This window comes from Patella vulgata, chromosome 7 (assembly GCF_932274485.2).
Source record: "Patella vulgata chromosome 7, xgPatVulg1.2, whole genome shotgun sequence".
In the NCBI taxonomy this organism is placed as follows: Eukaryota; Metazoa; Mollusca; class Gastropoda; family Patellidae; genus Patella; species Patella vulgata.
The window spans coordinates 65,081,492-65,151,621 of NC_065885.2; the positions used below are offsets into that span (position 1 = coordinate 65,081,492).

Below are 70,130 nucleotides of genomic sequence, written 5' to 3' on the forward strand. Positions count from 1 at the left end.
TAGGCAAAATTTCCCCCATAGCACACGTAACCATAGTGACAAACATTACCATATTTGTCTCAGATTAACCGAAATAAATTCATTCCATGACTGTTTGAAATGAATTGAAATGGGGTTTTACGTCTTACTGTTCTGCACCGACCGGGATAATAAAAACCGGCATGTGTCATACAGAGTGCTATAAGGGAAATTATGCCCGAATTCCAACTGCCAAGGGATCTGTTACGTGCACGCCAATGTATACACGGGACCTCGGTTTTTTGTCCCACTTATGTTTTATTATGAGTATATAATTTAGATATATTATGAGTTAATATAATGTCTTATGTATTATATATTCATAGTCTACTGTGTTTATGTTATTATCATAAGGTCACGGCATTCATGTGTATTAGTTATTCTATATTATAACCAGTGATGAAAGGAAATTCACTTTTTGTGACTTTTTTACGCACTTTATTTTATTTTTAATATATAAATCATTTTCTTCTCGCTAGCATACTAAACGTGAAATAAAATGAAATGAAATGGAGTGAAATGAACGTGAAATGACGTGAAATGAAATGAAATGAAATGGAGTTTAACGTCCTACTGTTCTGCTCCTATTCTGGTCTCATGAAGACGGGCATCCACCATACAGTGTGATATTATGAGGGAAATTTTTCCCGAGTAGCGGCGCTATGGCTTACTCTTATATCGAATTCCATCTGCCAAGGGATCTTTTACGTGCACGCCAATGTGTACACCGGACCTCTATTTTTCATCCCATTCGAACGACTGCACCTTGTCCATTGCAAGAATGGAATAGGAGTTTAAGTCACATTCGAAAGACTAGACAATGTGCCTTGTTTTTTTCCCATCCGAACGACTACGCAACACCTGTCTTGTGCGCCCAAACACACATCCCTAGTGAGATCTACCGTAGAGATGGAGATAGGGAAGCGGGTGAGAAATTGTGCCCAATTGTACTGTCGAGGACCCATCCTAATTTGGAGAGAGAGAGAGAGAGATGGGGTTTAACGTCCACTCAAAACAAACTAGGTCATTTCGGGACTAACATATGGTTTAATTTTATTTCAATAATTCGCTTGCGCGTAGGGGTCTTTAGCAGTGGGAGGAAACCGGAGGGAATGGGGGAGAAATTGTGACCAATTGTACTGTCCAGCACCCATCCTATAAATATCCCAAAGGCGTTGTTCCCTGGTACGATTAATGTTAAAGGAGCTAAATCGCTAATATTTTGGACCTAGCAATTGGCACAAATGAGTCGCAACACATATAATAATGTAATATGAATTAATATAAATGTTTTACATTCAATCGTGTCCGTTTTACTGTGAATTGTCATCAGTTATGTTCGGCGAAATACGCCAGAAGTCTCAACCGCAAGTCGATCAGTTTCTAGCGTCTGGTTATTTCAGTCAACACCGATATTATTTATTGCGCATGCTCTCCAAATAAGAATATGATATCACCGTTTGACATGACTTGTTGAATATGTCTAGCCTCATTCTTTGAGCACCTTGTTACAAATGGCGCTGAAACGCATTATGGTACACGATTCGTGTACCAATGGTAAAATGTTTATTTTGTCTTAAATATTGGATATCAGAAGCTTATCTTTTCGAGGTAAGATCACAACACCAATGCTGATTTAAATTGCAAAACATTCGTGTTTTCAATGTCGAAGATTTTGGATGATATTGATTTACGGACTTAGCTACTTTAATCTGGACTGCTGAGATGATGGCGACCGAGTTGCCCCCACAACTCTGGTGAAAAGAGGGCTGTTTCTATCGTGTATTGATAACTGATATTCGTGACGATGTTTTATTACATGTCAAATATAATTATCAACACCATGTGATATTATAAGATAGACTCAACTATGTTACATAACATTGCTTCATTAACCCCTATTATACAGAAATATTGGCACAATAAATGCTTATTTACTAACTATTGATAATTCCAGGTTCAGGGGGTTAATCACCTAGACTCTAATTAGACATTGTGTTCGTGTACTAATGAACTGAAGCTGAATAATCATCAGAGATTAACATTATCCTTTCAGATTAACCTAATAATACAATAATCCCCCCCCCCTCCACACGCCGTTCCCAGAGTGTCTAATACTTTAAACTGTGCGTACAATTGGGCACTGGACGTTAAAGATCCGTTGGTAAGTTGAAGAAGAGTAGCCTGGATAGATTGCTTTGAAGTCATATTAGCAGTGCCGGATTATCCTATAGGCTTAACGGGATGAAGTCTATAGCCTCAACGTCTAGGGGGCATCCGGCCAACGTGCAATCTGATTAAAATACAGACCAAATTTCGTTTCGTTTTGTATACTTTCGATGTCCTACACTGCATGAAGCTCTGATCGGCTGTAGTGGGAGGTCGTGTCAGATGTCATATCTGCGGCTTTTGACCTATGACGTCAGACATTTGATTAACAAATTAGCGGTTGATGTTTCTATAGGGATACCCACAGTTCCGTGCATCGTACGCCAAGAATTCGCCGTAACAGACTGTTTCATTGGCTAATCCCTCAAATTAACAAGAACGAGGGTTATATAACAACTCTTCCAGACACTAGCGTAGTAAAGACAAGTAAAACAAAATTTTGAACTATAAAAAACGACACGAAACAGGTCAAGATGTATAATATTTTTGACACTGTCATAGGCTTTTCTTACATACACTGAACATTCGTCATCATCCCCGGCTTTCCTCTATTGTGTTTAAACCAGAGTTTCATCTATCACTAGCCGTGAAGGCGGCGGGGCGGGGGGTGGGGGGAGGGGGTGACTTATCAATGGAATAAACTATGACACTGAATATTATATCATTTTCTTCCTTGTCCCTTCATTATTAATATATCACCAATTCACAGAGCTGGGTATGATCTATATATATATATTTAACCACACACAAAAATTGACATAATACTAACAAGGAATCCATGTCATAAAATATTTCACGCACGATTTTAACATTTCATTAATCAGCCCTATGGGGTTTCTATTCTAGTATTTTGAATTTTTAACAAAAAAAAAAAAAATTAATTTATTTTAAATTGAAATTGATAAACGAAATGTGGTTTTCAGTGCATGTTTTTATTATTGTATTTATATTTAAGGCACGTTCACCTCACTGCTCTAATGAAACTAATATGTATTGAAATATTTACTCTCTACATGTATTCAGGTATACAATCTGATTAAAACACAGATCATATTTCGTTTCGTTTTTTATAGTTTAAAATTTCGTTTTACTTGACTTTATTACACTAGGATCTGGAAGAGTTGTTATATAACCGGCGTTTTAGTTGATGTGAGGAATTAGTCAATGAATCAATGTCTGACGTCAAAGGATCAAAAGTCGCTCGTATGACCACAGACGCGACCATCCAGCGGAGAGAGGGGGGGGGGGGGTATTTTGCCCAGACAGCGGCCTACTCTAACATCAAAATCCAACTGTCAAGGGTTCTTTTACGTGTACGCCCATGTGTACACTGGACCTCGGTTTTTCGTCCGTCCATACGACTAACGTTGGTCCTTAGTCCGACGAACGAAACAGAAGCAATCACTACCGCTATTTGATAGGGAAATTTATTTTTTGTCTTTCCAAGGTAACAGCTTTATAGCGAAACGAAATGTCCACAATAGAAAGTGCAGAAAGGTAGGACGTTGAGACCCTTTTCCAGTAGGAGAAAGCCAAACGGGTACCTGTATTAATGTGTAGACATCAATCATGTGATATAAGATAGATAAGTAGTTTATCGGTGTGTATATAATATGTATACACAGGTATAAGTGAAACACTACACTAGATGATAATATTTACCTACTATAATACGAGAGTAAGTAGGCGACTACCTGAATATCATCTACCTGAATAACATCCTACCTGTCTAGTCTACAGGTAGAGAGGACAACAGAAAGTTTTAGCTATTTGGTATCAGATGGATTTGACAAAGTAATAGTAAATAAATTGAATAGACCTTACGGTCAGGGGTACAGGTGAAATGAAATGGGGTTTAACGTCCTACTGTTCTGCTCCTACTGGGCTAATCAAGACGGGCATACGCCATACAGTGTACTATGAGGGAAATTTTGCCCGGACAGCGGCACTACGGCCTACTCTTATATCGAATTCCAACTGTCAAGGGATCTTTTACGTGCACGCCAAGGAATCTTTTACGTACAGCTGTCCTTGTCAGGCCCTCCGTTCTGCATCACTGACAAGGGGGAACCACGCCGGAAAATCTGGATGAACTTTCTCGGTCAATGCAGAGATCGAACACCCGACATCCAGGCTAGCGAGCCGGCGTCTTACCCACTTAGCCACCGTGACCCCCTGCAGGAGAAATGAAATGAAATGGGGTTTAATGTCCTACTGTACTGCCCCGAATGGGATAATGAATTGTTTTAATGGCATTTAGTAATTGAACTAGAGTATACAGGTCACAATTCTATGGAATGCAATTACTGCTTATTACTGAGCGACGTTTCGACTATGTTGCTCTATGGTATTGTCACTTGGCTCCTCCAGCCTAGTCGAAACGTCGCTCAGTAATAAGCAGTAATTGCATTCCATAGAATTGTGACCTGTTTATAGGTTAGTTTAGTTTATTTCATTGTAGACCCTCACCCAGCCACATCAAATGAAAATAAAAGCCCGAAAGTTTCCAGGAGTATTTGAGAAAGTTGCGATTGTGAAGAAAGAAAGAAACAACTTTACATATAAATTGTTATGCATCTCAAGTAATGTCTTGTTAAATGTTGAGTAAACATCTTTCACGTCTAACATCTAACGGTCATTGTTTGATGTGTGTAAATATGTCTGTTTCTTCTGTCAACATCAAGTTGGTTATATATAACCTACTCTATAATTACACACATCTTTACATCATGGCGGATTGGGTGGCCGAATAGTTAGCGCCTGCGCGTTGTATTATAAGGTCTGTCATTGAGTCAACTGGCGCGGTTTCGATTCTCCGCTTGTACGCGATAAGGAGTAGGGTTGCCTGTCCAACCTCGTGAGTTTTCCTCCCTCTGCTAAAGACCCCTACGCGTAAGCGAATTATTGATATAAAATTAAACCATATGTTAGTCCCGAAATGTCCCAGTTTGTTAGACCCTCGATTGTCATTACTACCGTTGTTAAGTCTCGATTATCTATTTTTACGGCTATTTCATCAACCACAAAACGTATCGAAATCCACTAAATATCGGAGTCAATATTATGGTCTGGATAAGTTAATTAATGTCTAATTAATAATTTAGATAACATTTCGGGCCTAAAAAAAGGACCTGCAATAATGTGTGTTTAAGTTCATCAATATCGGATGATAAATGTTATCCGGGCGGCGACGTTTTCTTCAACCCTCCATTGAATTCACACTGTCAAGAGTGTGTTTTTTCTCCGGGTTCTCCGGTTCCCTCCCAATGCTAAAGATCCCTACGCGCAAGCGAAATATTGAAATAAAAACAAACCATATGAGGGGAATTTTGCGCGGACGGGGCCCTTTTACGTGAACACTGTTCCTTGTTAGGCTCTACGTTCTGAAACACTGACACGAGTAAACCATGCTGGAAAATACCGTGAGCGAACACGAGACCTCCAGGTTAGCAAGCCAGCGTCTTACTCACTGAAACACCGCGGCCCCCGAACTCAGCGAGCCGCCGCTGGATGCTTTAGTTGCCGTGAAAAGATAAAAAGCATACCCTGTAACACCATGATTAGCATCTTTCTACTTTACATCTAGGTTATGAATATTAAACTGTGGTGATTGATAACACACCAAAGACAGCCATATCCGAATAAACAGAGTTCATTATCATATTTAACGTCTTGTCACCATGGTCAAAGGGAGATAATACGAAAGGAACGTTATCTTTAGGAGATTGTTTTTGAAGGCAATCAGTGTTTATAATAAAAATATTTGAAGAATTAAGATTCCACCATGATCCGTTATTAAAAGAGGTAACAGTAACTGAACAATCGTCAGTGTTCACTAATAAAATAATGCTTAACGATTTGATCGCTTCATCACTCTAAAATTGTAAATAGTGACTTGTAGAGACATGGGGTTTAACGTCCACTCGACACAAACTAGGTCATTTCGGGACTAAAATATGGTTTTTAATTTTATTTACATAATTCGCTTGCGCGTAGGGGTCTTTAGCAGTGGGAGGAAACCATGTGTTAGTCCCGAATTGGCCTAGTTTGTGTCGAGTGGACGTTAAACCCCATTTCTCTCTTTCTCTCATCACACCAGTGTAGAGGCGTGGTGACCTCTGATTCTTATGGGACGAACAACCAAGGTCCATGTGTATGTTTACACGTTGAGGTGCTAGTAAAATAACAGCCGCTGCATTGGTAAACATTTTCCTCATAACACACTACAGAAAGGTCAGACGTTAACCTCCAAATATCTACAGTAGACAATATAAACAAAGACGGTATTATAATATTTTATTAAGATAAAAAGGCTATAAAAGTTTATAATATAACATTTCTTACATTTCGTTATGTGTATGTACAAAAAATCTATTTGGATACTGTATTTCAATGAAATCGTCCAATATTTCAACTAGGTGTAGATATATAAATAATGCAACATCAAAGGGTGACGTCACATCTGTATTTTCAGTTTATATTAAACATCAACTATTATATATTATGGTCGGGAATATTCGTATTATAAAATGATTATATACACGTGTTCAAAAATAATCTCGTTATTTTTTTACAAATGGCGTCTCCATCTAGAGGAAATTATACATTTTTTGAGATTCAGTAATTTGTAGTGTTTTGTTCAGATTATGCTGTCGTGGCTTGTTCCTTCTAGTGACAATTGGATTAAAATACAGATCTATATTTCGTTTCGTTTTTTTATATTTCCAATGGCCTCCACTATATCAAGACCTGACCGTCTGTAGTGGGAGGCCGTTTCAGGGATCATACGAGCTTCTTTTGACCCTATGACGTTAATTATTCAATTAACCATTCAGCGTCTGGTTTTTTTTAGTGACTATTCGGAGATATTACTTTTGCTTTGATCTGTTTTCTATAGCGGCGAATATCTACCCAGAGTTCTTTCCTCGTGCAAGAACTTGACTCAACACCCCATTTGATTAGTTAATCGTCACATCAACAAGAACAGAGGTTATTTAACAACTGTTCCAGATCCTACATTAGTGAACGCAAGTAGATTAAAATTTTGAACTATAAAAAAACGAAACGTAAGGGGATGTGTATTTTAATCCGATTGTTCTAGTTCAATTAAAGTCTACCATAAATCATTATGTTAAAGAGTTAAAGGTGAAAGTTTGGACACGAATTAACAGCACCATAGTTTAGTCATCATGGTTCAATGATGTTTAAAGCTGCGATAACATCAGTGTCGGTATGGTGGATATTTGCCTGTAAATACAAAATAAGGGGAGATAAATCCAATGAAGAACACAAGTGAAATCGTCTCAGACTAATGATCTTTTAGAGGTATTTTGTAACTGGATAGAGCAATAAACTATAACACATACGTTTCCTTGATAACGTTGAGAGAATACTCTTCGAAACGTCGCCTGAATAAATGATGAATTGTTCTTCCATATAAGTATGTGTTATAGTTTATTGGTCTTAAACTACTAATTCTCTCTCAGTTGATTTCAACCATGTGTTGACCAACGGTATATATAGAGAGAAATGGGGTTTAACGTCTACTCGACACAAACTAGGTCATTTCGGGACTAACATATGGTCTAAATGTATTTCAACAATTCGCTTGCGCGTAGGGGTCTTTAGCAGTGGGAGGAAACCGGAGGACCCGGAGAAAACCCACGAGGTTGGACAGGCGACCCTACTGCTTGTCACGTACAACCGGGGATTCGAAACCACGCCAGTTGACTCAATGACAGGCCGTATGATACAGCACGCACGTGCTAAACATTCGCCCCCCCCCCCCCAAGGGTATAGAAAAAGACACAGGGTGAGGAAAAAAATCATTGTGCACACAGAGATATATCAGCTTCAAACTTCGAGAATAGACCTCTGCCCTGAATGGCCGCCATATCCAAAAATTGGAATACTATTTTGTAATGCGGTTTTAATCCGTTTTACATCTGTCAAACACAAAAAGACCAAATAAACCTATTAAATTTCATCTAATGGAAGCAGAATCAATACTTCCCCAAATTCTTGAAGTATGCTTTGTGTTTCCGACTAAATTCAACGATGTCGGTCATATAGCTTAGTGTCTGTTTTCATGCCTAGTTAACTGTAGACAGACAGCTTAAGTTCAGTATGGAAGAAAAGGTACATGACATAAAAAAACAAATTCTTCATCGTTCGATTAGGACAACGGATATTATTTTCGTCACTTGGATTGGAGGGGGCGAGGGGTGTGAGGAAGGATATTGTCATCTTTTTTCATGAAAAAATACCCATCAATGAATGAGGAAGGATGTTTTGTTCTACTTTAGTGCGAGGAAGCATATTTGTGGGATGAGGAAGGATGGATATTTTTAGACTTAGTTATTAGGCGAAGAAGGGTATTTTTAGACTTTGTTATGAGGTGAGGAAGATTTCGATTTTTGGCTAGCCTTGGTAAATGGAATCTATCAGTGGTATTATTTAAAAGGCGATTTTCCTAATTTATGACTGTTAACGTTTTGATACAATTGTAAATTCAAACACACTGTCTAACACAGAAATATTGACAAGCAAGTAATAAGGAAAAGGGTGAAAGCAAGAATTTCTATAAATAGAGAGGAACACCATTCGTCTACCATAAAATCAGGTGAAACACCCTCGTTCCATTCTTAATCCCAATAATCGAAATGGGTATTGAAAGCATGGCATGATGGCTACTGGTGGTCTGACTTTGATTATTGGTATGGGCGTACCCCCCCCCCACGCACCCACCCCTCCTTCCCCGCATTCCTTCTATCAAAGTGAGAATGTTATTAATTAATTAATAAGGCATACCAAGAGTATTATTAGTAAAAACGTAAACTGAAATATTTAAAGCATGTGTCTTTTTTATTGGTCGAGGGGTCATTTCTAAGTACAGATTTCAGGTATTAGCCAATAGAAAGGATGCTTTCTTAAAATCTGTTAGTTTAATCAGGGTCCAGGGTTTTAACAGGGGATACGGGGATTTGCAAAAGGAAGTATGGAAAAATAAAAACAATAATGGGATCTTACCTGATCCAGATGAATAATGTACGACATGCGTAGATCCACTTCTCTTCCATAAACAATATAATAATACAGCTGTACCACCTAATAACGCTAACCCTCCTAACACCAACAATACTATTATATAGGCTCTGAAACAGTTTAATACAATATAACAACACACCAACTATACTATAATATAGGCCCTGAAATAGTTTAATACAATATTATAATGACACACCAGCAATACTATTATATAGGCCCTGAAATAGTTTAATACAATATAATAACACACCAACTATAATACTATTATAATATAGGCCCTGAAATAGTTTAATACAATATAATAACACATCAACAATACTATAATATACGCTCTGCAATACTTTAATACAATATAATAATAAAACGCCAGCAAGACTATTATATATGCTATGAAATAGTTTAATAATAACGTTAACCATTTTAACACCAACAATATACTATTATAAAGGTATACTATTATAAAGGCTCTGACTCGAAATAGCTCAATAACGTTTTATATGTAAAGTTACATCTATTTTTTATTAATTTCAAAACGTCTCTGATATTTGTTTTTATATGCATATAAATTTATTATTTTTTGTGATAAGGTTTAGCCTGTCTCACTTTTCACCAAATGATTGGCGCAATATATCCCGGTTGGCGCTGACTTGTCATTACTCCATTTTATTCAAGATTTCTTTTATAAACAATATTTTATTTCATTTGAAATTGGGTTGAGGAACAGGCTAGGTCTATGTGGACCTCTTTCCAGTATAACTTTCTCGGCCAACACCGAGATTGAACTCGAGGCCGCCGTGTTAGCGAGTCGACACCACCTTAATCACTGACACACCGCAGGTCCGCAATGCATGGAATAGTCACTAATATTTTCGATGCGCAAGTTATAGTTTAATATATTAAAATAGTTTATAAAATAATATACAATAACTATGTTGGTAATATACATACGGTATACAGCAATGTCTGTTACTTCCAATGCCACAACATTCAAAGGCACATGAAATATATGTCGGTTGTCTGGCGAATATATTATCATATTTAGCACACTGAATAGATAGCACACCTGAAATAAATCATCATTGTTTAGCACACTGATTAGATAACACCAGAAATAAATCATCATATTTAACACACTGAATATAGATAAAACATTTGAAATAAATCACCATATTTAGCGCACGGAAATAATAAGACACTTGTTTGAAAACAATAATAATACACAGAGTGCACCATTCTTAAATACGCGAGAAGTTAATAATTATTTGGTTACTATTAAAATAAGAAAACAAATATTTAATTGATCCGAGTCGTCTGTCTATTCGGGTTTTATATTTGTTATAATTTCTTTTGGTGTAACAGCTTCCTATTGGTCTACGGTGCTGTGTGTACATTGACGTGCACGTAAAAGATCCCTTGACAGTTGGAATTCGATATGAGAGTAGGAAGTAGCGCCGCTGTCCGGGCAAAAATTCCCTTCACAGCACACTGTATGGTGTATGCCCGTCTTCATTTCGACGTTTACCCATTTCAATTCTACTTTTCTGCATTAATCGTTCCAATGGGGACGGGCATACGCAACGTTGTGTGCTATGACGGGAATTATGCCCCGGCTAGCGGCATTCCCGTTTTTTCGCTGCCAGAGCAAAATTCCCCTCATAGCACACTAGCCCGATTGGTGCAGAAAGTTGGAACGTTATTAGATTTTAAAATTTATCATTTATATTGAGATGAAGAGACACATGTTATACATGTCATTTTAATGTCATTTTATAAGTTTAACGATCTATCATGCGTCATAATATAAAGTTTCCCTGACACAATGTATTCTGCATGTGTGAATAATTATAACGCATCCATGCATGCATGTACATGTAATATTATAACAGGAGTGCAGACATATATTAAATAAAATGATATGGGTATTAAAGGAGGTAAATCTCTATTCTTTGGCACTTAAAAATCGACACAAATGGGTAGAAACGCATGTAATAATGTTATATGAATGTACATAAACTGATTTACATTCAATCGTTTCTGTTTTTACTGTTATTTCTAATCAGTTAGGTTCGGTGAAAAACGCCAACAATCCAAATGGCAGTCTTTGGGGTCTGGTAATTCCAGTCTACACCGGTAGTATTCTCTTGCGGGATATCTTTAGTTTCGTTCATTGAGTCGCTTCATTAAAAAATGGCGCTCGAAAGCATTCTGGCACGCGACTCGTATGCCAGTTTTAATATTTTCATTTTGTCTTAAATATTGGATATTAAGATAACAACATTAATGTTGATTTAAATCGACAAATGAATCGTGTTTGCAATGTGGAAGACTGTGGATGATATTGAGTTAAACGTCCAACTGTTCTGCTCCGACTGGGCTAATGACGAAATATATTGAGTTAAGGGAATTTTGCCCGGGCAGCGGCGCTACCACCAATGTGTACGCGGAACGTCGGGTTTTCGTCCCATCCGAACCACTAGACAGCTGTTCTTGTCAGGCACTCCGTCCTGCACCTCCCGACGAACTTCCTCTGCCAACACTGGGAGAGAACCCGCGAACTCCGGGCTAGCGCCTTACTCACTTAGCCACCGTGGCTTCCAGAATTTTAGACCCGTGGTTTCTTCATATTTACTATACTATGGAGAATATAATAATAATATTTTGTACTAGACCATTGTTATCTATTCTAAAAGTGTATTCAGGAATATAATCACCAGGATGTGAATGAGTATTAATTTTCATCATGGCTGCTTGGATTATAGTTTACAAACAGTGACGTTTTGGGTGGTGCCCTGGGCCAATCCCGTGATTGTATGCACCCATGATTCAACGTATATAGGACCTTGAACACAGAAATATGAGAAGATAAATATGTCAAAATACACGAAATAAACTTGTTATTCAAACAGCTAGTACACCAGAGTCATCAGTGATAATCTCAAATTTCAAAATCCTTGTTTCATTACACTGTTTGATTGGATGCTCGACTGAAATCGATACCCGTGGACATCGCCCCCCTCTGTACGTCATTGAAATGGATGCCCATGACCTACCCCCTCCAACACCCCCTCCCCTCCCTTGCACGTTATTACCTGGTGTTGTGTAATATACCATACCTTTACCGATGAAGGGGGTTGGGTGGCCGAATGGTTGGCACGTGCGCGCTGTATCATGAGGTCTGTCATTGAGTCAACCGGCGTGGTTTCGATTTCCCGGTTGTACGTGACAAGGAGTACGGTGGGTTTTCTCCGGGTCCTCCGGTTTCCTCCAAAGGCTAACATTAAACCATATGTTAGTCCCGAAATGACCTAGTTTGTGTCGAGTGGACTTTAAACCCCACTCCTCTCTCTCTCTATCTCCCCTTAAACGATGTAAGATTTAGAAAAGGAGCGGATAGTTCTCGCTAGTTAAAAAAAAATGATAATGAAAAGGGAATATGTTGCAAATTTCAGTCAAAATACTTTATTCTGTTTGAAGAACAGTGTAGTCCCGATTGTCATTGCTATCTTTGTTACGATAATAAACAAAGTTTCGGTTATCTATTTTTAATCAAATTATTAACTGGCAAATCCGTTGAAAGTCAAAACCATCCGATGGTCTCGAGAATTGATTATGGACTTGACAAGTTTATGAATGTCTAATTGATAATTGATATAATATTTGAGGCCAAATAAACGAATGATCCACAGTAAACAGATTTAACTCTTGAATAATGCATTTTAAAATAAATTCTATAGAATACAATTTAGTGAAGTTGAGAGCCACGGTGGCTAAATGAGTAAGACCCTGACTCGCTAGTCTGGAGGTCATGGCTTCGCTACACGAATTGGCCGAGAAAGTTCATTGGGATTTCCGGCGTGATTCCTCCTTGTCAGTGTCGCAGGAATGAGGGCCTGGCAAGGACTGCTGTCTAGTCGTTCGGATGTAACGATAAACCGAGTTTCCGTGAACACATTAGCGTACACGTAAAAGATCCCGTCGCAGTTGGAATCGATATAAGAGTGGACCTTAGCGCCGCTGACAGGGCAAAATTTCCCTCACAGCACACTGTATGGCGTATTAGCCCAGTAGGAATAGAACAGTAGAACGTTAAACACCATTTCATTTCATGTATTATTGATGTTGCGACTAGGCTACTCTATCTTCATGATAAAGGAGAGAGAGAGAGGGGTGGGGGAGAGGGAGAGAGAGAGAAATGGGGTTTAACGTCCACTCGTCACAAACTGGGTCATTTCGGGACTAAGATATGGTTTAATTTCTTTTCAATAATTCGCTTGCGCGTAAGAGTCTTTAGCAGTAGGAGGAAACCGGAGGACCCGGAGAAAACCCACGAGATTGGACAGGCGACCCTACTCCTTGTCACGTACAACCGATGAATCGAAACCACACCAGTTGACTCAATGACAGACCTTGTGATACAGCGCGCACGTGCTAACCATTCGGCCATCCATCCCCACTCTTCGTGATAAAGACGCGAGAATTCTGCATTATATTATGGTTTATTATTTACACCATTTGTATAAAGTTTATATAAAAAGTTGAGTAACTATAAATTAGAAACAGGATTATAATATGACACGAGATTGCACCTTGAAATTACGTGTAATCTGTAATTCTATTCTATATACTATACAAATGACACGAGTCCCTTGTTTACAATAAAGCACTGGCCGAGGGCGTTACAAATTTTGTGCACGTCATTGTTACATAATAATAAATGCAGTAATTGTGTATCTATAGAACATTATGCACACAGAGAATCATCTACTTCATACTTCGAGAATAAATCTCTGTCCTAAATGGCCGCCATATTTAACAATTAGTATACTGTTCTGTAATGCGGTCCTACACCTGTTACACACCTGTTACACATCTGTTACACATTAAACGACTTATTCTTCTTTTCAATTCTATTAAATAAAAGCAGAATATTTACCTCTTAAAATTCGCGAAATGTGCTCAGTGTTTTCGACTAAAATCGTCGATTTAGGACTTAAAATGGCGGTCAACTAGCTTAATGTCTGTTCTCAAGCGGAGATAATTGTAGACAGCATCAGTTTAGTATGTCAAACATTTGTACCTTGTGTTAATTATAATCCGAACCAAACAATTTACCTGACCATTTCAGGTTATAAAACTATCATTTAAGTTTAATATCTAGTAAAGCTGTATATGTTACCACCGGTGTATATAATAGAGTTGTATTCCGACGGGGGGGGGGGGGGTGTGATGACAAGGGCAGTTGGGACGAAAAACCGAGGTCCCGTGTATGCTACCACCGGTGTTTATAATATAGTTGTTTTCCGACCAGGGAAGGGTGGGGGGCGTGATAAGGACAGTTGTCTAGTTGTTCGAATTGGACGATAATCCGAGGTCTCGTTTATCTTTTGACGTGCACATTAAAGACCCATTGGCAGTTAGAATTCGATATAAGAGTAGGCCATAGTGCCGCTGCCCGGGCAAAATATCCCTCATAACACACTGTATGGCGTTTGCCCGTCTTCATCAGCCCAGTCGGAGCAGGACAGTAAGACGTTAAACCCCATTTCATTTTATTATAGAGTTGTATTTAACATTGGTCATTTCATTAGAAGCTAGAAATGCATTCCTGAATTTTCTATTTTCAATATTTCAGGGAAACGTAATTAAAGTCAGATCATATACGATAATAATTGTTAAATTTAAATTCTGCATATACTGCCATAGACACCTATACTGAATAAAATACACCAAAAGTTTATATTCACAGCTTTATATATATTCCACAATAATATTCTTCATTTGTCAATTCTATCTATTTTCTACAAAGTTCAATTAATATTATTATTATTATTGTTCGATTTATATAGCGCTTCATTACACATGAGTGTTTCTAAGCGCATTCACAACATCACAGTTCAAAAACATTTTTGAAATAAGTATGTTTTTTAAGTTAGTCTTAAAGCTCTGGATGGAAGAGGACTCTCGAAGAGTTTTTGGAAGATCATTTCACATTTTAGCTGCTCTGACGGAGAAAGCATTCTACTATGAAATCTGGTTATTGATAAACTGCGATTCATTGACAATAAACTGCGATTCAAACTAAAGGTGCTTTCTATGTTCAGCTCTATTCTATTCATTAATTCAAGAGTAGTTAAAGCAAATGCTAAGGAATTCTACAAACCAATGGCGTCACGCGGCTTAACATGATGGGAATTTGGAGGGAATTTTTTTAATATATTCATGTAACCTTTAACTTGATAACAAAACATTAATATAAAAATCATTTCAATAATAATACAACGTAGTACAAGGTAGATAGTACCATAATAGGCTAATAATAATGAATGATATAAACGTAATTTTATTAATTGGACAGATTTCTTCGTTTGTTTTAATTTTATATTACCAGTTTAAGATATCACATTGAGTTTTATTGCACCTGTATAACTGTCATAGGTCTATACTATCAGAGACATACGACGCATGACGCATACCTGAGAGACGCCATTACTGGTCATGGTTGACTTGACATCGCCCTACTTTCTATACGACGTTTAACATTCTAGTCAAATACCTGCACTCAAATAGCCATCTTTGCTTCTTGGTGTCCTAGAAACTTAAGGTCTCAGGGATTGTATTTTATAGAATACGATCGAACATGTTTATAAAATAAAGGGGGGTAATTTGTAATTATAGGTAAACGATAAATAGGGATATGACACATTAACTATGAATGTCACGACAATACCTAGTCAGGTATAGGTTTATTTATTGCTTTGTAACGCTATTGTTGTGATATAAACAAAATCTTATAAACTTAATATTGAATGGTATGAAGTATCATATATCCCAAATACATATACACATGTTTTTTTTAGCAGGAAAATATTCACAAGTAGTTGTTTATTGTTCTTTTAAAGCAACGTAGTTTGAAGATGGTCTTGCTCGATTCATTCGACAATAAGACAGTGGCGAATATATTTTCACCTGACACACCTGGATACACCTGTACTAATATATAAATAATAAAAACTATTTACCTGTGATGTATGATAAAATCACAAAGAAAATCCTCATCAACATCTTGTACATTTTAAAAACAGATTAACCGTACACAATTACATAAACTAGTAACGTGACCTACATTCTTCAATAACGAAACGGTTAATACAATAGATTGACTGGATATCCGAGTACAGATGAATGTAGTCACAATCGACCAGGTCCTTTATAAAGATATCTTGTATGACTGGATGTTTATAAATTATGTTATTTAAGTTAAGAATAACCAGGCCAGGCCTGTGTTTGGTTGACATGCCTCGAGGGACACTGGAGAGAGAGAGAGTTCAATTTCATTTGTGAGCAGGGGTCTCTAGCAGTGCGTGGTTTGACAGGCGACCATACTTATTGTAGCTGATAATCGAAATAAAATGAAATGAAATGGGATTTAACGCCTACTGTTCTGCTACTATACTGGACTAATGAAGACGGACATACGCCATACAGTGTGCTATGAAGGAAATTTTGCCCGGGCAGCGGCACTATCGGCTACTTTTATATCGAATTCCAACTTTGTTTTCCGTCTCATCCGAAGGACTGGACAGCTGTCCTTGTCAGTCCCTCAGTTCTGCACCACTGACAAGGTGAAACCACGTCGAAAAACCAGGATAAACTTTCTCGGCCAATGCTGGGATCGAAAGCTGATAATCGAAACATGACAGACCTTATGATCTAAAGCGCTTACCTCCAACCCGTTTGTTAAGTTGACACTAGCGAAATTACTGTAGGTTTTATTGACATGAAATTGGACATTTTAAGCCTGGATTGCCTCTATAATAAATTCGGCAAACTTATTCATGGGGTCGTCTTGTTAATTTTACCTAGAGAGAGAGAGAGAGAGAGAAAGGGGGGGGGGGTAATGTCCTGTCATAGAGGTAGTTAGCAGTAGGGGGAAATCGGGGGACCTCGTATATTCTGGGAATTAAAACCACGTCGCTTGACTCAATGACAGACCTTACGAACGCATATCTTAGACCATTCGACCACTCCCACCCCGGCAAAAGTTGCCACCCATTCCCAGATTCATTCGCGAGCCTGTCTACCAATTACATTTATTATTAAAACATTTAACCTATCTCTTATTCTCCCGGAGGGCGGGGGCGAATGGTCAGCGTGTGTGCGTTGTATCATAAGGTCTGTCACTGAGTCAACTGGCGTGGTTTCGATTCCTCGGTTGAACGTGACAGGATTAGGGTCGCCTGTCCAACCTCGTGAGTTTTCTCCGGGTTCTCCGGTTTCCTCCAACTGCTAAAGACCTCTACGCGCAAGCGAATTATTCATATAAAAATGAACCATGTGTTAGTCCCGAAGTGACATAGTTTGTGTCGAGTGGACGTTAAACCCCGGCCCACCCCACCCCCTCTCTCTCTCTCACCCTCTCTCATTCTCCTGAGATATAGTTTTTATTTAATGACTAGACAAATCTATAAATATACCTGGCATGTCTTCCTGAATCAACTATCTTCACGTGTATGATATTTGATAGACTTGTTTATATTATTGTTTAACATGCATATTTTCTTACGATATTCACTTGTGATAAAGTTTAAAAAAAAAACTAACAGGACATGATTCTGTTTGAATAGGATAGCTTTAGTGAATATAAAAACCCAATCAAGTCCCACGTGTGTAAGCGTGTCATTTTTTGACAATCCAGAGAGAATTGGAGCGGGGTTGTAAATTAAAACCACATAAACGGATGTCAAACATGTATTATGTAAGAGCTAAATCTGTCTATTGCAGGTCTTTCTTTAGGCCTGAAATGTTATCTAAAATATTAATTAGACTTTTATTAACATGCCAAGCCTATTAACAATTCTCTAAAGCATCGGATGGCCGATATTAAAATGGATTTAAACATCGGCCAGATTTAATAGTTTAACGATAAAATTGTCAATAGAATCTAAGAATCTGTTGTCACGTACCGTTGCTAAGATAATAAATAATCTACGCTATATCTTCGAATAGTTATTACTTCTCCCAGTAACTTGAATGAAATTTTCAATATATTCATTTTGCATTATCTATTTTTGGACTTTTATAGCAAGAACGGTCAGCTCTTTATCTAAATCTTACATAATGTATCTTTAAGTAGTATAAGCTGTCTACAAATAAAATGAAAAGAAATGAAATGAAATGGGGTTTAACGTCCCACTGTTCTGTTCCGACTGGGATAATGAAGACGGATATACGCCATATACAGTGTGCTATGAGGGAATTTTTTCCTGGTCAGCGGCACGTGGCCTACTTTTATATCGAATTTCAGTTGCCAAGGGATCTTTTACGTGCACGCCAATGTATGCACGTGACATCAGTTTTTTGTCCTATTCGAACGACTAGACAGCTGCCCTTGTCAGGTCCTACGCCCTGCACCACTGAAACCAAATCAACTTTCTCGGTCAATGCACGGATCGAAAGCCGTCAATCTATATTTGACACTTTAATGTGCTTTAAATAAAGTTCGCTAAACGTGATTTTAGCGCTATGGAATTTCAATAATGGTTCAATTTCGTTCAGTATTTAGAAATATATGATGAAAAGAAATTCTGTTGATATATGCTACCCCTTATGTAATTGTTGATATATGCTACCCCTTATGTAAATTGTTCACTTTAATTTTTCTATCTACTTGCTTCACTTTCGTGGTGGAAATGTCCAGATATCTTGCAAGTTGAAGTTTCCGCCATTTTTCAACTACTGTAGACTGATCACCAATGCCAAGTTGTTTATTGTCGAATGACGTCATGACATTAACACGCCTGCTGCCACGTTAAGTTGATCGCGAATTATAATTGATGGGTCATGTTTTAATCCGGTATATTCTGGGTACATATTAACCATGAGAAATTTGATATAATCCGAGATATGCAAATCACACATCGTTATGTAAAATAATAACGTTAAAACAGAATTTTAAAAAGCCCCCTTTATCGCTGCTTTGTCAAACAGTAAGTGCAGAGGGACTGCACCACACATAATTTACACAAACACAAATACATGGACAAGACATCATACTCAGAAAAACACAAATAAACAAATAATTTTAAAAAAGTGAATAGATCCTGGGGCTACCCATAAGCGTCCACTGCGCTGTAGGCCTACAGTCTCAGGCCTGTAGTAACATAGACTTCACTCAAATTTGAAAACAATCAGGAATACAGCCCAAAGAAACCATTGTGTAATGTCAGCATGAGTCATGATATGCTATATACTACAAGAAATACGAATGTAAGCATATTGTAGTAAAATTCAACTAGGCCTATACAAGTACCACACCGGTGAAATGTATAAAACAAAAGTTGTCTAAATCTAAATGCTCTAAATTAATCAAGAAACGTTTCAGTATTCAATGGAATCGAGGTATATTGAATACATTTAGGGAACATGTTCCATCCGTCACAAAAAAACAAACAAAACTGAATACAAAGAAGTAATTGTGTACCACCTTTGGTAGTGCATTTAAAATAAAGAGATTTTATTCGGGAAAGAAATAGTTCCATATTGTTACATATTGTCAAAAAACGTAATGCGTGTGAATAGTAAACACTATATAGCGTGGTATCTTTACATTATATTAGGACTGTCACTCTATACTAATGGTATCGTATTACGAATGGCACCTTCTTTTCTTACTATTTCTTCAAATGGAATGAAAAATCGAGGTTCCGTGTACACGTTGCATGGGGATTCTAGTACATGTATTTACCAACTTACCGATATCACACATTACTTTTCTTAAGCCATTGGACAGGGATTCTACACGAGAGCAGTGTTCTGTGACATAAGTAAAGATTTACTATGTCACAAGCTTGAAGCTGTGGGGCGACATCCCTCAATGGATTCACAACTATTTAGAGGGAATAAAACAGTCTCCTCCTCCACCAAAACGATTCCCTCGGGCGTGCCACAGGGCTCTGTTATTGGTCCTCTCCTTTTTATCATTTATATAAATGCCATTGTAAATGATATCACATGTTCCGACTTTTCGCTGACGACAATTCCCTTTATCTGAAAATTGATAGCCCAACTAAATTCGCAAATATTCTAAACAATGATCTGGATAAAATTAACTGATGGGCTAAAACATGGCCGGTATTCTTCAACACACTGTCATTGAGTCAACTGGTGTGGTTTCGATTCCCGGTTCTACGTGACAAGGAGTAGGGTCGCCTGTTCAACCACGTGGGTTTTTTCCCAGGTCCTCCATATTCCCCCCGCTGCTAAAGACCCCTACGCGCAAGCGAATTATTGAAATAAAATTGAACCATGTGTTAGTCCCGAAATGACCTGCGTTGTCTCGAGTGGACGTTACCCCCACCCCCCGCTCCCTCTCTCTCTCTCTCCCTCTCACTAAAGCCCTAAGCACTAGCACTGACAACCAAACCGAACTCTACATCACCAAACATTACTCTAAATAGTGTTCATATCAAGGAGGTCTCCGATCACAATTAAACATTTAGGCTTAACTTTTCAAGGAATCTGCAATAAACATATTAACGGCATGATTGAAAAAACCCCACAGCAAATCTGCCAATCGTTTAAGATCCCTCAAATACAGACTTAACCGTAAATGTTACAAACCATCTATACCTCTTTCTTTCTACCTCATTTTGATTATTGTGACGTCATTTGGGACAACTGCACGGACCAACTAGCTAACAAATTAGAGCACCTACAACTGGATGCACTTAGCTGGTACTGTAAGGGGTACCATCCATGGACTGTTTTATGAAGAAACCAGTTTTATTACACTAAAAGAGAAACGCAGAAGACATAAACTTAAAGGTCACCGGAAAAGCATCTTTTTTTTTAAAAATAATGCAAGTAATAATGTCAACATATCCTTTCCATAAGTATAACCCGAACCCGAATGTCAATATTATCTGCAAAAGGTAAATTTCAACATTAGTAATATGAGCAGAAGGGCTAAAATGACGTCACAGATACGGAAAGTTACGACTACCCACGAAGAATGGCGGAAATTAGTAATGTTGAAATTTACCTGTTGCAGGTAATATTGACATTCGGGGTCGTGTTATACTTATGGAAAGGATATGTTGACATAATTACTTGCTTTATTTAAAAAAATTATGAACCTTTTCCGGCGACCTTTAAATTCATTCATAAAATTATAAACGGCCTTTCTCCATATTATAATCCCCGAAAAACAAGTCTACGCGATTATCTCTAATTCAATATCTCTAAATATTTTCAATTCGAAACTTATGGCGCAAGATTCAACACCAACCGCGTTTGAGTCCCGAGGACTTGGACCTAACTAGAATTGCGGGGCCCCTAACGCGACGAAAAGATTATTTCATATCACTTTGAATGGCATGGTCTGTAATACAAGAATAATTACATAATAGCTGATCACATACGAAATATATTCAGTTCCCAATGGCATACAATGCGCGGAAATGATTTTTTTCTTTTTTTTGCCATGAACCGCCCCCCCCCCCCCTAAACCGCGGGGCCCTGAGCCTGGGTGGTTTCATGTGTAAGGTGATACTTTAACTGAAAAACGTGTAGCTTAATTAACCAATTATCTGTGGGTTACTGCGTAGATAAAAAGCTTAAATACAACGATCACCAGTAATTTACTTCACCAAATCGTTTAAAGACAAAATAATATGCAACATAATAATGAATCAACAGGCTAATAGATGCAAAAAGTTTGCTAATAATTTGTTTCAAATTTGTATATGATCGAATTAAGTCATCAAGTTCTGTTTTGTCTTTTCAGGTAGTTACAATTGCATTTCAAATGGTAAGACACTTTTTTACAAACAAAATATAAAGACATAATGCTCAATGTTTAAAAGAGTTTGAAATAGGCACAACTGGATTGCAACGCATGTAATGATGTAATATGAATGTTTATAAACTGATTTCCATTCAATAGTTTCTGTTTTTACTCGAACACATTCTGACGCGATTCGCGTGCCAATTTTAAAATATTCTTTTTGTCTTGAAGATTGGGTTTCATCAGCCCAAGATATCAACATGAATGTTGATTTAAATTGACCAATAAGTAGTATTTGCAATGTCGAAGACTGTGGATGATATTGAGTCAGCGACTTGCCTCTTTTAAAATACGCAGCAAATGTTTTTATACGGTACTTTAATGATCAGATATAACGTCACAAGAGAGAAAGAGAGAGAGAGAGAGAGAGAGAGATAGAGAAATGTGATTTAACGTCCACTCGAAACAAACTAGTTCAATTCAGGACCAACACATGGTTCAATCCTACTTCAATAATTCACTTGCTCGTAGGGGTCTTTATCAGTGGGAGAAAACCCACGAGGTTGGACAGGCGACCATACTCCTTGTCACGTACAACCGGGGAATCGAAACCCAGCCAGTTGACTCAATGACAGACCGTATGATACAACAAGCACCTGCTAACCATTCGGCCATCCAACCCCCACAAAGCCACAAAAATGAGTAGAGCATAGCTGGTTGCAAAACTGTTTTAGTGATAACATTTTCAACTAGAACTCAGAAGAATGACTACTGACGTGTTTCGGCTAAATGTTTCACGTGGCGTCACCATTTCACTTGTATTTTCAAGGCTTAAATAGCCTTTATCAAGCGTGGCGCAGATAATTTACCTCCCGCCCCCTTTATCTTTTCCCCCCTTTTGCATGCCGATCTTTCTTGCCATTTTGGTGTATAATTGAAGGAAAAGGTTTGAATATACGTTTTCTGCCAGGTTTTGGTGAATATTCATGATTTGGAGGCAGAAGGATACACGAGTTAAGAGTTGGGTTAGGTTGAAATGTAGGGCGGAAAATTGCATGTTTACTTGTCCCTACTTCAGGCTTTTGTATCTCAAGGTTTTTTATGAAGAACCTCATACATGCTTTAGGTCAAGAGGTTGTCACATGTTGCTCTATCTGTGATAGAAGCGTTCTACCCAACGGAAATTTGGGGAAAAGTTAGGGGCGGTCTACGAGACGAGAATTAACATTAAAGTCAATGGGGAAACATTGGTGATCTGTGGCCATAAAAATTAGTTAGCCCCCTTGCGTTCATAATTTGTACTTACATTGTTTTGAAAAAAGTTATTACCTATATATCTTCTGTATTTTACGCTATCGACAAAGTCACGCCATGTCACGCTACACACGGTTACATCCATACACCATCAACTACTGAGTATAATATCGTCTGATACCTATTAACGCGGACAACCTGCCATTTTGAAATTAGTTGTTAGTAGAGGTTCCCGGGCTTCATATGTGCAAAGGGCAAGGGTCATTGAATAGCTAGGTCACCAGATAACAGATCAAAAGTCGAAACTGTTGCCATTTGGATTTTCGAGTAGGTTAAAAACAAAACAAAAGTTTTTGAAAATCGGAATCAAATCTGAATTTTGTAAAATCCAATATATATGGCGGTCAAACGGTTGAAAATGTTATGGGGCAAGGTATCTGAAAATGAAAGATAACATCTGGGACTAACACCATCATATATCATTTTTAGTCCATTTTTAAAACGAAGAGAACTATTTATGTTCAGGGAAAATCGGAAGGCCTCGGTAATTTTCGGAAGTTTTTAATATGCCATTATGAAGGCTTTAATGTGTTCCTTATTTCTACCCCAAATAGTGACTGAGATACGCCATCTTTGAACATCGAGAAAATGCCGAAGAAAGCTTTCGCAAATCTTTGATTCTAAAACTAATCTAGCGAACTTCCGAATTCTATGGGATTCGTCCAAAGATTCCAAAAATGAAAACCCGACGAAGATCCGTTGAGAAATAGGTATTGGATGTTACTATACTCAATAGTTCAAGGTGGAACTTGATTAGTGACATGACAAGGCGTGACCTGACGTACCAAAGCACTTCAGTACTGCTCTTACGCAGTTTTTGTTTTCAATTTTTATTACAGTCCATACGTATCAATTGTATATCATTGGCGATGAATTATAAAATAAATCTTGATATATTCTTATTTTATCATTTTTTTTCAGGAAATTAAACATCAGTATTCTCTGACTGGTAAATCTTGATCACGCGACATTTTATATTTTATATTACAGATCGTTTATCTATACCAGTATGTAATGATGGTTCTATAACTGGTAACATTGTTTATCTGTCTGGTGTTAGAAGAAATGATGATACTACACAATGTTCATGTTCTTTATCTACTGGATTTCCAACCAATGTTACAATAAAAGAACATCGGATACCACATGGATGTTCTTATAAATTCCAGTTTCTTTATATGATTGGGGGCAGGATATATTCATGTAGAGATAGAGACGAATCAATCATACCAATACAAACTGGTGGTAGTGTCGCGATAAACTTATCACAAGATGATATAAGTAAAAGGAGAGAATTCAGCGCCTGTCTGGAAATAACATCAGGTAATAATATAATTATATATTCAGGGGAGATTCCAGGATTTTTATATCTCCATATCGAAGTGTTTAGCGGCAGTTGAAAGCGGGAAAACCCACGCCGGGCATGTCCACATCCTTGCTTTAAATTCAATATGAAATGACTGCAATGGGTGTAATATGGAAACCCTAGGGGGTGGGTCATGCGCCAAAATCAATAGGTTCCGTCATCTTTTTGAAATGAATAATCATGGACAAAATGTGTAAATAATTACAGCTTGTAGAATGCCTACACTGTACATGCACAAAAATCCTTGTTTTCAAATGAACGAGCATGTCACATCTAGACAAAGGCTTGTATAAAATGCAGTCTGGAGGTCGGACATACATCAAAAACAATATGTTTTGCAAGTTTCAAGACGATCGGTTTAAAATATTAAATGTGGGCATGACACTGAGAGTCGACCAAGCACCAATATCAAAAGATGTCGTCCTGATAGTTGAAGGAAAAGGTGTGCCAAGTTCCATGACGATCGGTTAGGAAGTTCAGTCACAAAATATTAACAATAAGGTGGGCGTGGCACTGCCCTTGGGGGTGGTACGTGAACCAATGTAAATATGGTACAATCCGTTGATTAAAATGATTGAACAAGACGAATTTGAACAAAATCGGTTAATAATTGTAATCTGTAGAATATTTACAGACAAAATATTAACAAAGACCTGGGAGTGACACCACCCCTTGGACCAAAATCAATAGTTGGCGCCGGAATTAGTCATAAGTATACCAAATTCCAACCTAATCTTAAAAATGCGATCACTAGAGGATACACATAAAAAAAACCATGTGCGTGACCCTATCGCTAGGGTGTAAGGAATAAGAATGCAAATTTTCAAGACGATCTGTTACGAATTGCTTCCTGTCGGAGATCAACAGACATACATCCGTACACTTTCACTCCATCCACACCCACAAACAGGGGTGACAGCCTAATTGTAGTATTATAGTCACAATTCGTGACCACCCAACGCTGTAGATGCCATTTCCGGTCATTTCGGGCAACGAATCCCTTAAGACTGAGCAGGACATACCCCCCCCCCCGCATTTGTCGCCTGATTGTTTGCACTATATTCGTGCACTAATCACGAACTTCTAATTTGATTGGTATGTATATATAGTAATCACCCAAATATACAAATTATCCTTTATATCATTCATTCACGTTGTTTTTGTTTTATTTTCACCTAGAATCAACACCTGTAACACTGTCATGTGGTAAATCAAGATGGTCAACAACAACAAGTTCTAAACCTACTGATGATATAGAAACATCTTTCACAGAAAGTATAAGTTAGTTGTTAATATTCTGTTCCATCTAATCACATTCCATCCAAGAACAGTGTTCATTGTCAATCGGTCAACATCGTCTTCAAACCTTGGTTTAAATTCACAACCATTAGATTACATAAATGCAATGAATTGAAATGGGGTTTAACGTCCTACTTAAGCCACACAGTGCTATGAAGTGCGACGGTATGACCCACTTTTATGTCGAATTCCAACTGCCAAGGATTCTTTTTCGTACATATGAATGTGTACACGGGACCTCGGTTTTTCGTCCCATCCGAACGACTATATGTTGTAACTTGCCAAGCCCTCTTTCTTGCACCACTGACAAGGTGAAACCATGCCGGAAATAAAGATGGACTATTTCGGCCAACACAAGCATCGAATACGGGACCTCCAGGCTAGCGAGCCAATGTCTTACTCATTGAGCCGCGATGGCTCACAAAGGCGGGTCCACATTAATTCAAATAATAAAAGAACAGACTTGTGCAGTTAACTGGACATCAGAAACAGTAACCACATACTACCAAACAAACAAATGTCAGAAACAACCAAATAACACCACTACTTGGTGGTAAAATCAGCTCAAGATTTGCGTCCGGCTTTAGGTTTATAGCCATTTTCTGTAGCCATTCCCTGAAAAATTAAATTAGCCTGAAAAAAAAAATAAAATAAATATGTGATTGTTTAAATGTTACTTTGGTTATTTTATTGGATACTATTCAAAAAAAGTAGGGGATATTTGATTTTGGGGGCATAATACTAAAATATGCAAATGACTACGAAAAAAGTCACTATAGAACCTAACAGAAGAAACATTTCCAGTTACATGTGACGCCCAAACGCACCAATAGCTACCGCATGGAATGCATGTGATGCTTGGGATCATCATGGGGGTCCAACCCAAGATTTGCACGACTCTGACTTTGAATGTTACAGTCATTGTGGCATTGAATTCCAGGGTGGAAACATCAGTTTAATTGTTTTAGTGACCAGAAAACAAATTTTGATATGCGTCGGCTTACCCAAAATGAAAGGTTACGTGCCCTTGGCATGCTACAGATCGGCACAACACAGGCGGTTGTGGCGCAGACGATGAATGTTTCTCAGTCTGTCATAAGCAGGCTATGGTCCAGATACCGTGATACACAATCTGTACAGGACAGACCACGCTCAGGTCGACCAAGGGCGACAACTCAAGCCCAGGATCGATTTATCCGTACCTTGGCCTTGAGAAATCATGTCATCACTGCAAATCAGATCAGCGCTCGTCTTCAAACAGACACTGGTGTGAGAGTGAGTGGCCAGACGATTCGGAATCGACTGCATAGGGGTCACTTTCGCGCCCGACGTCCTCGCGTGATCCCTTGTTTGAGAGATCATCACATTCAGGCAAGACGTCGTTGGTGTAGGGATCGTCAACACTGGGATAATCGACGCTGGAGCAATGTGATGTTTTCAGATGAGTCAAGGTTCACTGTTGATTTTTTGGACAGACGTAGGAGGGTGTGGCGTCGTCGAAACGAGCGCTTCCAAGACGTTAACGTCACCAGACATGATCGATTTGGGGGTGGTTCTGTTATGGTGTGGGGAGGCATCACTGTTGCTGGAAGAACGGCTTTACATGTTGTTGCAGGGCGTGTTACAGGCCAGTACTACCTGGCGACATCTTGGCAGTCCATGTTGTGCCGTTCACACGACGTCATGGCCGCCGTTTCATCTTCCAGGATGACAACGCAAGATGTCACAGGGCCAGGATCGTTACAGGTTACCTCCAACAACAGAACATCACCACATTACCTTGGCCAGCACTGAGTCCCGACCTCTCCCCCATCGAGCATGTCTGGGACATGCTTGGACAGAGGTTACGTCAACGTCAACAACGTCCTGCCAATGTCCAAGAACTTGCTGCTGCGTTGCAATAGGAATGGGACAATCTGGACCAAAATGACCTTAGACGTCTCATTAGGAGTATGCCACGTCGGATCAATGCTTGTTTGGCAAACAGAGGAGGATTTACCCGTTACTGACTTGGTTGTGATGCTGTGGTAACTTTGCTGTTTGACCCCGGGTACCATTTTACCCTTATAATGGTCAGTCTGTGCCTTACTTAGTCTAACGATCATTTGGAATAAATCGATGAATGTGAACTTCATTTCATTTTGTCATTTGTTTCTTCGTCAGTTTCATTAGGTGAATTTAATAACACTTAAAAATCAAATATCCCCTACTTTTTTTGAATAGTATATATAAACATAGATCTATTTACTTCTCATTAATAATAGCGACACCCGGTGATGAATCTAACCAAACAACATCTGGTAATGAATCTAACCAATCAACATCCAGTGATGAATCTAGCCAAACAACATCGGGTGATGAATCTAGCCAAACAACTTCCGGTGATGAATCTAGCCAAACAACATCTGGTAATGAATCTAACCAACCAACAACACCAATGTCTGCTAGTGAATCTATCCAACCAACATCTGATATGGAATCAACAACACCAACATCTGGTGATGAATCTAGCCAACCAACATATGCTAGTGAATCTATTCAACCAACATCTGATAGCGAATCTAACAAACCAACAACAACAACACCTGGTAGTGAATCTAACCAACCAACAACACCAACATCTAAGAATGATAACTCGAGTAAGTTTGTTTACAGAGGAACGGGACCACTTAAATGTATTTCTTCATTTCTAACCAGCGTCAAACGTAGTTATGTTAAGTCGGTGGACGATAACGCCGTCCTTTAAACACACCAGGCAGTTGACTGTTGTGCCTTTTAACCCTGGTCCATATTTAGCTGTATACAGGAGTTGCTCGATTGTCAGTATAAACTGTTCAGATAGATTAACAGTTGAATCGTGGGATTCAGATATTCATTTCTTGCATTTATGTAGTTTATTATAAATTATATTTTTGAAAGAATAAATCGTTATTATTTCTCATGTTATATATATTCCAGTGTCTGGTATAATTGGTGGAGCTGTAGGAGGATTAATGGTGATAATCATCATCATTATTATCATAGTAATCTGGTTAGTATCATATTTCTTGTATCATTACCATGGTAATATGGTTAGTATCATCTCTATATTCCTTGTAATTTATATCATTACCACGAGACATGGGGGTTAACGTCCACTCGACACAGACTAGGTCATTTCGGAACTAACACATGGTTTAATTTTATTTCAATAATTTGTTTGCGCTAAGGTGTCTTTAGCAGTGGGAGGAAACCGAAGGACCCGGAGAAAACCCACGAGGTTGGACAGGCAACCCTACTCCTTGTCACGTACAGCCGGGGATTCGAAACCACGCCAGTTGAATCAAAGACAGGCCCCATGATAAAGAGCGCATGTGCTATACATTCGGTCATCCAACTCCCCATTCTTTGATGGGCATAGAAATTATATCTCATATCATCCTGTCATTACGTTACCATAGGTTGGTATATTGGGGTCATATCAACCTGTCATGACGTCATGTCAGGTTGATATATTCTGTTCATAACGCGTTGATGATCCAAGACGTGAAAGTATTTATAGCCCAAGAGTTCCTTTGTAAATTATTTTTGGGTACAGTCCACTTAACACAGTCGGTCAAATCCTTCTCTGAACATACCGAAAACCTTTACGGTTCACTGTCAGAATTATCGGAATAGATTCTCGTAGAGAATTGCTTTTAAATCTGTTCCACCGTCAATCTGTTGGCTAAAAAGGATTGATTATTCGTCTGATAATGTATTACTGCCCATTTTGTTTTTGCTTTTAATTCAATTGAACCTCTATTTACTCCAAAATGGCGACAAGGTAGTTGGGTATAAAGAATGCATTCACGTGATTAGTTCGGTAATTTTCGTTATTTGTCGAAAACTATCGAACAATTATCCAATCATTGTTGACTTTTAATGGAATAGTCCATTTAATTTAAGGGTGATTAAAACTATGACGTTGTATGATATGTCGGATATAAACCTTCTCTCCGCGTGTTCTCTATCATATCAACCTCGGGTAGGTTAATATCAAATACACTGTGATTTATAATGCAGAATGATTAAAGTTATGATAGCTACAGTCACTCACTGATTAGTTACATCATTTCTAACATATAAATTCAATCACGAAAGACGTATCTTCAGCCTTAAATGTTGACTAGAAAAAAAAAATACTACAGCGAAAGCAAACATTTGACTAATTAGATAAATTCAATATTTTCCCCTTGAAATATTAACGGGGGGGGGGGGAGGACTCACAGCAACTGCAGTGCTACACGGTGTTACTCCAGCACTGATTGTGATCACCAGAAGTGTAATCTTAAAGTAAATATATCATCTAGGGGGCGGATATGTAGCTCAACTACATAAAAACATTGTCAAACAACACTTCACGAGAAAAGTGTAACTGTCGTGATCTTTATCCTTTATCATCATATACAAATTGACGTCAAGCTGGATGTTGGATTTCTCTCTTTAAAGGCTCAATACCCCTCTTGTTGTGACTGAATAATGTGCCCGAATCTTTATTCTGGTCAACAAATTGTACTATTTTAGAATATTTCAATTAATTGATGATACAAGTTTCATCTTAACACACCTTATTTAAAAATTTTGAAAAATTCTTGGATCCGTCCCTGTCATCGGGTCTTGCTAGACAACAACTCTCTCACTTCATTTCTTTATATTACAGTTTAATAAATAAACATTTTACCAGTCGAAGTAACTCACTTTAACTTGTTTTGTATATTATAGTGTAATACGTAAACGGAGAAAAGACAAGAATTATGAAAGTCCAGAAGCTGTAGAGATTGATCCTCATCCTTACCAGAACATTTCAGATAACAGATCAGGGGAAATAACTCACCAACCTAAACAGAATTATGAATTGGTTAAACCTAGCAACGGTAACCAAAGGATGGAATATCTAGAAAATGATCTTTATATTGGTTCTGATGATGTTACTGATGACGTGATCGTTGATGATAAACTAAAACCTAGCAACGGTAACCAAGGGATGGAATATCTAGAAAATGATCTTGATATTAGTTCTGATGATGCCACTGATGACGTGGTGGTTGATGATAAACTAAAAGTAAAACTTCCGGTTGGGAAATTTAAGTTGGGACCAATGGGAGATAATTACGCTGTTGTTAATAAAGGTGGGGAGATGATCAATAATGATAAACGTAATGAACAATTTAAAATAGGGCCATGTGGAGATAAATACGCGGTTGTTAACAAAGAGAAAAAGAACAATAAAGAAGCCGGGGAAGAATTTAAAATTGGACCAAGTGGAGATGAATAAGCCTGGGTTAATAAAGAGGGGAGAACAACAAATAATTAATCCACCATGCAGTTAATTGTTTAAACATGTGAAAAAGAACTTTAACCTATATCATCTTGTACATAGTTTAAAGATTGTCAGCATATTGTATATAATGATTTCAAGTATATATTTACCTTCTAGTGAAATACAGATGTTATGTTTCATGTTATATTTAGATTAACGTGATATAGATTTTATATTTACATTAACATAACACAAGAGAAATCTTAGCAAAAATAACATGGTTCAGTTACGTAATGACGTGTTTTGGTTTAGTGACCTTTTTTCAAAAGCTACAAATTCATGCAACATTATTTAAACACGTCACCACGTCACCGTGCTTAAAGATTCAATCTGATGTCTAGCTAATAAATTATAAACTATAGTCCTATATCATTGTGTGATATGATCGTCTTTATTAAAATTTAAACCACATTTCATTTCTATCTGTGATAACATATATTGTATTTTTAAACTATGCCTATCTTATTGTTAACTACACTATGTACTCAACTTTAATGTGTTCTTGTATTACTATATATAAAGCTATATCTATCACGGTATCTTTATTGTTATGTATAAGTCCCAATTTTCCACGGTTTAATTCACACTTAAAGATACATTATGTAAGACCTGGATAAAGGACTGGCCGTTCTTGCTATAATTTATTTAATTAATAATTTATTTAACATTTAAGGCCTACAGGAAGACCGGAAATTGGCACAGTTCCTCAAGTGAAATTGTGCACTAGGTAAGATTAAACCAAGGTCTGGCTGATAGTTTATATTCATTGATAGTAAAACGGTTGATTTAATGATTTAATTTAAAAATGGATAATAGAGACTTTGTTTACTATCATAGCAACAATAGAAATAACAATCGAGACTCCGCTATTCTCCAAACAGCCCTAACATCGCTCAGAATGAAGTACTTTTGATTCAAATTTTCAAGATATTCCCTTTATATTATCTAGTTGTCAACTACTATAGCTAAAACTGTCAGTAATTTTTTTTATCTAAATCTTACATAGTGCATCTTTAAGTTAATACATACTTTTACTTGACCAGGAAGTTTTACCTGTCAGTGTGTATACACCGTCACATTACAATTAACATTCATATTGTTGATCAAGGGAGGATTGAAGAAGATAATTCTACAACTAGAGATTTATTTTATTTATTTTTTACTAACACTGCTCCTATGCTGGGCTAATGAAGACGGGCATACGCCATACAATGTGCTATGAGGGAAATTTTGCCCGGGTAGCGGTACTATCACCTTCTCTTATATCGAATTCCAACTGCCAAGGGATCTTTTACGTGCATTCCAATGTATACACAGGACCTAGTTTTTTCGTCTCATCCGAAGGACTAGACAGCTGTCCTTGTCAGGCCTCCCGTCCTGCATCACTGACAAGGGGGAACCACGCCGGAAAATCTGGATGAACTTTCTCGGCCAATGCTGGGATCGAACACCCGACCTCCAGGCTAGCGAGCCAGCGTCTTACCCACGTAGCCACTTGACCCCCCATACATGTACAGATATATGGGAAAAGGTCAGACCTTGGGATAAAAACAATCAAATTTTACGCGGTAATAATCTGATATTAGCATCGTCGAATGTAACGTTGGTCATACTTCTTTCACCCGTAAATTCAGCTTAGCGAGAACCTCAACCAGAATGGGACCATTTTATACGCCCACATTACCATATGAGTGTGTATGTCGTCGCCCCCTGGGACGTCCGTCCGACCACATTTGTTTGTGGAGAATCTGATATTTATCTGGAAATATATATTCGTTAGCTTGTGTTGTTCGGATCCATATATATCCCGGTTGGTGCTGACGTGTCATAATACGCCATTTCAGTTGATGTTTTAAATCTATTGTCTTCTGCACTGACTTAAATATAAAACGTAGTTGTTTGAACATCTCAAGAGTGCTGCGAATGAGTATTTTCTCCCTGGCCATATTTACAGCTACATCAAACGATATTAGCTATATAAGTGTTGTTCTTGGATTTCAAATTACAACTGCTAGTTATATTCAAATAGATCCAATCTTACATAATCCGATGTTCAAATAGTTTGACTTTTAATTGACAAATCTGTGTAACATCATTTCCTCTTTATATATATATATATATATATTAAACTCTCATCGTTCTTAAGGTTGAAAGTCAGAGAATTCCAAATTTCATATACTTAAAAGTCTTTACTGTATAGTAAACATAATAGCAAATTCTTGCGAACGAGAGGACCAGAAATGGGAGGAAATGGGGACAGAATCTCGAGATCTGTCTGTCCATTCCGCCTGGTTTGTAAGTGTGGACAGAACATTTGTAGAATCTGTCGCTCCGCGGCCCTCGCACTAGCGACACAACCAACTGAGCGGTTCACTATAATCGTGAATATGAGAGTGATGAGCTTATATAAGAATACAGAGGAGTGGAAGAGAGAGAGAGAGAAATGGGGTTTAACGTCCACTCGACACAAACTAGGTCATTTCGGGACTAACATATGGTTTAATTTTATTTCAATAATTTGCTTGCGCGTAGGGGTCTTTAGCAGTGGGAGGAAACCGGAGGACCCAGAGAAAACCCACGAGGTTGGACAGGCGACCCTACTCCTTGTCACGTACAACCGAGGAATCGAAACCACGCCCGTTGACTCAATGACAGGCTTTATGATACAGTGCGCACGTGCTAACCATTCGGCCATCACCCCCACCCCCCCCCAGGAGTGGAAGAATGATGACCTAATGGAATCGAGCGAAAACATTTCTGATATGTAACTGAGCTTTTAATTTTTGGGGGACTGGACCAGAGGGGACCCCGTCTCTCGAGAGGCACTTACTTGGTCTTATGGGAGAGGGCACTTAAATCCGCGCTTTTGTTTCACAATGCCATCAAGAATAAAGGGGTGAGGGAAAGTAAAAGAACAGTTTTGTATTCTGAGGGCCAACACGGAACGATGCTTGATACTCGGGTAGTAGATAACCATGGGATCAAAGTCAACAGCTCGTAAGGTCGCCAGTTAGCTATTCCCAAGAAGTAGCTAGGTCCTCATAAGGTCACCAGTTAGCTTCACAAAAGGTCACCATTAAGCAATTTAAGCTACACAAACCTATACAAAACATCACCATTAAGCTTCACAAAAGGTCACCGTTAAGCTACATAAAATGTCACCATTAAGCTATACAAAAGGTCACCATTAAGCTATACAAAATGTCACCATTAAGCTTCACAAACGGTCATCGTTAAGCTACACAAAAGGTCACCGTTAAGCTATACACAATGTCACCATTACAGGAGCTAAATCGCTATTCTTTGGCAACTAGAAATTGACACAAATGGGTCACAACGCATATAATAATGTAATATGAATGTATATAAACTTATTTACATTCACTCGTTTCTGTTTTTACTCTAATGTCTAATCAGTTATGTTCGGCGAGATTCCCGAAGAGTCCACAGCTACACAGAGCAGTCAGACTGACTGAATGTTCAGCGGTATAGAATACAACTAGTATTATTATTAGTATAAATTGAATGGCAGTCCTTGGTGTATGGTTATTCCAGGTAACACCGGTAGTATTCTCCTGTGGGATATGTTCAGTCTCGTTCATCGAGTCGCTTCATTATGTATTTTCTTCTTCTTACTATCTTAGTAGTTAAGACGTTTGTCTTACCGGGGAAAACAGTTCGTTTCGTGATTTTTATGTCAAGATGGATACATATGGTTACAATGAATAAAAGATTACATTAGCATACTTAAAATTAACTCACAGATCAAGTTTACTGACGGAATGCGTACATCATATGGCTCTCCTACAAATCCGTGAGGTCTACTCAACCCAGCTGGTGTCTCTTGAACCTCAGCAGTCTCACTCGAATTTAGCGACTGTATGACGAACGCCAACAGCTCTGTTGGTTTTCTACCCTTGAGTTTCGGCTTTCAATTATCTAATTGGTCAAATATGATATAATTAATTATAATGATTGGTTACTAAGTCAAATGATGCAATAATAATTTACCACCACGAGTCATCTGGTCATATTTTAGTTTTATAAATCTTTTTTTCTATGTGTCAATCCATCACTCATTTTAATTTGAGTGCTTGAGATATGACTTCTCTACAATGTGTGAATCTAATAGTTAGCTAAAGATACAATATGGTCACAGAGACAATAGTAGTATTACACAGTGAGTTACTCGTTCAGCCTTGTGATTAAAGGACAAAAAACAAAACAAAAAACCCCCCAAAAAACAGATTATGTATAAAAAGGACCTGGTTTTTGTATTTCAGTTTAATAAATAAAAGGGAATGGGATTTACTTTGGTCATTAATTATTCGGCCAATATCCTGTTTCAATTAACGGTTACTCGACACAAACCAGGTCATTTCGGGACTAACATGGTTCAGTTGTATTTCAATAATTTGCTGGCGTGAAGCTGTCTGTAGTAATGGCCGAAAATCCTCGAGGTTGGACAGGCGACCTACCGCGTCTCACGTACAAGCGAGGAATTGAAACCACGACACTTGACTCAGTGGCAGGGCTTATGATCAAAATTTACATAAAATCAATAAAAGTAGGTCAATTATCTATCCTTTTCCTCAAATATTATTGAGGATCATACATGTCTAAATATAATCAGGAATTACTTGATGAGGCTTATCCTTCATGTGATTTGTCCAGAAATGAATGCATTTGTTACCTCAATAATATATCGTCCTGAATTAGTTAGTTTCACTGTATATACTAATAGTTTAACATATATGTACTCAAACCCAACAGGATATAGATTTTGTTAGAGCCATTGTGTGCATAGATTATGTAACCACATATATGAATTTGTAGATTAGATGAATCAAGGTGAATGTGTCGTATAAAGCTCTATGGATAAGAAGACGGTGCCTGTATAAAGATCAATCGTATATGGAAATGGAACAGAAGACAGTACCTGCATTATATATTGGTGTGTTTATAATGGTATTATCTGGACATATGAGGGTTATTGAAGGTAAGTACGTCATTGTCAATGAGCTAATGGTTTTAAATTGGGGTAATATAAAGGCTTGAATTGGATTGATATATTGTGTTATTTCGATTAGTTTTGGGGTAAGCTCAATACGATCACATTGGTTTCCACAGTTTTACAGCAAGTCTGTTTCGTCACTAAATCTATTTTCATGTTTGGTTTTAAGATGAACATAAATTCGGCCGTACCTTAATACTGGTTTTATCTATGTATTTAATTACACAAATACTGCACATTAAATATTATATTAATATTCACTTTTACCTTTTTCAGGACAAAGAAATTGCCAAGGTAAATAAAATATGTGACACAATATATAACGTACTTAATATCGTGTTAGCTTTGTGAAATCTACAGAGGTATTTATGTGTTTTGAAAAAAACAATTAAGACTTGACCATTGAACGTGCATGTATAAAAAATATAACCCCAAGAATTACAAACTGCCCTAAAGGTTATTTTTACTGCCAGCAACGCTATCAAGAAAATGTAATGTAATGAAACTGTTCTGTACTGACTTAGCTAATGAAGATGAACATGCGCCATACCGTGAACTATGAGGAATATTTTGCCCGGACAGCGCCACTACAGTCTACTTTTATTTCGAATTCCAAATGTCAAGGATTCGTGTACGTGCACACAAATAATCTGTTTACACGGGGCCTTGGTTTTCCATCTCACCGAACGATTATACGTTTTCCCGTAATAGACCTTCTGCCATGTATCACTAACAACGGGGAATTACGCCGGAAAATCCAGATGAATTTTCTCGGCCAACATCAAATACCAACAGGGGACCTCCAGGCTAGCGAGCTAACGTCTTACTCACTGAGTCAGGGCGGGTCCCTTTGTCAAGTAAAACCCATCTCCAAATGAAACTGTTGTCTAATCCGTCTAAAAACATCTATTAGTTATTCAGAATAATCAGCTACAACTAACTTGATATAGTATACTGTACACTGTTAAAATTATATGTATATTTACAGTTATAATTATAGTAAAAATACAGTACAGGATTTGTAATATCACATGGTTTGTTAATTTACATTTAAAACGATGTCGATGCATATGAATACAAGGCTTATGTAAAATTACATCAAATTTAATGTAGTAATACAACCATATGTCAGCTGTATATTAACAGAAATGCCGCTGGAAATATTATTTTTACAGAAAATTGTAAATTTACCTTCCAATAGTGGTCACATAGGTTATTCCACCTTTGACCACATATCGAATATTATACAAAATATTTACTGTTCTGTCAGTCAGTTTAGTCCATTTTAGAGAAATAGGTTATTCAAAATCTGAATGCACCGAACTTGCTAATAAAGACATGCATGTGCCATACATTGAGTTGAGTGCGGCATTTTGCTTGGACTGTGTCATGCCACCTACTCTTTCCATTATAAGGAACAGAAAAGTGCACATTAAACCCCATTTCACTTATTTTCTTTACATTATCGATTGTTGTTTTACCTGCTCGGCTGAAAGTTCCGAAAACTTTCTGTGTTCGCCAGGATCGAACCTAGGACTAATTAGCCAAGCGGAGACAAACACATTCCTTTGAATAATGTTACCTTGGCAAATTACATAATATGTAATTCTACAACATTTATGAGATATTATTATTATTACATAAACTCTATCAAAATACACAATATTTTTTGTTTTAAATGTTATTGTACAAATTTATGTAAATTAACATTTACACATAACCCATTTACATACATGTAATTTCACCTTGGATGTATAATAGCTAGAGGTAAAGATACATTACAGACTGTGAAATAACATGCAATGTTAAAATACAGTTATAACGATGACAATATTTCTGCCAGTTAAAACGAGGTAAAAATACATAAAAATTTTAACAGTGTGACAGTCAGCGTATCGTACTGTTTAAAAATTATTGTAAATTCGGTAAATAAAACAATCTGTAAAACAGAAACAAAAAAAGTTTGTGCCACCAAAATTACTCACTGACTCAGCCTATAAGAATCACTCGTGTTTGGCGCCACTCTCCTTTTATTTCAAATGTTGGTTACATATCTACAGTATCACATATCTCTATGTTAATATTTTATTTGTAATGTGTTAACCAGTTCTATTACATATATAATATTGGTGGACACCAACATTGTCCTTCAATTGGGGCGTGACTTCATACTTCTTTAAAATCATAATTTGTTATTTTATTTCCAGGTTCCAGTAGTTCTATATGCAGTACATTAGACCTACAAGGAAGTAAATTCAATATATCTGGTTTACCGTATGACGAACAGGGTACAGGTTGTCAGTGTATTCTGACGTTTAACGATTCGTCCTATGTTAGTGGACCAATAACTATCAATGTCATAGCAAACTACCCAGGAGGGTGTCAGTATAAAGTACAATTGATACATAATTCAACTACCAAGATGTACCGCTGTCGTGATTATATACCTATGTATACCTTTAATGTTGCCGTTCAGGATAAATTACAGATAATACTAGTTTCGAATAAAACATCAACTGGCGGATTTGCATTTTGTTTCAGGATTTCCACAGAACCTGGTAAGTAAAATAATAAATTCAGGATTTTGATTAAATTATGGTAATTTGTAATAATTTCTATAAATAGAGATCTTGTTATAGAGTTAATTATAAGACATCATATTTGTAATGAGTATACATACTATATGCAGTAAAAGTGTTGGACCAATTATCTCACTATCTTGTACAACTGACGACACATCGTAGAAATACACAGTTACCTTTTCCCCAAAACTATCTAACGCATATTCTGTAGGGTTTGATTATCTTTCAATAAAATCTCACTGTTTGGCCGGATATGTGTCGATGGATGTAGTGTTTGTGTGTGTGGGTGTGCGTGTGTGTTGCGGGGGGGGGGGGCTATATATAAAATAAATTGTTGAGAGGTAGCATCAGGAAAAGAGCGAAAGATCTTATATTTCGACTTTCGAAATACACGACATCCATTATAATAGCTACATAATCTTTACTCAGTGTCAGACATTGTACAACTCACTTGATTACTTAAATATTCTATTAATATTTATATTGGTATAAATGTAATACGTATATTGTTATAATCTGTTACAATAGAATTAAATATGCATCTTGCCTGCAATAAACCAAATATAACTGGAACGATATCAACTACTACTACGGCGATTATGGCAGAATCAACGGTGTCAAATACATCAACTACTACTACTACTACGGAGATTACGCCAGATACAACCCGGTCGAGTATAAAGGGAATGACACCACCAACTACCACGGAGATGACGACAGATACATTAGTACCAAAATCAACCACTGATGAAAGGGTCACTGATAAAAACACAACCATAACATCTACAAATGAAAATGGTGATATTGTTCAAAGTAAGGTTTATATTCATAACACTGTTATAACTGTATTTTCTTACGACAATTCGGTCCACCGCCTTTCGTTCTTACAAATATATTTGAGTTAATTCCGTGGGGGGGGGGGGACCTTTTTGAAAACAAGTTGGTGTTAAAATTTGCTTAGATAGCTTTCAGTCTCGATGAGGAAATGATATGTGGGCCTTAGGTAACAACCTCTCGGGTTAGACCAGTCCGTCAGAATATTTTATGTGTTTATAATACAATTGTATATAAATTATATTTTACAGTAGGTGTTATTATTGGATATAAATTATATTTTACAGTAGGTGTTAATATTGGTGGATCTGTTGGAGGAATAACTGTAATAATCGTCATCATTATCATAATTGTGTGGTGAGTTTAAATTAACAAAAGTTTATATATCTTTAATAAATGGATTCTAGGTCCGTACCCGTGTGAGATACAATTTATCTCATTTACAATATTTAGTTGCACCGTTCTAGAGTATGCCTTTATGGGTGGAGAAGATTCAAATAAATTTGATATATTATATTTCTTGTTTCCATTATAGTGTAATACGTAAACGGAGAAAAGACAAGACTTACGAAAGTCCAGAAGCTGTAGAGACTGATGCTCATCCTTACCAGAATATTCCAGAAAACAGATCAGGGGAAATAACTCACCAACCTAAACCGAATAATGAATTGGTTCATCAGGAGAATGATCCATATACCAGTATTGATAATGATATAATTAAACCTAGCAACGGTAACCAAGGGATGGAATATCTAGAAAATGATCTGTATATAAGTTATGGTGACGTGGTGGTTGATGATAAAGTAAAAGCAAAACTTCCGGTTGTGGCGGAATACGCCCAAGTAAACAAATCTAACGCGAACAAAACCACGAATGGGAAATATAAGACTGGACCAAAGGGAGATAAATACACTGTTGTTAATAAAGGCGAAAAGATGATCAATAATGATAAACAATTTAAAATAGGGCCTAGTGGAGATAAATACGCCATTGTTAAAAAAGAGAAAAAGAAGAACAATAACGAATCTGGGGAAGAATTTAAAATTGGACCCAGTGGAGACCAATACGCTGTTGTTAATAAAGAAACTAAATTTTAAGGATTGTCAGCATCTAGAGTGGAGTCGACTATTTTCTTTACTAATGACATAAAACCTAATTTTTAACGTTTTATTAGCTTAGTATATATTTCAATTTATAAGTCTATAATTAATTTATGTTTTGATTAAGGTTCACAAAAAACAATAACAAATTCAATAACAATCATAAATTGACATGAACTTTATGTCAATTTGAACAAAACTGCTTTCCGGCGAGATAACAATCGGCGAAGAACTATAATAGAGAATACGATCAATGGTCCAGGGAGGCGCTCAGTGTTATAGCCAGTATTGTTGTGACATTCACTGTCGGGTGAGACTGTGGGTGGAGCCCTCGATTTTAACAGACCCCACCCACTCCCGCCTCCGATTCACAGCTTCGAGATGCGCTACAGAATTTCTATAAACTATAATTATATTAATCATTGTGCGATATGGTTATAATTTCTATAAACTATAATCCTATTCATCAGTGTGTGAAATGCCCGTCCGTCTTCATTAAAAGTAGGACGTTCAACAACATTTCCTCGTGTGATATCATTTTATATAGTATTTTAAAATATGCCTATATTACTGTTAACTATACTCCTATATTATGTACTCGACTTTAATGTTGCTGTATATAAAGCTATATCTATCATCGTGTCTTTATTGTTATATGTAAGTCAAATATTCAATGATTTAATTCACGCTTGAAGAGATACCTCACGATTCTTTACAAGTGATATTGTGTAATATGTAAGATTAAACCAAGGCCTGGCTGATTGTGTTCATTGAAATTAAAACCACTGAAAATACAAAAGAAAATGGAAATATGCAAATTGAATAAAATTGTTCACAGACGAATAAAATTACAATCATCCATGCATAAACACGAAGATAAAGCGACGTACATATTCATAGAAACACCCAATATGTAATTATCATACACATCCTCTTTTAGTTTTAAATATGCATTATGTAAAAGCTAGCCAGCGTCTTACTCACTGAGCCACTACGGTTCCAGAAATAGGCGAAATAACCATGCCATGTCCTTTAATTAAATCAGGAATTCCGTTCAGTATTTACGAGGATATATGACGAAGCGAAATTCTGTTGATATATGCTAACCCTTATGTAAATTGTTCACTTTAATTTTTCTATGTCCTTGCTCCACTTTCTCGGACGAATCTGTCGACAAGAAAATAGTTCCAGGTATCTTGCAAGTTAATGTTTCCAACATTTTGCAGTTGCGGTAGATTGATCACCAATGTAAAGTTTGTTTACTGTTGGATTACGTCATGATATTGTAACGCATGCTGGTACCTAAAGTTGATTGCGATCAGTCTGGTTTTAATCCGGTGTATTTTGAGTACCTATTAGCGTGGATTTAGCCGTGAGACAATTGAAATAATCTGGAAAATACAAATCACGCATGGTTACTTTAATAATGCAAAATAATAAATTTAAAACAGTATTTCAAAATGTCTTCTTTATCGGCTGCTTTGTCACGGTACGGGAATACACTGAATTTACTGAAAACAATACAGGGTGGGGGTAAATTAACTTAGAAAGGTTAGGAGTTATAGGGATACACATTGTGTTTGTCTCATCACTACTATAAATAGACATCAGATTAAGCAAATTGTGGTGAAAGAGGTAATACTCATTTAAATTATAGGACCACCACTCACCTATAATAATGCCATGGTATAATATTACGATTGGCCTCTTTTATTAATAGTTCTTCGGGTGGAACGTAAAACCAAGGTCCCGTGTACACGTTGGCGTGAACGTAAAAGAACCCTTGACGGGCAGGTGGTATTTGATATAAGAGTAGGCCGTGGGTCCGCTGTCATGGTAAAATATGCCTTAAAGCACACACTGTATGACGTATACCCGTCTTCATTAGCCCAATCGGTTTCATTTTAAATTATCGGACCGCGACTCGTCTGATTTAGGATTCTGTGAAATTGTATTAATATTACATGTTAACAATACAGGGGGGCTGCGCCACCCACAAACAATTACACAAGATAAACCTACGGACAGGATACAATATGAATTTTTATTGTTTATATGCTTGCTCGATTCTCCTTTATTGTATGGTGACTTATTGTATGCAAGGTTGATTTCCGCTCACGTCGTCATGATATTCCGGTTCGATGGATTTCGAGAAATGTTTTTTGGAGAAATATTATTGAAGAAATCTTTTTTGAGAAATGTTTTGCAAGATTTGTATTTGAAGATTTGTATTTAGAAATTTTTGGTTCCAGATTTGTTTTTCATTGTAAATCTCTACTGAAATGTAAATGTAGACTAATTAATAATTTTTTTAAAACATTTTTTATCTTTATATTGAGATACAATTAAAATACATTTTACAAATCTGATATGACAAATGTCTGATTTGTAAAACAAACATTTATTTTACGATACAAAGGTTAATTTTAGTATACAAATGTCGAAATACGACAACAAATTAAGAAATAAGGACTATGCATTAAGAAATAAGGACTATGAATTAAGAAATAAGGACTAAGTGCACTGGATAAAGAGCTGTTTGGTCTTCCATAAACTAGCGTATGCCAGTCTTCATTTACATTTTTGACCACAATACAGTGTTAAATTTGTTTAATCTGATGTCTATTTCTAGTAATGATGAGACAAACTGCAGAAGACGACTTGTCCCTTTAATGTTTGTCCCTATAACTCATAACCTTTCCAAGTTAATTTACCCCCAACCTGTTTTGTAAATTTGTTCTTTGTATTTTCATCCGTTTTAATATTAATGAATACAAACAGCCAGGCCTTGGTTTAATCTTACAGTTGTAAATAATCGACTGTAAATCACTTAAAAGTAACAATAAAGACACCATGATAGATCTACATATAACTTTATATACAGCAACCCAAGAATACAGTAAACGTTATAGTTGAGTACATAGAGTAGTTAACAGTAATATAGGCATATTTTAAAATACTATATAAAATGATATCAAACAAAGAAATGTGGTTTAAAGTCCTACTTTTAATGAAGAGAGACATATCACATACTGATATAGGACTATAGTGTATGCAATTACATGTATAACCACATCTCAATATTCAGTATAAAAAGTAGGGTTAGGATGGCCTAGTGGTCTAGAGTGTCGCACTTCGACCTCTAGCTGGCCGGTGGTGGTTTCGATTACTTGTGTGTGCTCGGAGATAGGGCCGCCTTCACAACTTCACAACTTTGTGGGTTTACTGCGCTTGCGCTAAGATAATGAAAATAAGACATCCTGTCTGCGATATCACCTTCGGTGGAAGCGGACGTTAAACACTAAGAACAACAACAACAATATAAAATAATGTAGGATTAGCTAGATAACAGATTGAAATTTTCCGCAACATCACAAATATTTAACGTAATTACACCAATACGTTTGTAGGAACGATGTGACCACGTAAAAATATATACACGTCTCATGGCGTGGTGGTGACGTGTTTAAATGACGTTGCATCAATTTGTAGCTTTTGAAGAAAGGTCTCTAGACCAAAACGTTCCATTATATAACGGAATCGTATATAGATATAGGGCTTTAACTGAACCATGGTAGTTTTGCTAGAATGTCTCGTTTCATGAATTTTCACGTTTTAAACAATTGTGACAAAGTGATCTATCCCTGAAGTTGACGTTTAAACTCTCTATAAACTTCTGTTAAGGCACGATCTTATTAAACATCTAGTTCATTCAATATGTTCTTAACAAGCTACACATGATCCGTGTGTAACACTAGACAGAACTTCAAAGAGAAAGTATTAGTGGTCAGTGCATCATACCTTGACCTGACAATGGCTTCCAAAGAAATATGCAGTGTAATTATAAACACCATAATTTGATAATAAACAATACCATATATGAGTATCACTACTGTCCATCTCCCCTAATTGTTAGACGCTATATAAGCAGGCGTTTACTGACTGCAAGTCAGACTTGGAATAGAGCTCCCCCCGATTTATGTCTATTTCATGTTCTCAATAAAGCTCTTATAATTATGCTGAGCAAGTCAGACTTGGAATAGAGCCCCCTCCCCCGATTTATGTCTATTTCATGTTCTCAATAAAGGTCTTATAATTATGCTGATATTCTGTTATCTGTTAGATATAGTGTTACACAATATATGATTTAATTATAAAATAATGAATTAAAATAAATACTAAGCTAATAAAACATTAAAAGCCTGGTTTTATATGTAGGTAATTAAAGTATAAAATAAAACATAAAATCTATATAAAATTCGAAAAGTAAATATATACTTGACATCACTATACACAATATGCTGACAGTACATACACTTTATTTTCACAGGGGTATAAACTACCTTCTCGTTTTCACTATACACTTGACATTACTGTACACAATATGCTGACAGTCCTTAAACTATATTTTCACAAAGGTATACAAACATCTACTCGTCTCCCTATGTACAACATGGTGTACGTTAAACTTCCTCTTCACATGTTTAAACAATCAACCCGTGGGTTAATTATTTGTGGTGCGACCCCACCCCTTATTAACCACAGCACATCATTGTTCTTCCTTTCCTCTTTCTTGACAAACAGCATATTTATTTCCCTTTGGCCCTATTTTAAATTGTTCATTACGTTTATCATCATTGATCATCTCCACTAGGCTCTATTCTAAGTCTTGTCTTTCCTTCTGTTACGTCTTACACTGTAATATACAAATAAGTAGAAGTAAGTTATTCTTACGTATTACACTATAATGGAAAACAAGAAATATATTATATCAAATGTAATTAAATTCATTTGGGTCTTCACCACTCATAAAAACATACTCTATAACGGTACCGATATATATTGTAAACAGCGTAAATCGTATCGCACACAGATCTGGGCCTAGAATTCATTTATTAAAGATATAAGATATTTACACTTACCACAAAATTATGATAATGATCACGATTATTACAGCTGGCCCACCAACAGATCCACCAATAATAACACCTACTGTAAAATATAATTTATATCCAATAATAACACCTACTGTAAAATATAATTTATATCCAATAATAACACCTACTGTAAAATATAATTTATATCCAGTTGTATTGTAAACACATAAAATATTCTGACAGACAGGTCTAACCCGAGAGTCTAAATGCTATCTGAGCACTTTTTAATACCTACATGTTTTCAAACAGGGAAAAGCTGTTACGCAATCTGCAGATGTTATGGATACGTTATCGTGCCATCTTGACACATGAAAATATCCCTACGTCGGCTATTGACACCCATGGTTGTCCAGATGGCACCTACCTTAGTCATTACCATAATAGAAACTTATAGCTGGCTAGTGTTATGTAATGTCTTTTGGCTTGTAAAGGAAGCTGTACTGAACGTTAAGTCTGCTATGATGCAATATAGCCAGCTGCATAATCTGTTCGATCATCCTTTGTCTACAAGGGGATTATAAGCAGAGATGTAATTGGTAGAAGTTAACATGGGGCCAGGCAGGTCCCCAGTTAAGATCGGATAGCGGCCATGTACGTTAGTTGGGAGTTGACACCCGAGAGTTCCAAGCCATGCCAGGATCATCCTCCCTCAACACAGGCTAATTACGGTGCCTTTAACCATTATTTACGGTTTGTACTTTATATGTTGGAAGAATAATACAAGTATCATATGAAGTTAAACCAGTATTGCCATCCAAATCCTATTCAAAGAACGAAATGTGTAACAACGCCCAAGAATGAACTCAAATATTTTGTGAAAGCATTGTGAAAAGGTTTTTGTTCTACATTTGCATTTAAAACACTAAATTCACTGCGGGAAAAGAGATTCGAAAAGGTGTCATATTAATATAAACCTACGTTTACTTTGAACAATATCATCATTTTCATCTGTAGATGTTAAGTTTGTGTTTTGATCAGTAACCCTTTCATCAGTGGTTGTCTGTGTTGATTTTGGCACCGCTGTATCTGGCATAATCTCCGTAGTAGTAGATGGTGTCATTCCATTAATACTTGTCCGAGCTGTATCTGACTTAATCTCTGTAGTAGTAGTTGATGGGTTCATTCCATTCATACTTGACCGGGCTGTATCTGGCGTAATCTCCGTAATAGTAGTAGTCGATGTACTTGACACCGTGGAATTTGACAAAATCGCCGTAGAAGTAGTTGATGGTATACTTGACAACGTTGTATCTGAGATAATCGCAGTAGTAGTAGTTGGTGGTATCATTCCAGTTGTATTTGTTTCATTGCAGACAAGGCGCATATCTAATTCTATTGTAACAAATTATAAACAAATATATAACATCATAATAGAATATAATGAAGTTGTTAATATTATATATATTTTGGGAAAAGATATCTGTGTATTTTAATCAAAATCGTGAATCTATTAACTTTCCTTACCTGGTTTTGTGGAAATCTTGAAACAGAATTGAAATCCACCAGTTGATCTTTCACCAGAAACTAGAATCATCTGTAATTTATCTTGGACGGCAACATTAAAAGTATACATAAGTTTAAAAACCTTACAGCTGTACCTCTTGGTAGTTGAATTATGTATAAAGTAGACTTCATGTTGACACCCCGCTGGAATATTTGCTGTGGCATTGATAGTTATGGGTCCACTAACATATGACGAACCGTTAAACGTCAGAATGCACAGACAACCGGCAACCTGTTGGCCAGGCTGTAAACCGGATATATTAAATTTACTTCCCTGTAGGTCTAATGTACTGCATATAGAACTACTGGAACCTGGAACTAAAATAATGTTTATATTAGAAAATTAATGACAAAATTTAGATTATTAATCTGGAATAGCGGTGAGAATACTGTTAAGTATTAAATATTGAGCAGCAACCAATAACTCAGCTGTAACTGAACACTTGAACTTTAACCCCCGCTACTGTGTCCAGTGGTCCCATGTTAAAGTTCTATGCAAGAATATAAGCAACAAGAGGGCGCGCCGATTGAATGAAGCCATTCAAATACGAAGACACAAACCAACGATGGACACATACTCCTCGCAGTGTTTCGTTTGGTTAGAGCTAATTCCACTTAACACTGCTGTAAATGAAGCAAATTTATGTTCCAAATTAAGACTGGTCAATAGTCCGATTAACAACCACTTATAGCTAACTGCGTAACATTATCATTACAATTTAAACAGAGTTCCAAATTGGACCAAATACAATTAATCAGTGCATAGCAGAATATTGCAGAAAAACTAACGCGTGACAGACGATACTATCAACACGGATACAATGTAAACAATACTGTTTGGGGACGAACGGTACTTTTACCGTTTTTAATATCTTAAATCACTGGCAAAGCTTTACGGAAGACACCAGATTAAACGAAAGGTTTGCTGTACTTGGGATAGATTTGATTGAACGGGAAGAATAGACACTCAAAAGCTCAAGTATCAGAAGCCAGTCCAGCAAAGGCCAGAGAGGGATTTCCCGGGCCATTGCTTCAGGAATATGTGATGGACAGAGATCATAGATTGTTCCTCCCCATGGCGTATTATTATATAATCATGCGCTAAGCATAATAAATTATATTTAATCGATATTTAATACTTAACAATATTTTCACCACTATTCAAGATTAATAATCTAAAATTTGTAATAATTACAATCTATTTTTAAAAATAATAATTAATAATTTGTTACTATTTTGCTTTTCAGGGCTGTTGTTATTGAAATTAAATGCACTTAATAGTTCAAATTCTGTCTTTCTAAATCCTTATAGCATCCAGTGTAAATACTACTCACTAATTCAAATAATCGTCCTTCAGGGGACCATTGATGATTTGTGCAGTCATTGGTCTAAAGGATTTTCGTATATTAGTGGAATCACTTACATCAACATGGGGGGGGGGGGGGTGGATGGCCAAATGGTTAGCACGTGCGCGCTGTATCATAAAGCCTGTCATTGAGTCAACTTGCGTGGTTTCGAATCCCCGGTTGTACGTGACAAGGAGTAGGGTCGACTGTCTAATCTCGTGGGTTTTCTCCGGGTCCTCCGGTTTCCTCTCACTGCTAAAGACCCATACGCGAAAGCGAATTATTGAAATAAAATTAAACCATATGTTAGTCCCGAAATGAACTAGTTTGTGTCTAGTGGACGTTAAACCCCATTTCTCTTACATCAACATGAATGATGACTTTTTGAATTACAAGGACTTTTTTATTTTTGTGTTTTAACATTGTTATTTAACGCATTATGTGTAAATAATTTAATTAAACCAATCTGTCCATAATATCATATTTATTGTATTGGACATTTAATCTATAATAAACAACTAAACAAGGTACATGTAATTAGAAGGGACATCTCTGATTGGTCAGTATTAACCAAGTATTGTTGTGTACATATATTGTCTTGTTATGTTTTCATAGTTTATCATTGCTTGATAATGACTAGAGAAGCCTGGTCGAAACGTCGCTCAGTAATAAGCAGTAATTGCATTCCATATTAAAGAAATATAAAGTCCAATTAAAGGACAATGTTGTTGTCCATCAATATTACATATGTAATAGAACTGGTCAACACATTCCAAATATAATATTAACATAGAAATCTGTGATACTCTAGTTATGTAATCAACATTTGAAAAAACGGAAAGTGGCGCCAAATAAAGGGGGGGGGGGGAAACAAGTGATCCTTACAGGCTGAATTAGAATGTGATATTAGTGGGTACTAACATTACCCTTTAATGAAACAGATTAAATAATATCCATTTTTTGTTTTGTTGTACAGATTATCTTATTGATGATAGCCAAGATAATTATTTTGGCTTTTCCGGCGAGGTTGCCCCTTGTCAGTGGTGCAGGGCACAGTTTCTGGTAAGGGACAGTGTATGATCGTCCGGATGGGATGCAAAACTGAGGTCCTGCGTACACATTGGCGTAAACGAATTTGAATTACAAGTAGAAAGTAGTGGCGCTGTCCGGACAAAATATCCCTGATAGTACACTGTATGGCGCTGCCCGGGCAAAATTTCCCTGATAGTAGTTAGTACACTGTATGACGCATGTCCGTCTACATTAGCCAAGTTGGTGCAGATAGTCAAACCCCATTTCATTTTCTTGATATCGCTGCCGGCGGTAAAAATGACCTGATTTTTTAAGTCAGTGTGTAATTCTTGAGGTTTTATTTTTCATACGTTGAATAGTCAAATCTTAATTGTTGTTTTTAGAACACACAATACTTGTATATTTCACATAGCTAATATGATATTACTTACGTTATATAATTATGGTGTCAAGATATATAAGGTAAATAATTGTTTACCTTGACAATTTTCTTGTCCTGAAAAGGGTAAAAGTGAACATTAATAAAATTAACATACTAAAATGTGAAATATTTGGGTTATTAAATACATAGATACAACCGAATTTATGTTCGACATCTTAAAGCCAAATATTAACATAATACTATTAGTGAAGAAACAGAATTTATCTATATATGATCATATCGATCTTGCCCCAATACTAATAGAAATTAAATAATAGATCAAACCAATTCAAAACTTTATATTACCCCAATTTAATACTTTATATTATCCATATTACGATGACCTACTAACCTTGAATAACCCTCATATTACGATGACGTACTAACCTTGAATAACCCTCATATGTCCAGTTAATACCATTATAAAGACACCAAGTGAATACATACATACAGGTACTGTCTTCGTATTCATTTTCATAAAACCACACATACCTTGATTCATCGACCTACAAATTCATATTTTATTCTATTGTAAAAATGAATAGTAGAGATATAGACTGATTTTTAGAAGTACGAAGAGACCTCTATGATACATATTATAATTAAACCGACATGTTTTAATGGAGAATGTTGCAGTAACAAAATCACCATGTTGACATAACTTACATGACATATCTTTGCTAGTTTTCTGCATGAACTGGCCTAATGACCACGCCCCCTTCACACGAAACTAACACTATACAGTATTAAATAACCCGTAATATGAATGTACTCAATTGTCTGAAGAAGTAAATATGACCCCATCTAATGAACACACCCCTTCACACGAAAATAACACTATACAATATTTAATAACCCGTAATATGAATGTACTCATTTATGATACCCACTCATGCATACAATACCCATCCTTCAATCCTGCCTTGATCAACAATATGAATGTTGTTGACTGTGTAAAACTTCCTGGTCAGGTAAAAGTATTTCTTTACTTAAAGATACACTATGTAAGATTTAGATAAAGAGCTGACAGGTCTCGCTGTAATAGTTAAAGATGCACTATGTTAGACGTTGATAAAGAGCTTACAGTTCTCGCTATAATAGTTAAACACTAGATTACTTCATTACTGAGCGATGTTAGGGCTGTTTTAACATTATTATTTTGCATTATTAAAGTAACGATGTGTGATTTGTATTTTCCAGATTGTATCAATTGCCTCACGGCTAAATCCACGCTAATAGGTACTCAAAATACACCGGATTAAAACCAGACTGATCGCAATCAACCTAGGGTGCCAGCGGGCGTGTTATAATATCATGACGTCCATAGGCGAACGAGCTAGGGGGCAGGTGGAGGGGGGGGGGGCTGCCCCCCTAATTTTCGGGCAAGCTGACTTTTCTGGCAGACGGGTAAAGTGAAAAAAAAAATTATTTCATCTACTTGGCAAAATAAAGTGCCCGAAATCTAATAAAACACTGATTTTACGGGCTGTAATAGCAGTAAAATGCTTTTGCGGCCGTCAAATATTCCAAAATTTTCTTTGGGGGTCCATATAGGGTCTGCTCCGCTTCTTCGCCTCTCGAAGAAAACCGGCGCCTCTGTCTGTAAACCTGAAATTCTTTCGGACATTTCTAGTTTTGCTTACGTCATCGAGCCCTAATGAAACCCCAATTTTACTTTTCTTTTAATTGAAAACAACGATTTTTTTACTGAGTTGACTATGGATTAAAACATTTTCTCTGTAGCCACTCTACTTTGTGCGACATTTTTCGGGCATCGATTATTATTTGTGAATGCAGCTGCAACAGTCTGATTGGATGGTCGGAATTCAGAGTGGGATTTCAGTTACAATACCATTGGATACTTTTCGAGTTGCTTACACGGGCTAGAATAGCAGAAAACGCATTTGCGGTGGTTAAATTTTCAAAATTTTCTCCGAAAGGGTGAGGCCCCCATACCCCGCGACGATTGATTGGTTGTTTGAAATTCGGGTCAGTCAGGTAGGCTATATATTTCATTGGACCAAATTGAAGTTGCTGTATTCACAGGCTCGAATAGCAGGAAAACGCGTTTGCGGCAGTTTAATTTTCAAAATCTTCTCCCAACGGTCACATCTCCCTGGACTGTAAACGATTGATCTTTTGATTGGAATTCGAGTCAGCCATCTTAATTAGGCTATATTAGACCACTTTGAAGTTGGTTTGTTCACGGGCTGAAATAGAGAGAGAGGGAGAGAGAGAGAGAGAGAGAGAAATGGGGTTTAACGTCCACTTGACACAAACTATGTCATTTCGGGACTAACATATGGTTCAGTTTTAATTCAATAATTCGCCTTCGCGTAGAGGTCTTTAGCAGTAGGAGGAAACCGGAGGACCCGGAGAAAACTCACGAGGTTGGACAGGCGACCCTACTCCTTGTGACGTACAACCGGGGATTCGAAACCACGCCAGTTGACTCAATGACAGGTCTTATGATACAGCACGCATGTGCTAACCATTCGGCCATTCCCCCCCCCCCCGGCGGAAATAGCCGGAAAACATGTTTGCAGCCGTCAAATATTCCAAAATTTACTTGGGCGGGAGGATGGGGGGCATACCGGTAAGTTCCGCTTCTTCGCCTCTTGACGAAGACCGGCACCGCTGTCTGTAAACCCGAAATCTTTTCGGGCATTTCGGGTTCTGCCCCCTAACTGTCATCGAGCCCGTACGCCTATGATGACGTCTTTCAACGGTAAACAAACTTCACATTGGTGATCAATCTACCGTAACAGTAAATGGCGGAAACTTCAACTTGCAAGATACCTGGACCTATTTGTTTGTCGACAGATTTCACCAAGAAAGTAAAACGAGACGATAGACAAATTAAAGTGAACCATTTATATAAGGGGTATCATATATCAACATAATTAAAGTGAACCAAGTACATAAGGGGTAGCATATATCAACATTTACATAAGGGGTAGTATATATCAACAGAATTTCATTTCATCATATCTTTGTAAATACTGAACGGAATTCCTGATATTCCTTTTAGAGATTAAAGTTTGAACTTTAATTAAAGCGTATATCAAGGTAATTTCTGGGGATGCAGTGGTTCAGTGAGTAAGACCTTTAGTAACCAGGTGTTGACCGAGACCGAGAAACTTCATGTGGATTTTTCGGCCTGGTTACTCGTGTTAGTGGTGCAGGATGGGTGGTCTGACAAGGCACCAAGGAGCATGTATAACAGCCCTTTCCATTGGAATTCAAAATAAGAGTAGGCCATATCGCCGCTGTCCGGGCAAAATTTGCCTCATAGCACACTGTACCTGCTCATGTCTGTCTTCATTAGCCCAGTCGGGGCAAAACATTAATAGTAGGTGCAAGGGGAAGTTAGACTCCATTGGCTAGACTGAATTTACTGATTGGTTGAAAACCTTGTATCTGTATGATTCATTGATACAAGAAGTAACATGACAGCTACTGTTTAAAGATACATTATGTAAGATGGAGATAAAGAGTTGGTCGTTCTTGCTATAATAGTTTAAACATAGATAATACCAAATGAACATATTGAAACTTCCAGTCAACTTAATTTATTTTGAGCCAAGTTATGAGTGTTTGAAGTTTTGACAAGCAATAGCCGATTGTCCAGTAACATTGTCATGATAATAAACGAAGTCCTTTTATTCAGTGACGTCCATTTCATTGTTAATCGATTATATGGCTCGAATAGTCTAATCGATTCAATATCGAAGAAACCCGATAGTTTAGAGATTAGATTATTGGCTTGTTATGAGAATAAATGTCTAAACGCTAAATGACATCATCATTGATATTATAATAATTAATATAACATTTGATACAGTAGGTAGATTTAGATTTTAGATATTTAAAACTAAAAGAGGATGTGTATGATAATTACACATTGGGTGTTTCTATAAATATGTACGTCTCTTTATCTACGTGTTTATACATGGATGATTGTAACTTTATTCTTTTGTGAACAGTTTTATTCATTTTGAATATTTTCTTTTTTCTTTCATAGTTTCAGCCGTTATCAATGAAAACAATCAGTCACCCAGGCCTTGGTTTAATCTTACCGGGTGCACAATTTCAGTTGTAAAAAATCTCTTAAAGCGTGAATTAAACCATGGGATATTTGACTTACAAAATAATAACAATAAAGACACCATGATAGATATAGCTTTATATACAGCAACATAAGAATATGGTAAATACTATAGTTAGGTACATAATATAGAAGTATAGTTAACAGTAATATAGGCACATGTAAAAATTTAATATAAATGACATCACACAAAGAAATGAACTGTGGTTTAACGTCCTGCTTTTAATGAAGATGACACATCACACAATGATATAGAATTATAGTTTATAGAATTTCTGTAGCGGATATAGAAGCTTGGAATGGGGGGGCGTCAAAATCTCGGGGCGCCATCAACAATCCCACGCCACAATGAATGCCAAAACAATACTGGTTATAACACTGATCGTCCTGGTAGAATACTGATCATATTGCCTATATAGTTGTTCACCGATCGTTATCTCGCCGGAAAGCAGTTTTTTTTATCAAGTTAACATAACGTTCATGTCATATTATGATTGTTATTGATTTTTTGTGAACCTTCGGGGCGCTTACTTGGTCTCAAGGGCGCTTACTTGGTCTCATGGGGTGGGGTGGGGTAGGGTGGGTAGTAGTATCCAAGCATTTTAGATTAGCTGAACACCAGATTGAAAGTTTCAGCAGGGCGACAGACATTTAAAGTAATTATAACAATATTGAACCACAGTATGCTTGTAGGTACGATCCGACCACATAAAATATATACACGTCTTATGACGTGTTTAAATAACGTTGTATGAATTTGTAGCTTTTGAAGAAAGGTCCCTAAACCAAAACACTTCATTACGTTACTGAAACCAAAACTTTGATGAATTTTCACGTTTGATGAATTTTCACGTTTTAAACAAAAATATATTTTAATTATAAAATAATAAACGCAAGTTTTAAGTGTAGTTAATTTAAATATAAAATAAAACATAAAATCTGTCTTTCATTAGAAAAGTAAATATATACTCGACATCACAATACACAATATGCTGAAAGTACTTAAACTTTATGTTCACAAAGGTATACAGATGGCTACACATTTTCACTATATACAAGATGGTGTACGTTAACCTCCCCTTTCAAAGGTTAATTATTTGTGCTCCCTCCCACCTTTATTAACCACGGCGTATTGATCTCCACTAGGTCCTATCTTAAATTCTGCCCTATCTTCACCATTATTCTTCTTCTTTCCCTCTTTTTCAACAACAGCGTATTGATCTCCACTAGGTCCTATTTTAAATTGTTCATCAACCACCACGTCATCAGTGACATCATCAGAACTAATATAGAGATCATTTTCTAGATATTCCATCCCTTGGTTACCGTTGCTAGGTTTTAGTTTATTATCAATCACCACGTCATCAGTGACATCATCAGAACTAATATAAAGATCATTTTCTAGATATTCCATCCCTTGGTTACCGTTGCTAGGTTTAATTATATCATTATCAATACTGGTATATGGATCATTCTCCTGATTAATCATTTCATTATTCTGTTTAGGTTGGTGAGTTATTTCCCCTGATCTGTTATCTGGAATGTTCTGGTAAGGATGGGGATCAGTCTCTAAAGCTTCTGAACTTTTATAATTCTTGTCTTTTCTCCGTTTGTTTATTACACTGTAATATACAAAATAAGTTGCGAACTCATAAAACGTTTATGTATTAAACTGTAATAGGCCTAGACAAAATAAAGTGTACTTAGTTTCCTCGACAGGTAAAACGTTTATATGTATTAAACTATAATATAGAAATAAGTTGAAGTGGGTTGCCTCTACTGATAAAACGTGAGTTGCTGTCTAATAAAACCCAAAGAGGCTTGGGATAGATTTATTTTAAGACGCACTCTTGTTAGTCACAATCGAAGATGGAGTACGACTGCGTAGGGAAAATAATCCCTTGTCGAATTAAGTGAGATAAGCCTTTTTAAAATACTCATTTAGCCTATACGTATAACTGTTCACAATCACTGTGTCATTGACGCTGTAATTGCAACAACCCTCTGTACTTTGTTCGACATATTTTTAACCTGAAATCGGATTTTGACAAACAATTCTACTCGTAATGGCACCGAATAATTCTGTCATTGGCTTTTGTATCTAGTCAACATTTAATACCAAGGATACGACTTTCATTATTAAATGTGTTAAAATGATGAAACTATTAAGTAAGTTAGCGTAGCTATCATAACTTTGATAATTCTGCATTATAAATCATAGAGGATATAGAGTTGATACTAACCATATGACCATGGTAATATAGATTGAATATATAGAGATGATATAGGCAATATTGATGATAAATTACAAGGAATGTAATATAGAGATGATACTAACCAGATTACTATGATAATAATGATGACGATTATCACAATCAACCCTCCTACAGCTCCACCAATTATAGCAATCACTGAAATATATAACATTCGTAAAACTTCTTCAACAAGTTCCAAGATAAGATATAATAACGATTTATTCTTTCAAAAAGATAATTTCTAGTTTAAATTGTGTACGGTAACAAACTCCTTTAATCCAAGATTACAACCACTGTCAGATAATCACCATAAATCTTCGCTATGTTGATGGCTATTTTAATTCCCTAAGGAAGATGTGATACCAGATCTTCTAGAAATGGTTATCATACTCTCGTCGCTACTTATATCTACCTACGCTTTTTAGAAATAAAGAAATACATTTGGGTGGACTCTTTCCGATATAAAGATGGACTTACTCGAGTTATCATTCTTAGATGTTGGTGTTGTCTGTTGCTCAGATTCATTCCCAAATGTTATTCTTGTGGGTTGGTTTGCTTCCCTACGAGATGTTGGTTGGTTAGTTACATTACTGGATGTTGGTTGATTAGATTCATCACCGGATGGCGCTATTATTAATGAGAAATAAATAGACTCATGTTGATCAAGTATCCAATACTCAAAGTAAGATTTATACAATAATATGCATTTAAAAGCTGGCTATAGAAAATGACTATAAACCTAAAGCAGGACGCTCATCTTGTGCTGATTTTACCACCAAGTACTGGTGTTATCTGTGTAGTACCATGGGCCTTCCTGTCAGACGTGGAAAGCGAGGGAACCAAAACCGGTAGCCACATCCTACGTACGACCCATGCATCTTTTCTTACTACATATCTTAGTAGCCTTGTGATCTTCTAGTATTTTCACGTTGTGTATTTACTCCTTACTGTTTTCTTAAGACATAAGTTTTTCTTACCAGGAATAACAATGCAACAGTTCGTTTGTACATTTTATATATCATAGCCGGATACATGGATACAAGCATAGTACAGATTACAATACTAAAGTCATTCTCAAACACTAGCCGGCCATTCTGCTGTTAGAAATTGTTACATCTTTTCCCTTCCAGAATCTGTCTGCTGTCTAGGAACTCACATGGTAATCTCTCCGGAATCAAATGAAATCTGCTTAAAAGTTTGCCATGATTTCTTTTATAGGACCTATTTACATCACGTACATACTAGGCTAATCATGACACTGAACCTGTGCAATTACTGATATGATTGGTCACTTAAACCAAAGGATGCAATAGGTAAATTTCCAATCACGTGTAATCTGGTAACATGTTGTTGACAAATAGAACCAGCTATGTTTTGGTTCTATAACTCAATTTTATATACCCATCTGTCACTCATATTTTAGTGCACATTTAATACAATTAATTGATACAATATAATGCCATCATTGATTATAAGAGCAAAAATTCTAGCAAAGGTCTTACATTTAGTTGTTTCTGGCAATTGTTTGTTTGGTAATATGCAGTTTCCATTTCCTGTTTTTGTGAACCGCCGTGGTTCCGTGAGGAAGATGTCTTGCTCGCTAACTCGGAGGTCACTTTTTCGTTCCCGATGTTGGCCGAAAAAGTTCATTGTAATTTTCCAGCATGGCTTCCCTTTGCCAGTGGTGTAGGACAGGGGGCCTTGAAAGGGACAACGTATAGTCGTTCAGATGGGACGAAAAACCGAGGTCCAGTGTGTACGTTGGTGTTTGGAATAAAAAAAAGAGTAGGCCATAATATTGGATGGTGTATCTCCATCTTCATGAAGCCCTTCAGTGCAGAACAGTAGGACGTTCAACCCATTTGAAGACCGGATTGATAATGTTCTCTCGTGGAATGAAACGTACAAGAAGTGAAGGATTGGAACCAATAACTCGTATTATGTGTAAAAACAAATACAACAGAATAATAACAACTAACTTATACTTTCTGTGAAAGACGTTTCTATATAAGTAGGTTTATAGCTTGTTGTTGACCATCTTGATTTACCACATGACAGTCTTACAGATGATGATGATGCTGAAAAGAAAACAAACATTTCTGTGAAAGATGTTTCTATATCAGTAGGTTTATAGCTTAAGTTGTTGACCATCTTGATTTACCTCATGACAGTCTTACAGATGATGATGATGATGCTGAAAAGAAAACAAACATTTATAAGTGAATGAATGACAATTTGTGTATTTGCGTATATACCAAGCAGTCGAATTAGAAGATCTGGAATTTCTCGAACCTGTACATGCTCAATTTATGGGTTCAGATGGTCGATCCATTTCAATATGTCCACATTTGTTTTAAACACTATTTTATTCAGAAATTGAAAGGGATTAGGGGAACAGGCATGGCCTATATGACCTCTCTCCTAAATACAAGAATTAATATGGATATGTAAAAAAAATAAGTGAGTAAACAACAAAACAACATTTTATATATACATATTTACACATTGGCCACGCAGTTGTTCATATTCGCATTTTGATCGATATAGATGTTACACTGATCTTAAAACCTTCTGCTGCTGTCAAAAACATGAGGACCTTTTCAAAGATGGCTAACGAAATATAACTGCTGCTTACACCGTATAACATATTGTGTGTATTGATAAAATTCGGTGGTAAAATATTTATAGATATTTTGCTTGGATCAGAATGTAAGGAGCAATGTAAAAGAAAAAGATCGGTATCTTTGAAGGAATGACAACGATCACACTCGGGGCTGTCCGAAATATGCCTAAAAAATGTATGCCCCATTAAGTCACTGCAAGAGAGACGAAGACGACTATATAATATTTAAATTTTTACCTTTGCCAAAGTAAATTTTTATCTTTATCAATCATTTTAGTTTTAAATATACTTATAGAGGTCGAATTGTTAATATTTATATCAAGGTTATTCCATTCTTTTATGGTAGAACGTATAAAGGATTTAGAAAATAAAGTTGTTCGACAACAGTAATCAGTTAAATTATTGCTATTGCAAAGATTATAAGGAGCTTTGGAAAACTGAATTAAATTGTGGAGGTATAGAGGGGTTAGCTGATTAATAATTTTGTACATTAAGATGAGTTTGTGACGCCTTCGCCTCTCTTGCAGAGTGATAAAAGAGGTATATAGTTTTCAAGACCTAAGACAATTAATCATTTACTCGTTTTAGTCAAAATAATGTTAACGTGTTTGTCCCATTGTCTGAAATGTCAATCCCCAAATGCTTGTGTTGACAAAATTCTTTAATAGGAATTCCGTCCAAATTTAGTGTAGGTAACAGTGGGTATCGTTTATTGGGTTAAAAGAAACCAACCACGTTTTTGCCCATTTGTTTAACATTTCAAGATCACTATTTAAGACAGTCGCACATGCGGCTGGGTCATTAATTTTTAGATAGATGCTAGTGTCATCCGCAAAAAATTCGTATATTCGAGTTTTTGTTCTTAACGATATCATTTATATATATAAGAAAGAGAAGAGGGCCGAGGACAGAGCCCTGTGGTACACCAGCATGGACGGTCTTAGGATCACAGGAGACTCCACTTACAACGACGCTTTGCTTTCTGTTATACAAATAATTTTTGACCCATTGATGCAAGTAACCTCTGATTCCAGGCGCCCCAAGCTTCTTACACAGTGCAACATGCCACATCCTGTCAAATGCCTTGCTAATGTCACAGAATTCTGTCCTCGTATACTGACCCTCGTCTGTGACTTGACAAAAGAAATGCTTAAGGTTAATTAGTTGATAGGTAGTTGAGTCACCGTGCATAAAACCGCTATATAAGTTAGTTATGACTGCATTATCCCTCATTAAGTTATAGACATGCTTGTAAATACATTTTTCGAAAATTTTAACAATGATGCTTAAAAGGGAAACTGGTATGTAATTACCGCATTCAGAAGGTTCGCCCTTTTTCAGTATTGAAATAAAATTAGCTGATTTCCAGATTATCGGTACAGTTTTTGTCGAAAGGGAGAGATTGCATAAGGGGTTACATATTTCAGATGAGATAGAATTTAATAATTTGCCATTTATATGATCAGGCCCAGTAACTTTGGAGGTATTTAATGATAAGATCATGTCTTTAACTTCTTGAGATGTTAGTGTTAGATTACAGAGTGAGTTTGGATTGTCTACATTCATAATGTAAACATATTTTATTGATACGGTCCCTGTTATTCATTTGACATAGAGACTATTAGCTTGATAACGTTGAGAGAATACTCTTCGAAACGTCGCCAAAATAAATAAGTAGCTGTTTTTTCCATAAGTATGTGTTTTTGTGTATATTACTTTAGGGTTGCCATATTACAGCCAGTTCAGCCATTTCATATTTCATTCAAACAAGAATGTGGTCGTATAATGCAGCCCGTCGCGGGCTTTTCCGCTTTAGAGGTCGGCGAATGGTGACTGCAACTCACCAATATATGGAGATATGAAAATCCTGGATTCTATACCTGAATATATAATTATATTATTACCTGATGTTATTTTCAGACAGACCGCGAATCCACCACTATTCACTGTACCTGGTAATAAATTTATCTCAATACTGCCGTCAGTATTTATTGATATCTTTGATCTCTGCTTACATAGATAATCCCAGCTTCCAGTCATGTATAAGAACTGGAATTTATATCGGCATTTACTTGCTATCCGAATAGTATTGATTGTAACATTGGTTGATGTTCCAGTAGATAAAGAACATGAACAGTGTGTAGCATCATCATAGTCTCTAACACCAGACAGATGAACACTGTTACCAGTTATAGATTTATCACTACATACTGATATAAAATTAACTGTAATATAAAATATACAATGTCACGTCAATATTTATCAGTCACTATACTTACTGGTGTGTAATATATCCAGATTTATTTCATAATTCATCATCCATGATAAACCATTTACCATCATCCATGATAAACCATTTACCAATAACATAGATTGTAACCAAAAATTAAACATTTTAAGATTGATCAACAGTTTTGCCAATTTTAGACATTTCAAAACAGAGTAACAGACTATAACATAATAAAAAGCTAAAATGGGCTATTTCAATGTTTGTTGATATATACGTTAGCTTGATCAGATGTACTTGTAATAAATACCTTATAATTATGTAATGGGCCGGTCACACAGGCTTCCGCGAGTTGATCACGTGTAATTTTGCTATAAATTTTGCAAATTTTTTCTACACGCGGTGAAAATCAACCAATTTGTCTCAGACATGCTGGACACGCGAATGACAAGTGGACCACACGCGCGCGTGTGCATCGCGTGTCCACCACGAGTCCTCCGTGTGTGAGCGCTTGTGGTCAGAAAATGGGGTCACACGCAGCGCGTGTGTATCACTTGTGCTCCACATGTGCTCCGCGTGTGAATCACGTGCCGATCACTTGTGCTCCGCTTGCCGCCCGCGTGTATAAAAGCCGCCGCGTCCGGTGTTCTGGATCAGTATCGATCAATATTCCGTAGAGTAAAGATCAAAATCATGGCACCGAAATCAAAGAAGGATTTTTTTCATTTATTTTATTATATAATAGTTTTATCAAAGTTTTATTGCCACAAATGCTGCCCCCCCCCCCCAAACACATACTGCCACAATGCCCCCAAACACTATCATTTGTCCACACTGTCACTTCCACAAGAACTAGTCAAGGAGCATGTTGTCTTGCCATGCAACACTCCCAGCAGGGGATGAACACCATTCCATTATGAGATTCCTCTGAGCCTTGGCCAATTTGTAGTCTCTGTTGGTTCCTGGTAGGTTCTCAGGTCTTGTGTCATCCAGATTCTTTCCTCGACGCCATTCACCAGGCACCAGGGCTCCATCAGGGCGTTCAATGTCAACAAGTCTGTTTTGCATGACAGGATACCTCGTGCGCATCAGGTTGTGGAGGACCACACATGCCTTGACAATGAGCCTAACCGTGTCTGGTTGGTGCATCATTGTTGTTAGTAACACCTGGAATCTGTTGGCAAGAATGCCAAAGGCATTTTCCACCACCCGTCTTGCTCTTGACAATCTTTAGTAGAAGATTCTTTGTTTTCTTGATAGCTGTCTGTTCCCAAAGGGCTTCATCATAAAGCTTCTCAATCCAAATGCATCGTCACCCACCAGGAAGTAAGGTAGATCTTCTGTGTCCCCTGGGAGGGGAGTAGGCTGAGGGAATCCAAGAATGTCACCGTTCTGTAAGCCTTCTTTAAACTCACTGGCATTGTAGATATGCGCGTCTGATGAGGCCCCCTTGCCACTCACGTCCACCCATAAGAACTTGTAATCACTGGTCACCACAGCCAAGAGAATAATGCTGAAAAAACCCTTGTAATTGTAGAATTCAGAGCCAGAGTTGGGAGGGGCCTTGCATGCTATGTGTTTGCCGTCTATAGCTCCAATCACGTGAGGGAAATTCCACCTGTTCAGCCAATCGTCTGTAATTTGTTGCCACTGTTCGGGGGTTTCTGGAGGTGACAGCATCTCCTCACGATATACATGCACGATTGCATCTCCCTGTATTTCGAGCCTGATGCAAGGTGCCTCAAGGTGATGGCCACCTTTAAGCCTGGGTCCAAGGGAGCTCGCCAATTGGTTGTCTCCTTCGTCAGTGTTGGTGTCAGCCTTTCCACCAGTTCATCATACATCACCGGAGGCATTCTCATAAAGTTCTTGAAGGCACGGGGGTCCTCGTTCCTCAGCTCCACCATCAGCCTGTCATACAGCCCCAGCTGTGGCCTGCGGTTGATCCATTGGCGCACCCATATGGCTCTGACTCTTCTTTGTCTTCTCCTCACTCTTCTTCTGACATCCAGGGCTTGCTGAACCTGAAGTAGCTGGTTCTGATGTTGCTGGAACAGCATAACCAAAGCATTACGATGCGCCGGATCCATGTTGCCTCTTCAACGTCTTGATCACAACTGATGAAAAATGGCCCACACGCGATCTTTTTATAGCAGAAATAACTAGTGGTACAAACGAGATTGGGTCGTGGACGACACGCGAATCAGTCGTGGTTCAATCGCGATTCAACGCGAAAACACGCGAATGGCCCGCGGATGACTCGTGACACAATCCCTGAGGAAGCCTTTTACACGTGGAGCACACGCTATCACAGGTGGTAGGAACGCTGTAGACACGCGGATCACAAGTGGATGACAAGTGCTACACACGCAGTCACACGAAGAAATTTTGCGTTTGCCCGCGAGTGACCACTTGTCGTCCACTTGTGATCCGCGAGTGTACCACGTGTTATCGCGTTTGGCCCGCGTTTGTACAGCGTTTACACCACGTGTGCGACACGCGGTGGCCGTTGCGCCTAATTTTTGTGCTGCTCAAAAATAAAATCGGACTCCGTGCGCGTGTAAAATTTTTCGCGCGTGTGCGCACTTGTTATTCGCGAGTCCACCACGTTTCATTCACGTGTCATTCACTTGTGACCGCGCTTACTTCGCGTTTGACAGTTCTTCCTCGCGATACACTCGTGATCAACTCGCGGAAGCCTGTGTGACCGGCCCTTAAGATTAGAGAAACAATTAACATGGATTATGTTGAAAATTCAGAACAGTATAGTCTTGATTGTCATGCACAAAGTCTCGGTTATCTATTTATAAATTAAATCATAAATTGCCAATCGTATTTAAATCTGCTGAAAATCAAAACTGTCCGATGATCTAGAGAGTTGGTTATTGGCTTGGTATGTAGATAAATGTATGAAAATTAATGATTTATATAATATTTGAGGAAGATTTAACTGTTGAATAATGCATCTTTAATAATCGATTTGCCTTTGTTATTATTTTACAACATAATCGGCACCCCTTCTGTTAATGATATAGTCTCATTGTGAGAAGTTTTGATTGATATAATGTATTAACACATGGATCAGATTAGGATGTTGGACTGAGAGCAACATTCCACTCAGTTTGACGAACTATTTGTTGAAATTGACACCACTAAAGATATTTTGTGCAGCCAATCATGTCCACCCAATTGGATCACTTCATGGTTGAGTGACTTTGTTACGGATATCACATGTTTAATCCTTAAATGTAGATCTAAAAATATTTTCTTACCACTTGAAAAGCAATTGAAACTATCTGAAAAGACAAAACAGACTTTGTGACTTAATTCGTTCATAAACAAATTAGAACCAAATTATTGTACAATCAAACCAGTATTGTATCCAGTCGTTATTGAAGATTTGCATGATTAGATTAATGGTGAGTTTTGAAATGAGGATTTTAACCTCCTACTGTTCTGCTCCGACTGCGATGGTGATTTTTGACCCCGTGACCATCGTCTATCCAGCAGCACCGCTTCTCTGTGGATACATATTGCGTCCATGTTACATTTTCGCAGTGAGAAGTCGATAAAGCACGAAATCGAGTGCCAGGGTGCGAGGAAACAAGACGAGATTAGTTTTACCCAAATCAACACAAATCCACGATAATACACTAATTAATTATCATTGTTTTAACGTTCCTGATTGGGAAAGACCACGTTCACTGAATCTACGAATATCAATAGGCTTCTTCGTCTCGCGACCTTAAACACTGTGTACAAGTTGAAAGTCAATTGGATATTATCTTTTCCCTCCAGGTCGTTCACAAGATTTTTCAAAGTGATCAAGGAACATAACTGGCATTAATTATCGTAGGAAATCGTTGAAAATCAATGACCTTTAACATTGTGTATAAATTTAGCCCCTAGGGTGTCCACAAATGAATCTTTATCTCAGGTTATCGTGTAAAATATAATTATTTTTATCTCCAGGTCTGATGAATTATTGTTAGATATGACAATTTAACGTCCTACTTTTCTGCTAAAGAAAACGGTCAGATTTGACAAATCGAGTAATAACAAATTGGTTCTATCATAATTAGACAGGCATAAGACGAACATAATAAATTAACTTACCTACTACCGATATACTAGCTAATATCAGTATTAGTAAATCTGATGGAATCATATTTCTGTTACTCATATAGGTAAATATTTTAAACAACATCTATATCAACAGATTATCAGTTTACAGTATGTAGTAATCCATGTGTTTATAAAACTTTTCTTAGTGAAAATAAATCTCTAGTGGTAGATCTATCTTCTTCAATCCTATCTTGATCAACAATATGAATGTTGTAACTTGATGGTGTGTATATATATATATACTGACACAGACATCCTGGTTAAGATACTTACTTAAAGATACATTATGTAAGATGTAGATAAAAAACTAGATAATGAAAAAGGAATATATTGAAAATATCATAATGTGTCCTGTCCATAGGTTTGTCTTGTGTAACTGCTTGTGTGTGGTGCAGTCACCCTGTATTTATTATTAACGTGTAAAAAAGAAGAGGCCATAGATAATAATAATACAATTTCACAGAATCCTAAAATAGGCGAGTAGCGGTCGTATAATTTAAAATAAAACCGACAGGGCCAATAAAGACGGGTATACGTCATGCAGTGTGCTTTGTGGCATATTGTAAAATGACATCGGCGCTACGACCTACGCTTACATCAAATTCCACCTACCTATCAAGGATTCTTTTACGTTCACGCCAACCTGTCTACGCTACCTCTGTTTTACGTTCCACCCGAAGAACTAGTAATAAAAGAAGATGTCATTTGTAATATTATACCATTTGTATATAAGAGTTGCGGTTCTATAATTTAAAAGAGTACCTCTTTGACCACAAGAGGATTACCTCTTTGACCACAATTTGTTTATTTTGGTGTCTATTTCTAGTAGTGATGAGACAAACGGCAGAAGACGACCCGTCCCTTTAATGTTTGTCCCTATAAACGATGCGCGATTTGCATTTTCCGGATTATATCAAATTTCCCACAGCTTAATCCACGCTAATAGGTACCTAGAATACATCATTTTAAAGCCAGACCCATCGCTAATATGTACCCAGAATACATCATTTTAAAGGAAGACCGATCGCAATCAACTTTAGGTGCAGCGGGCGTTACATTAAAAGTAAACAAACATCACCGGAAACTTCAACTTGCAAGATATCTGGATCTATTTGTTTGTCGACAGATTCCACCAAGAAAGTAAAGCGAGTAGATAGAAAAATTAAAGTAAACCATTTATATAAGGGGTAGCATATATCAACATAATTTAGTTTCATCATATCTTTCTAAATACTGAACGGGATTAAAACTATTGGACTGATATTTCTAGTAGAAATTCAACTTTACCATGTATTGCCCATATCATGTTCAGCGAACTTTAAATAAAGTACATATCAAGGTTATTTCGCCTACTCATGGGGACCGCAGTGGTTCAGTGAGTAAGACGTTGGCTGGCTTTTACATAATGCATATTTAAAACTAAAAGAGGATGTGTATGATAATTATAGATTGGGTGTTACTATAAATATGTGCATCGCTTTATGTTCGTGTTTATACATGCATGATTGTAACTTTATTCTTTTGTAAACAATTTTATTCAATTTGCATATTTTCTTTTTTCTTTTGTATTTTCATGCGTTTTAATATCAATGAACATAATCAGCCAGGACTTGATTTAATCTTACCTGGTGCACAATTTCACTAGTAAAGAATCGTGAGGTATCTCTTAAACCGTGCAATATTTGACGTACAAATAACAATAAAGACACCATGATATATATATACATTTAATGAAGACGGGGATATCACACAATGATGAATAGGATTATAATTTATAACAATTATAACCATTACACAATGATGAATAGGATTATAGTTTATAGACATTCTGTAGTGGATCTAGAAGCTGTGAATCGATGGGTGGGGAAGGGGGGGGGTCTGTTAAAATCGAGGGCGCCATCCACAGTCCCACCGGACAATGAATGTCAAGACAATAGTGGCTATAACACTGAGCTCCTCGCTGAACCATTGATCGTATTCCCTATTATAGTTCCTCGCCGATCGTTATCTCGCCGGAAAACAGTTTTATTCAAGTTGACATAAAGTTCATGTTAATTTAAGATTGTTATTGATTTTGTTATTGTTTTTGGTGAACCTCAGGGGTGCTTACTTGGTTCTCATGATGGGGTGGGGTCTCATTACATCGGCACCTGTAGAAATTATAAGCAAATCTCAATATACAATATAACATTTAGTAGACGTATCAAGCGTTTTGGATTAGCTAGACACCGGATTGAAAGGTTCAGCACGGTGACAAACATTCAACATAATTACAACATAATTATTTAAGGTTCCTCTCCCCTCTTTATTAACAACAGCGTATGTATCTCCACTAGGCCCTATTTTAAATTTTCCTTCAGTTTCATCATTGTTCTTCTTCCCCTCTTTATTAACAACAGTGTATTTATCTGCACTAGGCCCTATTTTAAATTGTTCATTACGTTTATCCTTATTGATCATTCCCCCCCACTCTTTATTAACAACAGTGTATTTTTCTCTCCTTGATCCCATTCGTGATTTGGTTCGTGTTAGATGTGTTAACCCGGGCGTGTTCCGCCACAACCGGAAGTTTTACTTTTAGTTTATCACCAACCACCACGTCATTAGTGACATCATCAGAACTAATATACAGATCATTTTCTAGATATTCCATCCCTTGGTTACCGTTGCTAGGTTTAAGTTTATCATCAACCGCCACGTCATCAGTGACATCATCAGAACTAATATAAAGATCATTTTCTAGACATTCCATTCCTTGGTTACCGTTGCTAGGTTTAATTATATCATTATCAATACTGGTATATGGATCATTCTCCTGATGAACCAATTCATTATTATGTTTATCAGTCAGAGTTATCTCCCCATATCTGTTATCTGTGAATGATCTGGTAAGGATGAGGACCAGTCTCTGCAGCTTCTGGACTGTCATAAATATTGTCCCCATTCTTCTTACGTATTACACTATAATATACAAATAAGTTGAAGTGAGTTGCCCTGACTGATAAAACGTGTATTTATTACAATATACACAAATAAAGTGAAGTGAGTTGTTGTCTAGTAAAACCCAAAGAGGCTTCGGATATCTTTACTTTAAAACGCACTTTACAATCGAAGCTGGCGTACGACTGTTGTAGGAAAAATAACCCTTTGTTGAATTAGGTTTACTACAATGAGATAAGCCGTTTTAGAATACTCATTTAGCGTATACTTATAACTTTCCACGATCACTATGTCATGGAGGCTGTAAGAACAGCAACTTTAGACTATTATTACAACAAGCCTCTGTACTTGCCTGTTCGTGATTGGGTTCGACATATCTGTAACCTGATATCGTACGTTCACAAACAATTCAAATCGTAATGCCACCGAATAATTCTGTCATTGGCTTTTATCTCTAGTCAACATTTAATACCGAATATATGTCTTTCATTATTAAATGTGTTAAAATGATGAAACTAATAAGTAAGTTAGTGTTGCTATTATAACTTTGATAATTCTGCATTATAAATCATTGGGATATAGAGTTGATACTATCCATATTACCATGGTAAAATTATAGGTTACAGGGAATAGATAGAGATGATACTTGGAATATTGATGATACATTACAAGGAATGTAATATAGAAATGGTACTAACCAGATTACTATGATAATAATGATGACGATAATCACAATTAATCCTCCTACAGCTCCACCAATTATAGCAGATACTGGAATATATAAAATTTATATATAAATCTTTTCAACAATACTAAAGTTTCAACATCATATGATGTAGTAACGATTTATTCTTTGAAAAATATAACTTCTAGTTTAAAAAGTGGAAGGTAACAAACACCTTTAATACAAGATTACAACTACTGTCAGATAATCACCATAAATCTTCTCAACGTATGGTAAACCTACGTTCATGGCTATTTTAATTCCCTAAGGAAGAAGTGATATCAGATCTTCTAGAAATGGTTATCAACTCTCGTCGCTACTTATATCTAACTACGCTTTTTAGAAATGGTTATCGCTATTTATATCTAACTACGCTTGTTAGAAATGAAAAAATACATTTGGATGGTCTCTTTCCGAAATAAAGATGGACTTACTCGAGTTATCATTCTTAGATGTTGGTGTTGTTGGTTGGTTAGATTCACTATCAGATGTTGGTTGGTTAGATTCACTACCATATGTTGGTTGGTTAGATTCATCACCGGGTGTCGCTATTATCAATGGAAGGGAATAGATCCATGTTTATATTTTTATCTTTATCAAGTATCCATTAACATACTCAAAGTATGATGTAAACAATTATGCATTGAAAAGTTGGCTATTGAAATCGAATAGAAACCTAAAGCCGGACGCACATCTTGTGCTGATTTTACCACCAAGTAGTGGTGTTATTTGGTTGTTTCTGGCATTTGTTTGTTTGGTAGTATGCGGTTTCTATTTCCAGCTTTTGTGAGCCGAGGTGGCTCAGTGAGGATGATGTCTTGCTCGCTAACCCGGGGGTCCCTTGTTCGATCCCGGTGTTGCTCGAGAAAGTTCATTGCAATTTTCCGGCATGGTTCCCCTTTGCCAGTGGTGTAGGACAAGAGGCCTTGCAAGGGACATCGTATAGTTGCTCGGATGGGACGAAAAACCGAGGCCCAGTGTGGACGTTGGTGAGCACGAAAAAGAAACTTTGTCGGTTGGA

At 37.0% G+C, this 70,130-nt stretch overlaps 1 protein-coding gene and 5 long non-coding RNA genes across 6 annotated transcripts in view; 2 read left to right on the plus strand and 4 right to left on the minus strand.

Moving 5' to 3' along the window:
* Nucleotides 1–6,466: 6,466 nt before the first annotated feature.
* On the minus strand, nt 6,467–16,399 carry LOC126828625 (uncharacterized). The gene is made up of 4 exons (XR_007683177.1): nt 16,254–16,399; nt 10,183–10,297; nt 9,217–9,341; nt 6,467–7,434 (listed from the first exon to the last, which is right to left on the minus strand). It is a non-coding gene; the product is annotated as an uncharacterized LOC126828625 (long non-coding RNA).
* A 9,476-nt stretch (nt 16,400–25,875) lies between these two features.
* On the plus strand, nt 25,876–31,832 carry LOC126828627 (uncharacterized). The gene is made up of 4 exons (XR_007683179.1): nt 25,876–25,979; nt 28,262–28,636; nt 28,956–29,028; nt 30,741–31,832. It is a non-coding gene; the product is annotated as an uncharacterized LOC126828627 (long non-coding RNA).
* Nucleotides 31,833–39,537: 7,705 nt separating this feature from the next.
* Nucleotides 39,538–40,546, plus strand: LOC126828626 (uncharacterized). Its single transcript, XR_007683178.2, has 3 exons — nt 39,538–39,747; nt 40,056–40,125; nt 40,304–40,546. It is a non-coding gene; the product is annotated as an uncharacterized LOC126828626 (long non-coding RNA).
* A 4,549-nt stretch (nt 40,547–45,095) lies between these two features.
* On the minus strand, nt 45,096–50,594 carry LOC126828623 (uncharacterized). The gene is made up of 6 exons (XM_050558507.2): nt 50,495–50,594; nt 50,165–50,182; nt 47,270–47,626; nt 46,724–47,137; nt 45,791–45,860; nt 45,096–45,564 (listed from the first exon to the last, which is right to left on the minus strand). Exons 1-6 carry the CDS (start codon nt 50,583–50,585, stop codon nt 45,531–45,533), a joined length of 984 nt encoding a protein of 327 aa, XP_050414464.1. The 5' UTR covers nt 50,586–50,594; the 3' UTR covers nt 45,096–45,530.
* Nucleotides 50,595–54,308: 3,714 nt separating this feature from the next.
* Nucleotides 54,309–58,570, minus strand: LOC126828622 (uncharacterized). The gene is made up of 4 exons (XR_008788838.1): nt 58,450–58,570; nt 56,948–57,097; nt 56,554–56,626; nt 54,309–55,837 (listed from the first exon to the last, which is right to left on the minus strand). It is a non-coding gene; the product is annotated as an uncharacterized LOC126828622 (long non-coding RNA).
* Nucleotides 58,571–67,272: 8,702 nt separating this feature from the next.
* LOC130013664 (uncharacterized) overlaps nt 67,273–70,130 on the minus strand; it is a 3,966-nt gene continuing 1,108 nt past the window's right edge. The window contains exons 3-5 of the long non-coding RNA XR_008788873.1: nt 69,544–69,657; nt 69,084–69,156; nt 67,273–68,406 (exon numbers count right to left, since the gene is read on the minus strand). This is a non-coding gene — a long non-coding RNA (uncharacterized LOC130013664). The remainder of the gene's footprint in view (nt 68,407–69,083; nt 69,157–69,543; nt 69,658–70,130) is intronic.

Bases quoted from the DNA above. Each gene is read 5' to 3' on its own strand.
- LOC126828623 (XM_050558507.2), bottom strand. From the start codon at position 50,585: ATGAAAATGAATACGAAGACAGTACCTGTATGTATGTATTCACTTGGT. The intron at 47,138-47,269 runs GTAAGGAAAGTT...TTGTTACAATAG, and splicing joins CAAGATTTCCACAAAACCAG to AATTAGATATGCGCCTTGTC. The intron at 45,861-46,723 runs GTAGGTTTATAT...TATATTTTACAG, and splicing joins TGATATTGTTCAAAGTAAAC to TAGGTGTTATTATTGGTGGA.